This window comes from Dermacentor variabilis, unplaced genomic scaffold (genome assembly GCF_050947875.1).
Source record: "Dermacentor variabilis isolate Ectoservices unplaced genomic scaffold, ASM5094787v1 scaffold_14, whole genome shotgun sequence".
NCBI lineage: Eukaryota > Metazoa > Arthropoda > Arachnida > Ixodida > Ixodidae > Dermacentor > Dermacentor variabilis.
In genome coordinates, this window is record NW_027460302.1 from 13270927 (window position 1) to 13343015 (window position 72089).

A 72089-nucleotide genomic window follows, 5' to 3' on the forward strand; every position below is an offset into this window, starting at 1 on the left:
GACAAAGAAGGCTACTTCGCTATCATGAATTCTGATGTGTATTCACAAAAGTCTGAAGATGCAATTCGGAAAAATTTCAAAGTTGTAAAGGTTAAGGCTGCGAAAGTCAAGCAGCAAGCACCATCTTTGTAAGAAGGAATGAATTTGCAACGTTTAGCGGCCAGCGTCAATAGAGCGAAAATTCTGGAACTACAGGTTTTCTTTACTGTGAAATCGCACAAGGATGACATGCCGTTCCTGGCCATAGTCCCGGAAAAGGACAGTTGGCAGTTAAGTGTGTCGCGATTTCTACAGAGGAATCTACTGCACTTAACAATAGTTTATCCTTGCGGGATAGCCAGTTCGTATGCTGTGCGCAAGTACCTGGAAGACAGTTCGTTGAACATCCGGTGTGGCTTTAGCGTAGGTGTCGAAAACTTATATAACTCCCTTCCACATGCCCACGTTATGAAATGTGTTAAAGACGGCATAGTGTGTAACAATGGTGAAGAAGCCTTCATCAATGGTTGCGGTATCTCAGTAGAAGCCTTTCTTGAACTTCTTTCCTTTCATTTGAGATCTACATTTGTTTCATGGAGAAGGGGTCTGTATATACAAAAATCGGGGGTATGCATTGGATCGTGCGTAGCTCCCATCATTAGTGACGTTTTCTAGTTAATATTGATAAGCAACTAGAGGGCCACCTTGGTAAGATTTCCAATAAGGTTTTTTGCTATGTTGATGATTTTGTTATACTTTTTACCAGTGACATTCACCCCGAGGGTTTTGATGAAATTTTGACGTCATTCAGGCAGCATGGCATGGGTCTTGATTTTACTTTCGCAGTCCCGATCATCAACTGAAGTTTCTAGACCTGAGGGTAGCCTTTTGTAAAAATCATGCGTGCTGGATACTTGATCCCAGGTCGGTGAATCCATGTTGAACTATAAATATCCGGTCATTCTAAAATACGGAAGTGGGCTATGGAGAAGAATATCCTCAATGCTGTATTAATTAAAGAAGTCATATGTTTTCATATGTCGAAGGATGCTCTTTCTGATAGGTAAATCCTTTACTGGACGCTGGTTACCCCGAAGGGATTATTTCTTCTCTGAGGAAAGGTATCGTTGGCGGCGTCAAGAGCCTAGATGACGAAGGTATTCAAACTAAATTAGAAGAAAAGAAAAAAAACGCAGCAGTACCGTATGTACACAAGTTGGCGCATGAGCTTAAGAACGTTGGTCCAAGGTACAACATCGATGATAGAAGAATGATAGGTGTAACGTTAAGGGATAAGAAAAGAGCAGATTGGGTGAGGGAACAAACGCGAGTTAATGATATCTTAGTTGAACCAGGTGTAACCAGGCTGATGATGATGGTGATGAAACAGCCGTCGTTTGAGAATTTTACGTCTTGCTTTACATGCGCTAAACAAAACTTATTTCAACTAAAATATAACTTTTGAATTGCTGTAGTTGCTAACATAATTGCGAACACGACCAGAGTCCACTTTTCAACGAGCACTACAGGGCCAGACCTGTCGTAGTTTGTGGGTTAAAATTATGAAAACAAACACAACAGTACCGCTGTGTACACGCTACCGTAGTCTTCCTGGTGCAATACATTGGCGTACCACTTCTGCTTGCAAGGTTTTAATTTATTGTCATACGACTGTCGTAACTGCTCGGAACGTATTCACGTGAAAAACTGTACGACCTGAGACAACATAGCCAAACAGATGACCTTCCAAGAGACTTGCTGAAGTTATCAAATTCAAAAAGCGATTGAGGAAGCGAATTCCGATCTCAGATAGTTTGGGTAAAAAAACTGTGCTTGAATGAATTTTTTGGGGCAGGAATTGGCTGAAACTGGTGTTCCTTGGAGTGTCCTGTTCGTCTGCAAGTTGAGGGTTGAATATAGTTAGGTATTGGAATATTTACTTGTGAGAGAATCTTTTCTTGCGACGAATGAAATTCAATTAATTTTGCGACGTTGCGAAAGTCGTAGAATATTATTTTCAATCATTAGTTTTGTAGGAGAATCAAATCTGCTGTTTTGTAGAAAATAAACCTGACTGCCTTCCTTTAAATCATTTCAAGGGAGTTTATGCTCTTTTCTGTAAGTAATATCCAAATGATAGACGTGTACTCGAACTTAGTCCGAAGGAAATTGTCATAGATCAGGAGCCTAATATTGGAAGGGGAACGACTTAGTTTACGGTTTAAGAAATACAATGTTGACAAGGCTGAAGAGCAAGTTTGTGTGATGTGCGCAGACCCGTTCAATTGTTTGGTAAGTGTCAACCCTAGACACTTATGTGCGGTTACTTCCTGAATATCAGAACCTTGTGAACGTATTTGAACAAGCTAAAATGTTTTTTCTCCTTACACGTAGGAGCACGGCTTTCTTGATGGTAAGACTCATGCCATATTCAGCACACCATCTGCCAACAGCCGTCAAAGAAGCTTGGAGAATACCATAGTCAGATGACTCTCTTATCTGTTTAAACAATATGCAATCATCTGCAAATAATCGCATGAATACCGACTTTGAGATAACCTCAGTTAAATCATTAATATAAGTAAGAAACAGTACAGGACCCAGTACGCTTCCCTGCGGTACACCAGAAGTGACACCTAGAGGCTCGGACACAGCACCATTCACCTCAACAAACTGACTCCTGTTTTCTAAGTACGCAGCACTCCATTGAATTACGTATTGGGGAAGACCAGTGAGCTCTAATCTAAGAACAATATATGAACTTGTCCCGAAGTGTCAAGAACACATGATAAGTCATAAACAATAGTCACCAATTGAGTAATTGTTGGCATTCCTTTTCTGAATCCATGTTGGAAAGGAGATAGCATGCTTTCATTACTCAGAAAATCCCTAATGACACCCGCTACTACGTGCTCTCGAATTTTACAACTGTTGATTATTGATACCGGCCGATAATTAGACAGAATTATTCGATTGCCTGATTTGTGAATGGATACTACTCTGGATACTTTCCAGCCTAAAGGCAGATCGCTAGAACTCAGGGCAACTGCGTACATGTTGGGTAAATGTCCCGCTATCTGTGAAGCATAACGTCTTACAAATGTGTTTGGAATACCATCAGCTCCGCAACCTTTCTTGACATCAAGCTGACATAGGAATGATAAGACACCTTCCGCTAAAATGGAAGAAATATTCCTGTAATGTAGACATTGTTCCTGTTTTTAAGAACCGGTTTCGGAGTAAATACGCCTTGAAGCTAATGATTTCGCCTTGAGATAAGATAATGATAACGCCTTGAGATAAGATAACAAATCCGTTGTCCTCCCAGTCTTAGACTATGCTGCTATAATATGGGACCCCTAACATAAGGTAATATTCTGAAACTAGAGAATGTAAAACAAAAAGCCGTACAGCTCATTTATAACAATTTTCGACGCAGCTCAATGACTGAACTACAAGCTCGCGCTAACCTGACCCCGTTATCCGATAGAAACCGCTCATCACGACTAAAATTTTTATATCAATTAGTTAAGGGGCACTATAAAGTCGACGTTAGGGAATGAATTACGTTTTCTTCGGGTTATTCAACACGCCAAAAACATGAACTAACAATAACACCTTTTAGTTCCCTTAATGACTCTTTCAAGTATTCATTTTTTCCACGAACAGTAAGAGACTGGAATAACCTCAGCAGCTGCATCGTCCAAGCAGACTCTTTGTCAGCTTTCGCATCCCTTCTTGATGGCTAAACATAATTGGTTATTTTACAGTGACTGTCGATATGATGTTTGCGTTGAGTGTTCCTCTATTTCATTTGCACATTTGATAATTGCTTTGCTTAAATTTTTTTGTGTTCTCTCTTGACTGTGACCTAGGCATGTACATATATTTAGTTTGCCATTATGTTGTATTTTCTCTTATGTATTTTATCCCACCCCGCGAAAATCACGGTGGGGATTGCAGTATCAATAATAAATAAATAAATAAATAAATAAATAAATAAATAAATAAATAAATAAATAAATAAATAAATTGAAATAATTTGCAATTTCCTGGCCGTCGACTACCATGGTTTCATTTACTTTTTCTATCGCTTCCTTCCTCTGACTGAGGTGGTTCCAAAATCTGATGGGGTTAGTATTTAAAAGTTAGGGAAGTGTACCTTTGTAGTGCTGGTTTTTTGCCATTGTCAACATTAGTGCTGAAAGTTGTTTTAATTTTTCAAAGGAGGCCGTTGCTGTTTTGTGTAGCCTACGATGTCGTTTTATTTTGCGTTTAAGATGAATAATCTCCCGGCTAACCCAAGGATTCCTTCGATACGGCCGGAATTTTCTCAGAGGCACAAAACTAGTAATAGCAAACAGAATTCTTTTTTTTAAACCTATTCCAAAGGACGCGAATATTGCCGCTGTCGTTGCTAATTAGGGCAGTTTCTAGATAGTCAAATATAGCCATGTCATCCGCACGCTTAAAGTCTCGTGTAGTTACACGTGGCACATTTCGAGAAAAATGTTCACATTTAAGCGACCAACAAAAAGATTGCAAGTCGTGATCAGAAATAGCACGTTCAGCACTCAAAAAGCCATTAGAAAAAGTTTAACGGAAAACAAATCTAGAACATCACCCTCACGAGTGAATACTTTGATTATTTGATCCAAATTCAAGGCTAATATAATGTCCAAGATCACATTTTGATATTCACATTGACCTTAAACTAAACACTTCCAGTCCAAACTGGGTAAGTCTAAATCACCTGTTAATATGATGTTGCATTCACGTTTTGCGAAAAAGTGATCATACAACGTTTGAAAGTACAAGTAATCAGCGTCAGGAGGACGACAAACAGAACAAAGCAAAAAGGATGTACCCTATAGTGATATGTTCAAAATAAGCTCTTGTGGTCAGGTATTTGGCCTAGAACAGCAACAAATGACTTCACCATGACAGCTACCCCTCCACCACGAGAACAGCGGTCACGCCTGAATACTTTATCACCAGGACGAACAATTGATTCGCTCGGGAAGCCGTCATGTAGCCAGGCTTCTTTCAGGATAACTATGTGCGGATTATAGGAAAGAAGAAGACATTTTAGGCTATCAGGTTTATTCACAATGCTCCTGGCATTAGGCGAAGGGATGCGTAGTTCTAACTGCTGAGACTGTGACCGCTATCTATCTGATTGAACGGTCCGTCTAGCCGGCACCCGCGTGTTTCTTGACTCATCCCAAGCATAAAATGTTTTTTCAACGCTAAGTTTATCTCCAATTAGATATACCTTATTTCCAGCGTCTTTCACTGACTTTCTGCTTTGCCAGAACAATTTTCGTTTCCTTAACGTTTTTACCGAGAAGACGTTTTGGATAGAAATCTTTGGACCTTTTAGTTCCCGCACATTACTTCACACCATTTTCTTGTCAAGATAATAGTGGAAGCAGAGAATCACTGGGCGAGAAGTACTGTGCCCCAACCTATGAATACATGCCACGGTCGTGCAGCTAACCACTACTTTTTCTTTAATGACGTCATCAATTACTTTCCGTCTGAAATCATATTCAGTTTCGTTCTCCTCTTCTTTACCACTGAAAACAATTAGGTTACTTCTTTGCGATCTGCCAGATCGGTTACTTGCGATCTCTGCCAGTTCAGCTCTTCTAGCTATTTTCAAACAATTTCTTGGAACCTTCGAATTTCTTGTGAGTTTTTGTGCACATCCTTGTCAACCTTATCTATGCCCACACCAAAATCAGACACAACTTTTTCAGTCCTTTTCTAGTATATCCTTAACTTCCGCCAGATCAATGCGAATATCTTTCTGGCCTTCCAAAAGAGATTCAAGCAGTTCCGTAACAGAAGGTCCAGGGTTTTCTTCTCTATCGCAGCAGATCAGTAACTTACAAACATGAAAACAATGAGCAGCAATAAGTACGATAGTGCGTGGGCTCGGCACAACAATAATACATCTATTACCACTTCTTAACGAACAGGGGTAACTAACCTGTAACAAGATGGGAGGCATGCTGAGCCCACCGTTCGCTCTGGTTTTGCTGAGCCCACTGAGATTGCAAGAGTGCTGCCATGGTTTTATAGCCAGTGCTGTCGGTGATGTCACACGGCCGATACTGGGTGTTGTCGCTCGTAAGAAACTTGTAAATTGCTAAGAAATTTCTGCAAGAAAATCACCATCGCGGTAGGCGTTGTCCCATGTGCTGTCGAATACCGCTACTTGCTGCTCTGTGAGTCCATCGCAATGCGTGTGTGAAACGTTAGAAGTCCGGCAGAAGCTAGCACCAGCACCTGTAAAAAGATTGGAGGCGTGCTAAGCACACCGTTCGCTCTGGTTTCGGCGACCTTCCGTAATACTGAGCCGTCGTTCGCCGACAGCTTCCTAGACGGCGCCAAAGCGCCGCGCTGTAGGCAACGAAGGCTTTACTAAGCCACATAAGTGTACAATTGGATCTGCATAGTATGTGCGCAAGTTCGTCGACGCCTACGTGAAGCGGCAGTTAAAGAGCATGTACTACGTGCATGACGGACCTCAACTGTCTGTCGCAAGTTCTTTTTTCAGCAGTCTTATTGCGAAAGCAATACTGCTCGAGGTTTCCGCTCTTGGCAGTTGTCCCGGAGAATCCACCATTGACCTTCAGCGTGACCTATGTGTGACGTCATACCGGCTGTGGAAAAGCGGGGCCCCAACTCGGCTCGTCGCGATCGTCCCAGCGAATCCTCCATGCTGCAGCTGCGCGCCGCTGCCGCGAGGGGCGCTCGCTGTACGTGACGTCATGCCACCTGTGGAAAAGCGGCCCCGCGATCGTCCCAGCGAATCCTCCACGCGCCGCTGCCGTGGCGAGGCGCTCGCTCTACGTGACGTCATGCCAGCTGTGGAAAAGCGGCCCCCCAACTCGGCTCGTCGCAGTCGTCCCAGCGAATCCGACACGGTATGTCGGATGATGTGTATAAGGTGAAGCTGCAACGATGCGCTGCAGCTAAGAAGCGGCGGCGTGCGGAAGAAACGGATGAAGAGCGGGAACAACGTTTAGCTAAACGGCGTGCAGGTTATGCAGCCAGGCGAATGCGTTCAACATCTTTTCATCTGGGTGCATCTACAAGTATCATGCATGCTCTCAATGCTGACGCGACTTTGGCGACACCTGATCGTTCGACAGCAAGCCTTATGGATGCTTTAAATGGCGACGAGACTGCATCTACACGTTCGATGAGCAGTACGGAACTCTACAACCTGAACAGAAGATTGCTTTCGCAATCTACTAGATAAGCCTCTGCCAATTATTCCAGGTGCCTTTATTTTCTCTCGATGCCAATAACATACAACGGCGTCGAGTGCCCCGGATTAGGACTTCCTTACAGTGCGATTTCCAAAACAATGCCCTCGTTCCCTCGCACCGACTATTCACCACCGTTGATGGGCGGCGGAAGCACAATGACGCGCAAAGCTAAGACTGGCAGAACACATTATTCTGTGATCGATCCGACCACACCCAGGATGATGCTGACCACACCATCCCACTGGCAAATATATTTTGATGGTATTGATACTTTGCCGCCAGTTAAAGTGCCTAAGATCGCCAAATGTTTAATGGTGCGCCCTGCTGCAGTCGTCACTAAGCTCAGTAAACTTTGGCACGTGGTTCTGTGTCTTCAGCTATCTTTTATACAGACGAAAGGACGACACATCTCGGTGGATGCCGCTTCAAACGAGCAAAAATTAAAATCTACGATTGTACGTGCCAAAAGTGATGTGATTATGAGGCACGCCGTAGCGGGGGACTCTGTATTAATTTTGACCACCTGGGATTCTTTAGAGTGCACCCAAGGCATAGTAAACGAGCGTTTTGCATTTTGCCTCCATCGAAATGCGGCCACCGCAGCCGGGATGTGATCCCGCCATCTCACGCTTAGAAGCGCATTGCTAAAGCCGCTAAGCAACCGCGGCGGATGGGACTAACCTCGACCACCGGGGGTTCTTTAACGTTCACCGAAAGCACGGCACACGGGCGTTCCTGCATTTCTCCCGCATCGAAATGCTTCTGCCGCAATTTTATATGCGTACCCTCGGCTTAGCAGCGCAACGCTTTAGCTACTACACCACCACGGCCGGTTTCGTATTACCTTTTTCCTCGTCGAGTTGGCCGATTCTTATATAGCCGTGCGCTGCTATCATGCGTATGGGCAACATTTTGCCATGCTTGTGCGATTCACCATCCTTGTGTTCTTGGCCATATACCGTGCATACTCGTCAATACAGGAAGTAGAAAGTACCTTAATAAATCAAGGGATGGCTCAAATATCTTTCATCTGCTATTGCGGAGCATAACTGCGTCTGAAGCGTTGCACATAATTTAAACGAAATACATTTTTCAATCCTATGTTCCTATTGAACCAGTGCGCGACGCGCTACAAGTTTGTTCAATTGACAGGCTGCGTCAATTTTCTTTGAGTAAATTGTATAGCTCTGTCTCTTTTACATACTCCTAAAAAGAAATTTGTTTCCCCGTGCGGACGAAGAAAATAATATTGCAGGCAGCATGGGTCCAGCCAGTTCCATTTGGGGCTCTGTGTGTATGAAAGGGACGCTGAAACAATAAAAGCAGGAGTGCCGCCACGCGTGCAGAAGTATGTATTTTAGTGGGGTGGATTAGAAGCAGTGATAATATCTGCGAAAATGCGGTAGAATTAACTAGGAAGGCTAAGCGGCGAAAGCGGTTGGAACGGCCGAACATGGCACTTTAAAATGGGGCGCTATAAAGTAAAGCTATTCCAAACTTTTCTATTGCAGTTCTGTAATCAGCCTTCCGCTATTGGTCAAAAACATTTTGAACCAACCCCACAGCGCCTGTCTGTCAAGCGACGTCACGAAAACCACGATAGCTCCCCATCTGATATGACGCGTACACACTGATTATGCATGACTTGACCGAACAAAAGAAAATTATTTCTGATTCAACGCTTTTTCGCCATTAGCCCTCGGCTATTGGTCAAAAGTTTTCGGGCTACACCCACTTCACCTGCCTGTCACACGACATCACAAAACCGCGATAACTCGCCGCGTCAAAGTGACGTGTACGCGTTGAAGATGCATTAATATGCCGAACAAAACTGGATCTTTTTTCTGAATTGCCGCAGCCTGCCCCGTTCCAAAAGGAATAAAAGATGGCTGCCGCCGATCGCTTGAGCACTGGCTACTCGCACCTGCCCTAGAGCATGGGTTTAATAGCGTACAATGAAACATTTTGCGTGGCCGTGTCGCATTACTGAGTACTTTCGGCATCTTTATGAGCTCGCTCTGCCAACTCTTCTTTGCTGAGCATGTGTTTTAGCGGCATTCTTAACCTCCCGTTGCATGCCGCCGCAGTTTTCGACCAGCCACGTCAAGCCAAGTAAGGGAAAGTGGACCAATCGCAGACGCCGGCACCAAACTCTTCATCCGGTTATCGATATTCAGTGCAGTGGCTCGGCCCCTTCTAATCCCTCTCCGCTTGAGCGGGCTCCTCGCCTCTTGTCAGCCAATTAGATGAGACAAGCCGCTCAGCGTAGGCAATGTTATTTGTTTTTAAAGCAAACAAAAGTGACCTCCTATAAATGAAGAGAGCGTTTGATTGGTCAATTCACAAAACCCAGCGGGCCACCGCCCGATGCTTGCGTCGGCGGTTACGCAAATTTGACGTCAGGAGATTGGAATAAAAACTTATTAGAATAGTTTTACGTTATAGGGCGCATGGTCTCAAAATCAGAGATACGTCTTCGTTAGAAAGCTGCGGAAGCGGTGCTAGCGCGGCTGATGTTCAGAAGAACACTTTGGTAAGTATTTTGGAATGTTCCGTAGTCTTACGATCTTAGGAGACAGTCACCCGACGAAGAGTTTGACGAGCGCATGTGCAGCCTTGCTCGCCCACTCCTCCAGCAGTGGAACAGTCTCTGGAACGTCCCCATAATAAAGAATATGCGATGGGCGAGCAAGGAGATGCACAATGGCAGCGGACGGACACTTTCGGACCTGCTTGAGGATAGTGAAGGCGTCGCCGAAAGAGGATCGTGCCAGCATTAAATAAGACAAACCATAAGCCCTTCGCAGCCATTGATGAACTAATTCATATAACTTTCCAGAGGGCCAGCTTCTCCTTTGACCTTCCTCGAGGCCTATAGCAAGATTTCCTCACCCTAATGGAGTGGAAGACCAATCTCAACGTGAGGTGCAGCACATTTATACCGAAAATAAGGTCGTCGAGCCGCAACCACATCGAAAACGGTTGCTCGCCAATTACGAGCACGTGCTTAGAATCCTATTCCAGACGACCCGACGCAGAAAACAGTTGCTGCCTGGTCTGCTCACGGGAGCACGATTTACTGGGACAAGTCGAGCTCCATGTTGAGCGTATGATCCAGAATTAGGAGGAGATGGCGGACAAAGTGCACAGGCGCTATCTCTACTGCAGCGAAGTGCGCACGGTCTAGAAGAAACAATCACTCAAGACCCTCTTTGTCAAGCAGCTGCCGACTGAGAAGCGAAAAGTTGTCAAAATAAGCGCCCAGCTCACGTCATTCTGCCAGGAAGTCCAGCTTTGCATCGTCAGCTTCGCGCTGAAATGAAACGTTGGGGCAGTGACCAACACTGTCACCAGCGTTTAGCTCAAATTCTACACGACGATTTGTGTTTTGGCAAAGCAACCTGTTCGCCATTGTTAAGATTCATTGGACCGGGGAGTCTTATCTACGCTGCATGGTCCCGCCCAAATACGCGTCGTGACTTTCAATCCAAGGCATTGCTGTAGAAAACATAGTAGGCCTTTCAAATGTAGGCATAATAAGGGGGCATGGCGACATATGTGATTGACAATAATGACGAGTGAACAAGGACAAGAGAGGAAATTCGGAGCGCAGATTGAACGACTAGACGTGGTGTTTGTTTCAGCAAGTGGGGGAGACAGATTAATGTTGCTGCAATATCTATTATTCAGAGCCAAAACTTTGGCATAAAAGTACAAATACACGTGCGTATATGCGGTTCCCCCCTACACGTAATATAATTAAACAAACTTAAGAATGAAAAGTGTCAAATCCAGTCGATTCCACGGCATCAAATTCTCACATATTTCCTCCTTGCGGAAATAGACTGCGTAAGCTGGAAGTGCCACCGCTCAGACAAATTTATGTGTTAAGTTCCCAGTGTACTGCACAGTGCTGCACTGTGCACAAGCAATGTAAAAAAAATTAGTTCACATATCAGTGAATTTACATTAAATTATGGTGGTTTACGTGCAATACCACGATTTGATTATGAGGCACGCCATAGTGGGCGACTCCCGAATAATTTGGTTCGCCAGCGGTTCTTTAACGCGCACCTGAATCTAAGTACAAGGGTGTTTTCTCATTTCCTGAATCTAAGTACAAGGGTGTTTTCCCATTTCACACCCATCGAAATGCGGCCGCCATGGCTGGGGCTTGATCTCGCAACTTTGTGCTTAGCAGCCGAACACCATAGCTGCTAAGCAACCACGGCAGGTAAATATAAGTGTGGAATTCTACATATTGTGTGGTGCGTCATGCACAGAGGTGTGCAATACGCTCACATCATCGTTATTTTAGAGCGAAGCTTTCTTTGCCTCTTCCTTCGACTTTCCCACTGCTGCTGCTGCTGCTGTGGGCTGCTGCAGTCGCGCACACCGCTTCGGGGGCTGGTTCAGAGAGTGTGCATAGATGACAGGGGCGAGTAAGACAGGAAAGGCAAGGGGAGAAACTCGTTTTCACCCAAACCTGTCGAATGTGCACAATACCCTCTGGAGCTGCCTGGCCGTCGCCAAACTAGTCGCTTAACAGCTGTAATCATCCGTGACTCCTCTCAGAAGGATTGCACAAACAGCTGCGCTTCCCTTTGTAGTAACGTGCGAGGCCAGAGGAGACGCAGATAAAACTGTAGAGAGGAGAGGGAGAGCGAGAAAAGGAGGCAGTTCCCATACAATAGAGGGAAGGGGGAGGAGGTGACGTGAGTAGGCAAGGAAACCCCACTACTATGCGACATCAGTTGCGGGGACACAGGACGCGCTTAAGTTATAGTTACGGTGCAGTGCGTTCTGCTATTTCTGAAAAATAAACGCCAAAAAAATATGTCAAGCGGGCAACTTATGCAGGGCGCGCAGAAGCAGAGCTGCATTAATTAAAGCGCACCGCAGGGTCCAGGCGACACTACGGAAGCGGTCGACACCGAAATCAAGAGTTCTGTGCCCGTCGCGTCAGCTTTGCGGCTGTGACATTGCTAGAGGTCATGGATTTGACCCCAATCGCGGCAGCTGCATTTCGGCGGGGGCGAAATAGAAAACGCGCGTGTACTTAGATTTTGGGAGACGTTAAGGAACATCACTGTGTCATAATTAATGCGGAGTCCGCCACTACGGCTTGCCTCATAGTCCGAGTGTGTGGCTTTGTCACGTACAGCCCCATAATCCCATTCAAATTTAATACTTCTGCCACCATGCGATGTGCCATGTGAGGCAATGACAACGCTCAAACCTCTCAGATGTTATAAAATATGGCGCACAACAACGCCCCAGGAAAAGCCCTCTCCTTGTGTTTTCTGTGTACTACGCAGACAAGCAGTAGTGGTGTACGCAAGGTAACGCTTAACATCAACTCACCACTCTAGTGTTAAACTAAACGTTGAAGAAATTGAGCTTTAGTCGCCAACAGCAACGCTAATTATCGTCAATTAAAGCATCCAGCACGGAAAGCTTGGCTTGCATCGATTCCCACAGTGCGTGGGATCTGCAAATTTTTAACTGAGCGGGTATTTCGCTACATCTAACTTATTTACAATTAATTTTGAGGCACGCACGTGATTCTAATGCAGACCTGACAGTTTCGTCGCTTTGGCGATCAGTTATGCTTGGCGCATTTCTAGCAAGGTAATGAGACTACTTAGCTGGTTGCGTATCTATTTTTTGTAAGTCGCTTAAGCGCAAACATCTGCTTCAGCGGAAACCTCTGCTTTAGCGTTATCAAAACAGATCTTCATGAAATAAAGAATATCTCCTCAAACGATGTACTGCAAAAGTTCGACGCAAACAGTGCAGTTCGCACACATATTTAGGGGTCCATTAGAGCTGGCGCTGCTCATTCCTCGAAATAATTAATTCGAGTTGGTTTCTTGAGTGCACAAGACTGCCCCATACTCGTGACGTACGAGGCCGACGGATCAGCACGAAAGTAACGCGTGCCTCATTCAGGTCTCTGACCGAGGCACGCCATGTCTCGCTTCTTCCCTTACTCACACTTCGCGCACGCGTCTGAAAGTATTTTCCCTCTCTCGAACACCAGAAAACAACGGCTGTACGCTCCTGCGTGTGAACTCGTACTGAGCCTACTCGCCAAGAAACCGAGGACGCGAAGCGCCTGAAGGGTAGGCAAGGAAATCTTTGCTTGAACTTGCAGCGCTGGTAACGGGTCAGGGAGGAGGTGTCGCACCTGTTTCAAAGGGGTATTTTCATTTTCTCGGGTGCCCAGACACGCGAGAGCTACGCCATTTTTGCGTGACATTTGTGGCGTTCGTGAACTGCGAGAGGAAAATGTTGGAACTGTGCCAAGCTACCATTATGGAAGACGCGGTTTTTTCCGTTTTTTCCCTAGCCGATAGCAGCACGCACAGCGCGCGAAGCGGCGTCTAACTTCCGTCAAAATGGGATCACACAGCGGCTCATACAGCGTTCGTAATGGCGAAACATACAAAAGAACTCATTCGTTGCATTAGCCAGTCGTCTGCGGCTCGCGACATATAACCAACCTGCCCACCGACCCCCATTCGCGCGCGCCGGGTCGCTCCGCTTCCCTTGGCTTGAGGCCTAGCATTTTCCCATTCCTGCTACCACCGTGGGTGACCTTTGCCGATTACGCCTGCGGTTCCCGCTAAGGGGAGCGACGTGGCACGCAGCGCAAGGGTCGAGTCACTACAGCGGCCGCAGTCCAATGAATGATGACACGCTGCTAGTGCGAATTTGTTGTGTAGCACGCTTCGACATTACGCACCCTTTAGGGGCCGCTGTGATCCCGTCTGGACTGAATTTAAGCGGCCGTTCTTGCGTAGTGCGCAGTGCCATTGGCTAAGAGCAAATGGAGAGTGGCACGCCGTCCTCTGCAGTACTTAGACAAACCCAGATTGCGAGAAGCAATGGATTCCCGCGACTAACAGTTGCGCAGATGGATCGGGTCAAGGCGCGCATCTCTCGCGTGTCTACATCCTTGACTCAAAATATGCGTTTCGAAGAGTGCTTTCGGCGGAACTTCGGAGACCGAAAGAGAGAGAACGCAAGTTGAAAACTGTGCGTTCCCTTGCAGCAGCAGCCATGGCCTCTTCCTCCTCGGTGGCAAACGTGGCGGGCTGCGGCCTGTTGCTGCTGCTGCTGTGTGGTCTCGCGGCCTCGTCTCTGATTGAGAAGCGCACCCGGTTCTGTGGACCGTACCTGGTGGAAACGCTGGATGCCCTGTGCGGCGGCGTTTTCTTCGACCATTCCCAGAAGAGGCACGCCGGCCGCCAACAAATGGCGTTGCAGCCCATGTGTAAGTACCTACGTATTAACCTTGCCCGAGGCACTTAAGAAAACCTACAGGGGAAGGATTAAAGACTTGTATGGGGACAGTATAAAATAGCTTCAAAATTCGTCCTATAAAGATAGCGCAAATTTATAAATAAAGAGCAATGCTTTTGCGGATCGTAAAATCGACACAAGACAAAAGTTGAAGAACGATGGAAAATTCAAGTCACCAGCTGTGAAACGAAAAGACAGAAAGACTCACTAGAGCCAAAATTTAGGCCAGAGGACTTGTATTCGTCAGGGCAAGTCTTGTCGAGGATAGTCCGAGATCGTGACGTGCCTTTACGAAAAAGACATTCTCGGATCATCAGCGCAATAAACGCACACGATATATGCCCAAACATTTTATACTACAGGTTATACTAAGGTGGGATCCATGTCAGCAATTGGTAGGAGGCAATGGAGGACCTTATGCCTTAGTGTATTAGAGGATGGATTGCGCAACATTTTGACGAGACACACAAAAGAGAAACACACACCACAGAGCGCTCTGCGGTGTGTGTTTCTCTTCTGTGTGTCTCGTCAAAATGTTGCGCAATCGAACCTTAATATGCTATACCAACATGCCCAGTCGTCAACCTTGGCAAATTTTATGCCTTTGGGCGTATTAGGGCAGAGGCTTGGGCAAGTTGCTTGCGGTGAGTTGTTCATCTTTGTCCTTCCTTTCCTACTTTCGTGCGCATACGCAAGCACCGCTGTTATGCTTGGGATCCAATAATGCCGAACGACCCCATGCGGTGACTTGAGACCTATTGCACCAGAGGTGTCAGAGCCTAACTCTGAAAACAACAGCTAATCAGCTCATGGAAACCAAATACAACTCTCCTGTTAGCTATTCTAATTCACCGTGCAGAAACATTTACCGTACCTAACGATGCCATTGAACACCACGTTGAGAACAGACATGGCAATAGAGTGTTTTAGTTGAGCGACTTTACGGTACGCTCCGCTCCGAGTGGCCCCGCTAAGCCAAAGCGGAGCGGCGGGCGATTTTCACGTATTAGTTATACGTTTAGCGTAGCGGAGCCGACCTTTCGTAGTTGCAGCGCGCTCTGGCCAAATTCAGAGCAATGAAAGAAAATAAAAACACTGATTGATCAGTTTTATAGAGTAAAACGTATATATGTTTATATATAACTTATTTCTCCATGAAGTATCTAGACGTGCGTTTGTAATGTGTTACCGGTCCATTTTACCTGATGGAATATAAAGCTATAATAAAGCGCCGTCTTGGGGAACGCCTTGCTTTGCTTTCTGCATCCAATCCAATCCTTTCTGACGCCAATGCTAGCCAAAGCGCTGCGCAGCACGCTCCGCTCAGGCAGCTTCTCAGCGGACCGTGTTCCTGGCTCCGCTAGCCCGCTTACGGCTAAGCGGCCGGCGCATGCGCATTCGTGCTTCCGATCCGCTTAGCTGCTTAGCGGAGCGTAAACACGCTCAACTAAAACAGTCTAATGTGGCGTGTGGAATACATAGAAAATATCCCTCGCAGTCTATATTTGCAAAGTGCCATCTTCTGTGCACCTTTTAACTCTAAAACATGAGTTTAAACATGAGCCCTTCACCGCAACAGATGCGGCGTACATGAAAAATTCCTAGTTTTAATTGGCCACTGGAAGGAGCATACAAGATGTGACCGTGATTTCGAAATTCTATAAATGTCTCCTGCACTTTACATTGTGCGTACTCTATACTTCTTGGAATATTCTTAATATGAGCAGTAGTTTCCAACTAACAATCGTGTTAGTGCACCGACAAAACATGAGCACACATTTTAGCTGTAACTCGGGCCGCAAAACATTAACAATTTAGGAACTTCTAAAGCATGTTTCTAGTATGGCACAGAGTGTTTCTACTGAGTTTTACTTTGGTATGTTTGACAGCTCTAAGACTTCGTACAGTGGAACTTGAGTTGCCACTCAGGCCGCAAAGCATTTATAATTTGAAAATTTCTGCAGTATGTTTCAAGTAAAGCAAACTTTGTCTCTTTTAATGCGGTTTTGTGGTATGCTTGACAGTTCTTAGGCTTGCAATAGTTGAATACACTCTCGAGCTGCAAGGAGCAATTAACTTATGTATGATAATTCCCACCAATACCACAAATCACGCAACACCATAGATCTTGTTAATGCCGACGCTGAGCCAATCAAAAGTGAACTGTGTGCTACTGCACTCATAATTATTTTTCATCTGTGTTTTGTAGCTTGAGAACCTATTCCGTTGAAAGCCCCCCAAAGTCATCTTTGAACGAAATGCCTGAAATAACGAATACCGTTCAGGGTATTAGTTATTTCAGGCATAAGTAACCTAAGTAATGGACTCAAACTGCCTTCGTCAGCTGGATGCGACCAAATTAACAGCAAGCTTCTTAAAAGTACTATTGCACCACCAGCCAAAATCTTAACGTAATATTTACGCAATCATGAAACTCAGGCGACGTCCGCAACGACTGGAGAAAAGCGAAAATAATTCCTTTCCTTAAAACAGGTCACCGCATTAACGTTAGTAATTACCGTCGAATTTCCCTGACAAGCATTTCATCCAAATTACTGGAACACAAAATAGCGTACAGTTTATTGACTCACCTAGAATCAATTAATTTTTATTACTCCAACGAGCACGGCTGCAGAAAGTTCTTATCGTGCGAAAGTCAACTCGCCGAGTTACCTTTTACATCACATGGAGCTCTCATACAAGTAGACGCCGAATTTTTAGACTTCTAGAGGGCACTTGATCGTGTAATTCATTCTCTAATGCTTAGCAAACTCTCTAACCTCGGCTTACTACCGAACCTAACCTCATCGATTCAGCACTTTCTCAATGGACGCAAGCAATTCATTTCAGCTAATAACGATCGCTCGCCACTAACCGGCGTCGCTTCAGGAGTACCTCAGGGCGCTTGATTATCCCCTTTTTTACTTTTGTATGTATCAACGACCTACCGGCTAAAATTAGTACAAAACTACGGCAATTTGCTGATGACTGTGTCATTTACAACCCAATTTACTCGTATGAAGACTCCTTGCAATTACAACATGACTTGCATATCACTGACGACTGGTGCAACAAATGGCATATGCCACTAAATCTCTCAAAGTGCAAATCAATGTCATTTACTCACAAGCACACCCTCAATACCAACACTGACACGATTAATAATGTGTCTATTGAAGCCACATCAGCAGACAAATACCTCGGATACATATGACATAATCGCTATGATGGAAAAGCCACACAGCAATTATTTGTTCCAATGCGCCATGAACGCTGGGCTATTGAGCACTGCAACACAAGAGGTTAAAAACTGGCATACCTAACGTTCGTCCGTCCCAAACTAGAATAGGCATAGTCCACTTGGCATCCCTCAAAGCATATCTATCTGACCGCGCATTTGGAATCGATCCAGAACCGGTCCGCTCGCTTCATCACCTCAAGTTACTCATCTCACGTCAAAAGACGTGGAATGCGGGAGATGGAAATTTAAGACGATGAGCAAAACGTGAACAACGTGAATGCAGGAGCCAACGTTTCGACAAGTGGACTTGTCTTCTTCAAGACGACGTATGCTTTCCTCGCCACAATATATATAGGTGGGGTTCTTCTAAAGCGGAGAGGCTGTGAGACGGGAGGATGCGGAAACGAGGGAAAATGTGTTAGCGTGTCGAATTGAGAGTAAAGGAACGCTGTGTACAAGGTCAAAGCCAGGGCACCCCCCCACTCACCCCCCCCCCCCCCCGGCCACACACACACCTTGGTTTGTCAACGCACGTGCGTTAGCCGGCGTGTCAAGGGCGTCTGACACGCCAGCTGACAGAAAAAAAAAGGGGGGGGGAGATACGCCAAGAAATCAAACTAAGTGTTGTTGCCTATAGCTTGAAGTTCAGCATAGCGAATAGATTCTAAAGCTCCCTTTGAAACGTTTATGCCTATTGATTGCAATGTCTTGAACTTATGGATAAGGTATGATTCTCTGTATTTTCATTCCCGTTCATAACGGAAATTTGACTGTAAGATGTAGAGCTTAAGTTCGTCAAAGTTATGACCTGGTTGGTTGAAATGCTCGGCGACGGCTTTGGGAAGCTTTTTAGCTGTGTCCGCGCGATGTCCGTTTAATCTGACGTTCATTGATTGTCCTGTTTCACCAATATATTGTTTCTTACGGAAGGAACATTCAAGCATATAAATCACATCCGAACTTGTACAAGTGAAGCTAGATTTGACTTCATGTGTATAACTATTTGCGGTGCTTTTAATTTTAATGTCACTTTGAAGGTGCCTGCATGTTTTGCACCTAGGGCGACAACATGCTTTTATTATGGGGGAATGCTGTTGGCTGACTTTTGCGTGCACTAACATGTCTTTAAAGTTCTTGTTTCGGCGAGAGGTAACCCTGGGTACATCCGGGAACGCTTTTCGCAGACGCTCGTTACTTGATAATGTTAGGTGGTATTTTCTTAGGATGTTGTTTATGTTTGAGAGTGCGTTAGAATATTTTGTTATAAAGGCCGGCGGTCTGTCAGATCCTAATGTGGGCTGTCTCTTCGCCAATTCCGACTGTCTCTCCAATCTTGACGCGGCATCATAAGCTCTATCGAGAGCAACTTGGGGATAGTTCGTTTTTAGACGCTCCCCTACACTTGTAGCGAGCGGTCGCATTCCCCCTCGCTCCGACGACCACGGCACTCGCTACAGCCCTCGTTGTGAGAGGAGAGGTTTTTTTTTTATCCCTAACCCTAGCTACTTGTTAACCTTCTCGCACGACAGCGCTCTTGAGCGTAGCCCTTTTTAGGGCTTCCAGGGGAGAAGGTATGCGCCTGTAGCCGGCCGTTTCGGCCCTTGGTTGGACCCTGACATGGATGACACCCAGGACACAGTGCCCGGGTTTCGTCTCGGCACGCCACAGCCTCGCTCGCGAGCACTGGACTTGCTACTTTTGGAGGCCCGCCGTATGCTAGGTTCGGAAGGGATGCCAAAGCGCCTGTCACCGACAACCCGTAAGAACGCCGGCCGCAAGAACGCCAACCGCCACGCACGTGGCAACCGCCATCGCCGAGAGGCCGCCAACACCGCTGCCGCCGCAGCATCTCTCGCCGAGATGGAAAGCGACAGCAATGCCTCAGCGCCTACGTCTCCGAGTAGCAGCACGATCTCCTCCTCGCCGGCCACCAGCTCTGACAGCACGGAGTCGTCGCCATCGCTCAGCGCCTCGTGTAGCGGGTCACCAACCTCTAAACCCACGAGGTCTGATCGTTCCTCGTCTGCATAATTGCCCGCCTCACCGCTGACTCGCGTTGACAACGAAACTACGACCGCTGCCGCGACGGAAAGCAGCCCACCGCCATATCTCGAAGCTCCGCAACATGGCGAACAACAAGCGAACGACCCCCGCCGGCGCCATGACAGCCACCCGGCGTCACCTTCCCTAGCCCTCCACGTGGCAGCGGTTGCCGAGCATTCGCAGAACGGGCCAGCTCCCCAAGCAAGCGCCGACAAGTCAAACGGGGAACAACAAAAGCCCCCACTGGCCGAGCCACCCACTCGTCCGCGCACGTCAGAGCGAGAGAGAGAGGGTCAGTCTCCCTCTCCAATGACTCACGCCGGGGCCGCACCTGCGACAAGCTCTCAAGGTATGAGCAACGACGGCGCCGAAGTGAAAAAGGCAATGGGGGAAAAAGGAATGCACTCCTCAACCGACCCAGCTATCTCGGCGCACCCGCGCCCCAGCTGTGTTCTCGGGCCGCTCCAGCCGCTCGCTCCGCAAAGCAGCCAGCAGCAACAGCCCCACACCGAGCCAGAACGTCGCCCAGCACTCATCTCCGCCTCGGATTCAACCGAGCAGGCTAATCAACACAGCGCTAGTCCCCCCTCACTACCCAAGAGGGCCGGGAAAAGGAGGCCGCGCTACAGGCCTCTCGAGATGATCCCGCATACACCCTCGGTCGACGCCCAGCTCCAGGAGAACGCGCTGACATGGTCCTGTTTCGTCCCCAAGGGAAGAAAGGCAACTTCCTGAGACTGACGCAAGAATCTATCGCCGCACAGCTCTCAGCTATTCAGGGAGCACACCGCGTGCGGGTGAACTTTCGACGGAATGTTGTCGCCGTCGACTCGCTCCCGAGGGCAGAACTGTCATCTCCTACAAGTCCGCACCGTCGGCGATGTGCCAGTGAGGGCGAAAGCTCTCACAAAAAACACCTGTGCTGGCACCATCTTCGGTGTCGACCGCTCGTTCGACGCGGACACAATAAGAGACCACCTTGAAGCCTCCGTGACCGTCCTCTCATGCGAGCGCATGGGCCACAACATAGCGGTGCGATTCGCCGGCAACGCCGTTCCAGCCGAAGTGCTCCTCTTCAAGCAGCGTCGCACGGTTCGTCCCAGTCTCCCGCGGCCACTCCAGTGCGATCGATGCGGCTTGTTTGGTCACGCCGGCGCAACATGTTCGCGCGATGCCCGCTGCCTCCGTTGCGGAGAATCACCGCCGACTGCACCGCGCAGAGGCCGCGCTGCATTAACTGCAGCGGGAATCACGCAACCTCGGAGCCGCGCTGCCCCAACTGGCAAATGGAGAGGAAGGCTGCCGTACTGTTGTCACTGTCGCCAGAGCCTCTCACGCGACAGCAGGCGATCGCTAAAGCTCGCGCCTCATCATACGCCATCCGACGGAAGCAAGGAGCAACCACCCGTCCTTCCGCGGTCGTACAACCTGGGTTGTCATTCAGAGACGCGCTCAGCGGTCGCGGCGCCCAGCCGGCGGAGCAAGCGCAGACGCAACAGCCCACTACCTCCGATCCAAAGGATGCAGTTATTGCGGCCCTCGCAGCAGCACTGCGCGTCCTCATAGAGACAGCAGCGATGGACGACACTACTCGGCAAATGTGCGTCGCGGCCCTTGCAGCCCAGCAAGCCCTGCGCCAGCACGGATAGGCGATCTCCGAAACGTCGGCCGCGCATCCTCCAGTGGAATGTCTGCTCGATTCGCCGCCGTCACGCTGAACTCGCCGAGCACCTCTCACTACACGAATACGACGTGCTCGCATTACAAGAAACTTACGCGCGTCCCGGCGAGTTTACCCTCCCCGGATTTGTGGCCTGTCACAGTGCCACCGAATGCCAGTCGCAGACCTGCAACAAGACTCATTGTTGTGACCCGCTGCATTCGCCTGGACGGTCCCGCGCATCTCTGTATGTTCGCGCATGTCTCGCGCAAGCAGACGTAAATGTCACCGACATCGTGACCAGTGGCATCGAGTGCGTGGCCGTGACTGTGCGTGTTGGGGGTGCCGACACCTGTGTCGGCAGTGTTTATGTTCGGCCCGTGCGTCGGTGGGACAGTTTGTTCGTGGTTGCGCTTGTCGCTCGCACCGGAGGTGACTGTGTGGTGTTGGGTGACTTCAACAGTCACCACACAACATGGGGGTGTCCGCACACCGAGCCGCGAGGTAGGGACTTGCTGAACTCCATCCTCTCTGCGGGCCTCCTACTTCTCAACACCGGCAGTCCCACATTCGTGCGCCGGGGTGCGCGGAAGAGTGCCATCGACTTGTCGCTTGTGAGCGAGGGTTGCCACTACCAGTGGCGACGCAGCCCCGACACTCAGGGCTCCGATCATTACCCGATCTCCCTCGAGCCGCACGCTACAGCCCATGGACCGCGGCGCTCCTACCGTGTTACCGACTGGACACAGTTTCGGAAACTCTGTGCCACGCCCCCTACTGCGAACACAGATTTCCTGACTCACGTGACACGTTGTGTCGCCGCCGACACGAAATGCTGTTCTGTGCCTGCGGGAACGCCGGTGCTCGACATCAAGCTGCTTAACCTTCGAGCTGTCCGGCGCCGCGCTGAACACCGAGCCATCAAGAGTGACAGAAGAGAGGATTGGACTCTCTACAATTGCCTTGATGCGGCGTGCCGCCGTCATGCCAGGCAGCGGCGCAATCAGAGCTGGAGCAGTTTGTGTGTGTCGCTCGACGATACGCGCAACAGATCGCGCCCGTGGCGCATTCTCGGCGCTCTCCTTCGACCAAAGCTCCCTCTCTGTCCTGCGCTTTCCATCGCGGTCGCACAGGGCTTGAGCGCAGAGCAGCTCGCGGACGCGTTCGCCGCCGCTTTTGCACCGCCGCCGCCGTTGCTTCCGCCGGATGGCCCAGTTTTCGAGCTTCCTGAGCACAACAAAGCCGCTCTCCTCGCGCCGCTTCGCTACTTCCCGACGAATGGAACTCAGCAGCAGGTGAAGGCGCTGTGCACGGAGGACTTCACCTTGAGCGAGCTTCGCATCGTGCTCAACGCTCGTAGGCGACGTTCTGCGCCGGGCGCGGATGGAATCACCTACCAGACGTTGCGAAACATCGACGACGAGCAGCTCCCATCGCTGTTGGAGGTGTACAACCGCGTCTGGCGCACCGGCGTCGTCCCTCCCGAGTGGAAAGAAGCAACCGTGGTACCTCTCCTCAAGAGTGGCAAACCGCGAAGCAGCGTGAGCTCCTACCGCCCCGTTTCACTCACGTCTGTCGCCGGTAAGACACTCGAAGCTATGGCACTTCGTCGTCTGGAGTGGATTGCGGCGGCACTCGACATATTCGCTCCCGAGCAGAGCGGCTTCCGCCGGCTGCGCGCAACGGCTGACGCCCTGGCCGAGGTTGTCGCTACTCTCGAGCAGGCGGCGAGTCGTCGCGAGGCCGGCTACCTCGTCCTGCTTGATGTACAGGGCGCCGTCGATGGGCTGCCGCATTCTACGATCGTCAGTGCGCTTCACGAGCTCGGCATCACCGACCGGCTACTCGACTACGTGCGAGCCTTCCTGTCTGATCGCACGCTTCGGGTGCGGGTTCGAGGTGCGCTCAGCCGGCCGCGCAGTGTGTTTTTCTGGTGTTCCGCAGGGCAGTGTTTTGAGCCCCTTTTTGTTTAATCTTGCCCTCGCGCGACTTCCGGACTACATCCCAAAAGCGATGTCGCACGAAGTACGGGTGGCAATCTACGCTGACGACATCGCCCTCTTTGCGACTGGCCCTACTCAAGTCGGCTATCAGGTGCGCGCATCTGTCCAGACTGCAATTGACGCGGTGGACCAGTACATGGGAAGCATCGGCCTCCAGCTGTCGGTGACCAAAACAGAGGCACTACTGGTACACCCTCGAGGAACGCGAGCATGTTCCGAAGCGCCACCGCTGACTCTGCGCCGTTGCCCTCTCCCGTGGCGCAAGAGCGTCCGTTACCTCGGCCTGCAGATCGACTGCCGCGTCAACTTCAATGCGGCCGTCTCCCACATCTGCAAGCAATCAAGGAAAGTCGCCAGCGCAGCGCGCTCTCTTCTCGCACGTGGACACGGATGCACGCCGCAACTCGCACTGCGCGTGTACAACTCTGTGGCCACATTGAGGGCACTCTACGCCCTCCCCACCACCAACGCGAATTGGAATGCCATTGACATGGCGCACCGTACTGCGGTGCGAGAACTATACGGCCTCCCTCGCTCCTCCCAAGTAGGGGCGACACTCGCGGAAGTGGGAAACTGGCCGCCATCGCTTCGTGCACGAAAGCAGGCGCTCCACCACATTGAGCGCCTGCAGCGCTCACCACAGGGCCAGCGGCTCGTCTGCAGACTCCACTCCCTGCCGAACTCGGGAATGGGCAAGTGCGCCACTGAGTTCTCAAAGCTCATCGGGTCGTCACCACAGCTCGTCTCCCTGCCGTACTACTCCAATCTGCTCGACGTGAACATCGCGGTGCCTGGCGTCGCGTCAAAGTGCCGAACTGCGGTGTGCGCCATGAGACAGGAGACTGCCTCCCTACTGCACGAGCGACTGGCAGGACGACTTCTCGTCCACACCGATGGCTCGGTGACGCCGGACGGGTCTGGTGCTGCGGCTTGCACTGCACTGGACATCTCGGAAACGCGCCAGTGTCGACTGCGCTTTGCCGCGTCATCGACAGTGGCCGAACTCGCCGCCATCGATGTCGCTGCCGACCTCCTTTTGGAACATCCGAACATTGTGTCAGCGGCCATTCTCACTCACTCTCGTGCGGCGCTTTGCATGCCGGCCAGGGACTACGCCGGAGTGCCCCTTGTTGTTCGAGTTGGCTGCAAGCTGCGACACATCGTGAATTAAGGCTGCCACCTGGCGCTTCAATGGATACCCGCACACATCGGATTGCCGGGCAACGAGGAGGCTGACTCCCTCGCCAAGGCGGCGCACGGTGAGCGCTTTCCCCTCACCCACTTGGTGACGAGCTTCGATGCGGCCAAGACAGCGGTTCTGCGCAGCGTCACTGCGCAACAACCCGATCGGCGCGTCGCGGCGGGAACGCCCCCGCGCCTGCTCCCGCGTGCGGGCCTCTCTCGGGCTGACTACGCCTTCCTTCTCCGCCTGCGCATCGGCTGCTACAAAACAGCGGCGTGCACACACAGGCTCACGAGAACCGGCAGCCCCGTGTGTGGTAGATGCGACGGCGTGGAGACACTGGAGCATCTTCTACGTCACTGCCCGGCCTTCAGGACCGAGAGGGAGGCTCTGTACGCTTCCTACCGCCGATGTGGCTTGCCATCCACCACCCTGCAGTGCCTACTCTTTCCCAATGCTCCCAGTTCCATCACCAAGCGGTAATTTTCGGCATTGATGGAATTCTGTGAAGCAACACACATCAGAGCGCGGATGTAGGCCCCGCAAACGCTTAGCTGCATTGTCGTCTTTTCTGTTTTGCTATTCCGGTCTCTCTCTCCTTTTTACTTCCGGTCACTATCTCCATCTTTTTCTCCCCACGCCCCTTTCCCCGTGCAGTGCTGTTGAGATGTCCTCCTGTGAGAGACAGTTACGGCACTGCACTTATCTCTTCCATTTCTCTTTAAAAATCACTTCACACAGTTCCTTTGTGCTAGCGTTGATTTAAGGTCATTTAGGTGGTGGATATAATCGTGGTCTTCGCTGCACATTCTTCTTATACGTTTCGCTTGTCCGACAAAAATTCCTTGCTTGCAATGTCGCGGGTGATGACTGTTGTAGTCTAAATATTGCTGGCTATCCGTAGGCTTCCGGTAAAGCGTCGTTCTCAGTTTTCCGTTTTCTATGTAGACCGTCGTGTCCAGGAAGTTGATCTGACTAGGAGAGTGGTGAGCAGTAAATTTAATACTCGGGTGAAAGCGATTCAAATGGCTAATTAAGTCGGTTGAGGCGCTTGTGCCGTGTTCCCATAATATATATATGTCGTTAATGTAACGAATATAGGTGTTGGGTTTTAAAGGCTAGGATTTCAGCAGGTCTGCTTCAAGCTGTCCCATGAATATGTTCGCATACGTGGGAGCGAATGGCGTACCCATGCTAGTGTCGAAAATTTGCAGGTAGTGTATAGAATCGAGTTGGCGACAGTCACTACCAGTATATGCACGAACACATCCCACCAGGCCAACACTCACCACACATTAGCTTAAGAGCGGCGCCACAACACACACCATCCGAGACCTCATTGCTGCAGCACCACAGCACATCACACATTTCTTCATTCTCTGCGGGACTAATGACCTTAACCACAACACCGGTGAAAACGCAGTTGAGGCCATGAAAACGCTCATAAACGATTTGCGCACCAACAGACCAAACGCAGAAATCACCTTGACAACAGTACTTCCCATGATTGCAAACAAACACAGGCTACTTATTCAACAATCAGCGACACTCCTAGCTCACGCACTAGCGACACGTAAGCTCAATGATTTTCTTCTTGACATTGGAAACCACGAAAACGTCGATGTCATCCCCCACGCTGAAATACACCAGGACCCCGATATTCTGCTCGCCCGGGACGGACTTCACCCCAATTTTTTTGGCGTCAAGGTAATGGCTAACAACATCAAGTACTGGCTCTGGAACTCTTTTAAATCGACGCAACCTACAACACCAATAAATCCTGCGTCCCAGTTAGCTTCAACACAGGAACACACGCCTGAAATTTTCAACACCAGCTCGCATGCACGTTCCACCGAAGCTAGAACCCAAGAAGCGTCTACACAGATGGTGGACGCGGAAACAACACCACCTTTACAACATCCGCGCATACGGAAGCCCACAGCCACCCGCGAAACCTTCACGCAAACAGCTACATACACCAACAAGCAAACCGATACGCAGACAGACATCGGTGCAGGCCTCGACAAGAAATTTAAGCGTAAAAAGACACCGCCTGAAGATTTTTCGCCCCGGACGTCTGCCCGAACCAAACAGAAATGACTGCCACGCACTAGGGATAGCACACGCAACAACAAATCTCGCCCTTTCCTCCAATCCCGCAAACTCGTCGCCAAACAAACAAATTACAGATTTCACCTAAAAACTTACACTAGCTGCATTAAACAGAGGAAAATCCCAAAAGGTCTCAGAATTGAGGTTAGATGCGTCCTCGGTTCTTAACCCTTCAGGCTATTATTAAATTGGAATGCTGTCCTAGAAGATGCATCGCTCTCCCTTATTGACTTTCTCGAAGAACACTGCAATGAACAACTTATGATAATCTCTGATCAAATCGACAGCATAAAGTTAACTGAACCGGGAAGAAGAGAACTTAAACAATTCGTCCAAACTAAGGAGGAAAAATTACTAGATAAATACCAGCGCAAACATATTAGAGCTCCAGATCCACCCAAAGAAACTAATGTAACCCCTGCAGCACGTAGATCCACCGACAGCCCTACAGGCAAGCATCCAGAGCACTGCAGCAATGTAGTAGACATATTCCAGAGTCTGAGTCCCGAAGAAGTTGATCTCCTGAAACGTGGTCTAACGTTTTGTCCGGCGAACAACGCAGTAAACGAATACGAACTCCACAAAGACATAACAGAGTTTTCACGACGCATGCGCATCAAGTTCTTTTTCGGTAGACCAGATGTAGGAAAAGAAGATAGAGACTCTCTTAGACCACCTAGCACGTGGACACCGGAAACCGAACAGTGCCCAGACCTCGATTTATACTTAAAACTGATATCAAAGGAAATTCTAGAGTCAACGCGGCATTGCCGGAACTGCAAAAAATTGACCCCCGCTCAACACCAAATCCTCAAAGAACTTGCGAAAAGGAATGATATTGTAATAAAACCAGCAGACAAAGGCGGCAGTATCGTAATCTGGCCTACAGAAAAGTACACGAATGAGGCCTCTGAACAACTGACCAACCACACCCATTACAGAAAACTCGACTCTAACCCAACTTCAGATTACAGCAATATTTTGATAAGCACAATAGCGGAGCTGCTGTCCAGGGAACAAATCACGCAATCTGAATATCGCTTCGTGATGCCCAAGAACAAAGCAGTAGGCTGCTTTTATCTTCTTCCTAAAATACATAAAGTTCCGGTCGAAGAAATATTTACAGCAAAAATCCTAGGTCGGCCTATTGTATCAAATAACAACACACCTACTGAGTCACTATCTAAATTCTTAAATCACCACCTGTCAAACATACCCACCACCCTACCATCTTTCGTTCAAGACACGCCGCCCTTCCTTCGAATTATCGACGGCATCAGCGCCAACCAAATCCTTTCCGACCGCGCTACTAGTCACTTTGGATGTTTCTGCCCTTTACACCAACGTTCCCATGAGTGAAGGAATAGAAGCCGTTTCTAGATCCCTCGCAATCAATCCCCAAGCGCACGCTCCTGAAGTTTACTTATCGCTCGTTAGGTTAGTCCTCACGCTCAACTATTTCGAATTCGATTCTATACACTACCTGCAAATTTTCTGCACTAGCATGGGTACGCCATTCGCTCCCACGTATGCGAACATCTTCATGGGACAGCTTGAAGCAGACCTGCTGAAATCCTACCTTTTGAACCCCACACCTATCTTCGTTACATTGACGACATATATATAATATGGGAACACGGCACAAGCGCCTTAATCGACTTAATTAGCCATTTGAATAGCTTTCACCCGAGTATTAAATTTACTGCTCACCACTCACCTAGTCAGATCAACTTCCTGGACACGACGGTCTACATAGAAAACGGGAAACTGAGAACGACACTTTACCGGAAGCCTACAGATAGCCAGCAATATTTAGACTACAACAGTCATCACCCGCGACATTGCAAGCAAGGAATTTTTGTCGGACAAGCAAAACGTATAAGAAGAATGTGCAGCGAAGACCACGATTATATCCACCACCTAAATGACCTTAAATCAACGCTAGCAGAAAGGAACTATCCCCAAGTTGCTCTCGATAGAGCTTATGATGCCGCGTCAAGATTGGAGAGACAGCTGGAATTGGCGAAGAGACAGCCCACATTAGAATCTGACAGACCGCCGGCCTTTATAACAAAATATTCTAATACACTCCCAAACATAAACAACATCCTAAGAAAATACCACCCAATATTATCAAGTAGCGAGCGTCTGCGAAAAGCGTTCCCGGATGTATCCAGGGTTACCTGTCGCCGAAACAAGAACTTTAAAGACATGTTGGTGCACGCAAAAGTCAGCCAACAGCATTCCCCCGTAATAAAAGCATGTTGTCGCCCTAGGTGCAAAACATGCAGGCACCTTCAAAGTGACATTAAAATTAAAAGCACCGCAAATAGTTATACACATGAAGTCAAATCTAGCTTCACTTCTACAAGTTCGGATGTGATTTATATGCTTGAATGTTCCTTCTGTAAGAAACAATATATCGGTGAAACAGCACAATCAATGAACGTCAGATTAAACGGACATCGCGCGGACACAGCTAAAAAGCTTCCGAAAGCCGTCGCCGAGCATTTCAACCAACCACGTCATAACTTTGATGAACTTAAACTCTACATCTTACAGTCAAATTTCCGTTCTGAACGAGAAAGAATATACAGAGAATCATACCTTATCCATAAGTTCAAGACATTGCAACCAATAGGCATAAACATTTCAAATGTAGCTTGAGAATCTATTCGCTATGCTGAACTTCAAGCTATAGGCAACAACACTTAGTTTGATTTCTTGGCGTATCCCCCCCCCTTTCTTTGTTTTCCTTTCCTTTCCTTTCTTTCTTTTTGTCAGCCGGTGTGTCAGACGCCCTTGACACGCCGGCTAACGCGCGTGCGTTGACAGACCGGGGTGGCGGAGGGGTGGGGTGGGGAGTTGTGCCCTGGCTTTGACCTCGTACAAAGCGTTCCTTTACTCTCAATTCGACAGGCTAACACATTTTCCCTCGTTTCCGCATCCTCTCGCCTCACACCGTCTCCCCTTTAGAAGAACCACCCCTATATATACTGTGGCCATGGTGAAAGATAGTATTCTTCCATCGTGACTGTGGCGAGGAAAGCACACGTCGCCTTGAAGAAGACAAGTCCATTGTCGAAACCTTGGCTCCTGCATTCACCTTGTTCACGTTTTGCTCATCATCTCACGTCAGTGTTTCGTCACTCAAGCAATGACTTGGTCTGTCACCGCTCGCATCACGACGTGTCATATCTCGCCTTTGCCTGCTCCACTCTTTCTTCTATCACCGGAAATCATGTCAAGTGCCCCTAAAATCACAACATAAAGCGTCCTTTCGACTCAACCATGCCAATGTAATAGCGCATGTAAACGGCCACACGGCATATATTAACTCATCTTTTCTTTTCTTAATGCAATAGTTTTGGGGAATTCCTTCTCAGAACACATAGTAGCATACACCGAACGCGAAGAATTCCGCAGGAAACCAAAAAATGCACTAGGCAGCCACAGACGGCCACTGTTCCTTACACTAACACATCTTAATGAATATCTGACTGCTCCAATTTTTGTTCTACTGTTTACCTTTATATTTTGAATCCATTATCAATTATATTTTTTTACTTCACTGACTGTGTTTCTGCTGTATTTTTTGCATTTTTGTTCAAATCATAGAAGTTCACATGTATTTATGTCCCCCCTTTGTAATGACTTCGGACCTTTAGAAAGAAATAAAGGAAATGAAATGTTTTACTACAAGGTGCCTAATCACTCAAAACACATCTACCTCAGCTTGTACGTACGCTTCAGATGCTCAGCCTCCTCCAACTTTCCCTCTGCTGTTTGCAAAAGCAGTGAGTGCAAGGTCCCCGAGTGCATTTTCGTCCGGAGATGATGCGCTGCGCTGCATCTGGCCGCAGTAACAGGTTTGCTGAAAAGAAGAATGACAGCAGCGAGACATTCCAGAGACTGACACTAAGCCGCGTCGCCGTTTCGCAGGGCTCCCGTGGGGGATGGAGCCGCGGTTGGGCTTTCTGGACGCCAAGGCGGCTCTGCAGCTGCTGCGGCCCGCCGCCCACCGCCAGGTGCGGGGCATCATCGAGGAGTGCTGCCACAAGAGCTGCTCCGTCGCGGAAATGATGTCCTACTGCGGACGGGACAGGCCTACCAGCACGAACGAATAATGCAGAGGATGTATTCACGAAACTATGCCGCAACCGTTTGCCTAACTGACGCGCGCGAACATTTCGGGAGATAAATGTGGGTTCTGTTGCGGCGTCGTGAGTGCCCAATTACAGAGTGCAAGTCCTTCTTGTATCAAAGAACGTCGTCAATAAAGCCATTGCAAATTTCCGGTCGTAATTTTATACTTTCTCATTCTCACGGATGTCCAGTTTCTGGCAAATGTCAAGGTGAGTTGTGGCGCAGAAAACTACAAGCACACAAGAAAGCGCGCGTGATACGCAAGGCTACTGTGTCTTCTCTTGTACTTACGGCCTTTTTCGCTATTACTCGCTTTAACGTGTAAAGTGAACACCGCATCCCTGACCAAGGAAATGATTTGCAATCAAGCTGACACACTGTACATGTCATCCCTTCCGGAGTGGTCCATGGGGAATGCCATGTTGGGCTTATGCACCAGCCAGATATCTGGCCTCCGCTGCAAGGCGCGCCGTTCTGCGATAATGGACGCCACCTACATGGTGCATTAACCGCGTAGCTGAATTTGTGGTCATGGTGTGCACGAGGTTCCCGATTCCCCGCGACAGCAGCTGCATTCCAGTTAGGGTTGAATGCGTAACGCTCTGGTACCGGGCTTTGGGTGCATTATGAAGAACCGCAGCTGATCAATGCTAATCTGGAGCCCTCCATTACGGCGTCCCCCAAAACGCACTGCGCTGTTCCTGGACTTGCAACCCCACATTTTATTAATTGTTCGCGCAACTATTCCCGTATTGGAGAAAAAGCCTCCTGAATGATGAACCTGACTGACTGAGCTTAGCAAACGTCATTTCAGCCAGTTTCGTCAGGAGGGGCGCAATACTTGAAGCGAGAGCAATGTTAAGCATTGGGCTGGAGCTCCTCAGACAGCGGTTTAAAAATACGCTTGGGCGACATTTAGGCGGGATACGGACTCGAGGCAACCGCTACTGCAAAGGAGAATCAGCGCTCTGGCAGCTATAATTGTGTTCTCACAACGCTGTTGTGATGAGGCCAGCCGCTACTGTCATTGTAGGCGTCGCACCTCAATGGGTGCGCAAGACGAGACGAGATGAAAACTGTAATAATAATAATAATAATAATAATAATAATAATAATAATAATAATAATAATAATAATAATAATAATAATAATAATAATAATAATAATAATAACACAATACCTTCAGTCATGAAAGGAAGTGGTACTATGTGCCAAGGCATTAGGAATAAAGTTCCTAAAAAGCAACTTGACTGGTCCTAATAACCAGAAGGTCAAATAGGCAGCAGACAGCAAGGAGCGAGAAAATAAAAAGAGAAAAAAAGAAACGAAAGAAGTAGAACGAAAAAGGAGAGAGGAAAGAGAGTAAGGGCATATAGCACATATATCTCACTTAAACAAATTTGCTTCGCACATGAGACAGCTCGGGAAGAACAAGCCCCCAATATAGATATATAGATACACACAACTCTTTAAAAGAGAAAGAAGATTAGGCATATGGTCAAACCCAATTTTTTCCCGGGGCAATAGAAATTATACACTTCTCTGCCAAAACAACTTGTACACCGATGGACGCAGATCTGAGATTATTCAGGAAAATGGGGAGAGTGTAACAAATCATCTGGTTACCATAAGTTGAGCGCACATGCGGCACATGCCAGTATTCCAGGGACCTAGTGTTATAACATGGGATGTTGCGTTATAATCTACCCAGAGATGAAACAAGGCTTAAGTTCTGTTTGGTTTTTTTAGGTACCCAATAGCAAGGCGGTAGTTAAAAATGTCAGTAACTTTAATTACCAGAAGTTTTTTTAAATAGGGGCTCAGATGGGGAGTCAAATGGCATATCACTGATTACGTGAACAATTTTCTTTTGTATTACAAGCAAACGGTTAATATTTGTAACAGATGTGGTGCCCCAAATAAGGCAGCAATAATGAAGGTGGCTCGCAAACAATGCATTATAAATTAACATTTTAGCCTTTCGAGGCATGTAGGGAATAGAAAAAACGCGTCCTGTAATTTCGAAGTTTCCCTGCAAGAAAATCAATGTGATCGCTCCAGCTCATATTTTAATGAGAAAAGACCCCGAGTGTATTCACAGAAGGGACGAGTTCAATTTTAGAAGGCCCTAACACCACGTCCCTACAAAGACAGATATCCTTATTCTTCGTGTGAAATAAAACTGCCTTTGTTTTATCAGCGTTAATCTCGAGACCATTTTCTAGAGACCATAAATATATTTTTTCCAAACAAGGGTTAGCCATTGATACTAGCTCCGGAGCATGATTGGACGAAAACAGGGCAGTAGTGTCGCCGGCATAGATTATGAACTTGGCGTCGGGATCAATATTGTTACACACGAGGTGTTTCAATTCAGAACCACATGAATCTGGTTGATAGGCGCGGTTGTTGAAGAGCGGTCTCGCGGCGGCTTGGCTAACGTCGTTCTCTTCCTTCTTTCATCTGGTTGTCTGCGCGGCAGGCGTGGTTCATGACAGCTTGTGACATTTCCCCGCTGGCAGACGAAGCCCGCCGGGCGAGTCAGTCATCTCGTGGGTTGTAACGCCTCAGACGCGCGACGTGTGTCACTTCAGCCTTGGCCGAGCGTCGTCCACTGCTCGTGAGACGCGCAATGCGGTAGTTTACTTCGCTGAGGCGCTCCAGAATAACGTAAGGAGGAGAGACGCTGGCGTCGGCGTCGAGAGCAGTCGCACCTCGCGTCGGATCCGCCAATTTTCGGCCCTAGTGCCGGTTCTTTTATCCCTATCCGGACAGTTTCTTCACGAGTGGGTGAAACAAGTCGTCAGGACCATTTCGATACCAATCTTATACCTATACTCGCCCGGGGTGGCCCAGGAGAGTTTTGGGAAGCCCTTGACCACGCCGTGCGCCGACCTAGGCCTACTCGGCCTAGCTCGAGTGCGGCCGCCCGCACGCCAGCGCGCAGACGACGGGGCGACCACCCGGCCGCCCGCCGCCGCCTCGTCGCCCATCTCCCGGCTGCCCACCGCCATGGAGATTGCTGTCCAAGGACAAGAGGTGACCCCCGAAGAACTTTCGGATGCTTCCTGGCAGACGCCAGGCCTCCGCGCCCAAGAGCAACGCCGCGCCGCGTTGCGCCTCGCCGCCGCCGACGCAGCTAAATCGCCGCGTTCGAAGCAGGCAAGTGCTTCGCCTCCTCAGCCCCGCCGTCACACTCCACTCCCCCGCCTCCCGGCCGACACGATTCACGTCGTCGGCCGCCCCAAAACCCCCGTCGACCTCACCAAACTCCAGCCTTGGCATTTATACACCGCCTTGCTGCAAGCAGCGAGCCTGCAAGACCTCCCGCCCGCATCTCGCGACACGGTGCGGATCCACCCGGTCAACAACACCTTTACGCTCAGCGTCGCGGAATCGGCTCGCGCTCAAGCATACCTCCGCATCACCTCCCTCACGGTGTCCGGCACCACTTTCACCATCCACCTCTACGCCCCACCGCCGGACGACGCCCTAAGGGGCATACTCTACCACGCCTTCGACGATTTCACGGATGAAGCCATCCTTGACGATCTGCAGGCAAGCAATCCTGCACTTTCTATTGTGGGTGCCCGCCGTATGGGCAAGACTCCCCACATCTTGGTCACCCTCACGGACCCCAAACTACCCCGGTGGATCTTCTACCATGGAGTCCACCTTCGCCTCCTCCCTTTCCGCAACAAGGTGGAGGCCTGTTTCAACTGCCGCTCGACTGGCCACCGGACCGACGTGTGCCCCAAGCCACAGCAGGACAGGTGCCGTCGTTGCGGCGACACTCACCCCCCACCGCTCGAGGGCTCGCCCCCGACTTGCACCCTCCGCTGCATCGTTTGCAACGGGAATCACTCCACGCATAGCTCCAACTGTAAGCACCGCTACGTGCAGCGCCCTCAAATCCCGAAGCAAGCGGCACGCGGTCCTCCGCCGCCTCCACCCTCCAAGTCGACCACTGACTTCCCGCCCCTCGCCCCGGCGGCGCCCAAATCAGCCTCTAAGCCCACCCAGTCGACGTGGTCCCGCGGCCCCCCCCGGCGCTCCCTCGGCGTCCTCCTCGTCGCAGGTCGTCGCACTGCAGCAAGAAAACGCCTCCCTACGACAGTAGCTCACTGCACAAACCGCTCAACTTGCGGCACAGAAGACCCAAATTGAATCCGTCCAAGCCAAACTGCGAGCTCTTGAGGAGAAGCTCGAGGCAGCCATCACGCTCCCATCCTGTCTGCCCTCCTCAATCGCCTCCTCCTCTGACATGGATGTTCAGACTTGCGGAGGAGGCACTAGCAAACGCCGCAGAACCAACACCCCCCTTGCATCTCTCCACTTTTCCGAAGAGGTCCAGGCAGCCATCAAGACTGCCCTGGTGGACCTCGAAAAACGGCTGGATAGCCGTTTCAACTCGATATACCAGCTTCTCACCGCACAACAAGAAGCCATCAATGCCATGCGCACGGACCTCACTGCCTATCCCCCCGCCACGTCCTTCCAATCTCTCCAAGAGACGGTCGATAGCCTCCAAACTTCCATGCTCGCAACCATCCGAGCCAAGCCACCCCTCCACGTCCGCACCACCTCATCCTCTGCCGCCCAACCCTCGCAAGCACCAGCCGAGGCAACACCTTTTTCTTTCGCTACTAATCATGGCTGACCGCTCTGTCGTCACCGTTTGGCAGTGGAACTGCCGTGGTTTTCGCCCCAAGCGTAACTACCTCCTTCTACACCTTCAACAATTGGACCCCTCGGTCTCTCCTGACGTCATCGTACTACAGGAGACTCACGCCACCGTTTCCCTCTCGGGTTACGTCGTCCACGACCAAGTAGCTCATCACCCTCTGCCCCATCCCGTCACGGCCATCCTCACTCGGCGGACGCTCACGGTCAATCGAGCCGACCTGCCCTTCCCTACGGTCCACCATGCCTTTATCGAGGTCCTACCTCAGCGACGGGAAGACCCCTCTCTTTTTATTCTCAATGTTTACACCCCCCCCACGCGTCACCAAGGACTTCTCGCTCGTTGCTCTGCTCCCGCCAAATCAGCAGCCAAATCCCCCCTCCTCGTTCTCGGCGACTTCAACATCAGGCATCCGGACTGGGGTTACTCCAAGGCCGATGGCCCCGGCACGAGGCTGTGGCAGCTCGCACACGACCTCCACCTCTCCCTGCTCACCGACCCCACGCAACCCACGCGCATCGGCAACAACGTGTGCCGCGACACCACTCCGGACCTCAGCTTTTGCCGTTACGTGAACGACGCGCGCTGGTCCAATACACATCAGTCCCTGGGCAGCGACCACTACGTCCTCGCCATCCAAGCCCGTACCTCCCCGTGCAAGCCGCGCCCACACACGACCCGCTATACGGATTGGGATACGTTCCGAGCCCGCCGGCTGCACTCTGCCGCCCCCGACATCGAGGACCTTTCGATGTGGACCGACCAGCTACTGGCGGACCTCAACGGGGTCACCGCCTCGATCCCCACCACGGAGGACCATCCGGTAATTGACTCCCGCCTCGCCCACCTGTTAGCCGCTCGCACGAGCCTCACCAACCGTTGGCATAAGCAACGTCACAACCGTCGCCTGCGCCGCCGCATCGCATACCTCGATCGCGAGATCGAGCATCACACCACTGTTGTCGCCCGCCAACAGTGGGAGCAGCTTTGCTCAGGGATCTCCGGTCAATTGGGCTGCAAGCAATCCTGGCATCTCCTCCGCCACCTCCTCGACCCTGCTTCCGCCAAGTCAGTCGCTCGCCAACAATTACAACGCGTTGTCCGGGCCTACCCCGGTGACACACCGTCGCTGATAGCAGACCTGGCCGCCAAATACCTCCAGCTGCCACCCCCTCGCACCTCTTCTCCCCCTCTCGCATCCTACTCCGGGGCCCCCAACCCCGAACTAGACGCCGATATCACGGAAGCTGAAGTCAACGCGGCGCTACACAAGCTCCGCAACACCTGCGCCCCCGGACCAGATCGCATTCCCAACAAACTTCTCCGAAAGATTGACGCCCCTTCGGTCGTTGCCCTCACTTCGTTCCTGAATGAGTGCTGGCGCTCCGGCAACCTCCCCCAGTCGTGGAAACACGCTCGCGTGGCTTTCATCCCGAAGCCGGGCAAGAAACTCACAATCGAGAACCTCCGGCCCATCTCACTCACTTCGTGCGTCGGCAAGCTCATGGAGCACGTCGTCCTAGCTCGCTTGCAAACGTACACGGACGCTCACCACCTCCTTCCCCACACCATGATTGGTTTCCGCCCCCACCTATCCACACAAGACGTCCTCTTGCAACTCCACCACGACCTTCTCGATCCGCCCACCTTCTCGGACACTAAGGCTCTCCTTAGCCTCGACCTTCACAAGGCGTTCGACAACGTTTCCCATTTGGCCATTCTTACCGAACTCGCCACCATCAACCCCGGCTCTCGCACCTACCACTATATTCGCTCCTTCCTCACAGCCCGCACGGCCGAAATCATCGTGGGAGATCTCTCGTCTCCCACGTATGCGCTTCGATCTAGTGGTACCCCTCAGGGCGCCGTCTTCTCGCCTTTCCTTTTCAATCTCGCCCTTCGCTCACTTCCCGACAAGCTCGACCGTATCCCCGATCTCAAACACACCCTGTACGCGGACGACGTAACTCTTTGGGTCACGTCTGGCTCCGACGGACACATTGAGCAGACGTTGCAACGCGCAACTGACGTCGTCACAAGTCACGTGCACGCGGCCGGTCTCGCTTGCTCGGCGGCCATATCGGCCCTCCTCCTCATGCGGCCCCCCGACCGGCATCGCCACAAGACGCCTCCCCCACCATCACGATTCACGCCAATTGCACTCCCGTTCCCGTTGTCTCGCATCTCCGGGTGCTCGGGCTGATAGTACAGTCAAACCGCCATAATGCTCACACCATCGACCAGCTCTCGCTTTCGGTTCAGCAAACCGCGCGCATGCTCGCTCGTGTCCGAGCGCGGCGCATGGGCATGCGCGAACACGATCTCCTCCGCCTAGTCGACGCTTTCGTCGTTTCCCGTCTCACGTACGGCCTTCCTTATACTCGCCTTCTCAAATCGGAACGCGACAAGGTCGACATCCTCATCCGCCGGGCATACAAGACTGCTCTCGGCCTTCCCCCCAACGCGTCCACGGTGCGACTCCTCCGCCTGGGAGTCCACAACACGCTCGACGAACTGATCGAAGCTCACCGCACCGCTCAGGTGCAACGCCTTCATCGTTCGCCGGCCGGTTGCTACATCCTCTCTTCCATCGGTCATGACACCTCTTCTCACCCGCCAGACCTGGTCTCACTACCGCATGTTCTTCGGGCAGCGTTTTCCATCAAGCCGTTACCCAAGAATATGCTCGCGGGACACCACGACGCCCGTCGCCAAGCCCGTGCGGCCATGCTTCACGCCAAGTACGCCGACCACCCGGCCATCGCCTACGTGGATGCGGCCCGATACGCCTCGCCCAGGGACGCCTTCGCAGTCGTCTCCGTCTCGCCCTCCTCGGCACCTTCGGGGCTGACAATCACGGCCGCCACCGTTCGAACGCCGTACGTCGTCGAGGCTGAGGAGGCGGCCATCGCTTTAGCCGCCACCTCGACCGACGCCAGCGTCATACTCTCCGACTCCAAGCACGCCATCTCCGATTTCGCCCGAGGTCTCGTCTCGCCTGCCACCTTACGGCTCCTTCGCCCACTCCTACTGGAGGACGAACCGTGTCACATTGAACTGGTCTGGGTCCCCGCCCACTCGGGTCACCCCGGCAACGAGTCGGCTCACCAACGCGCTCGAGGATTCGTCGACCGAGCGGTGGGCGCCTCCGCGTCGGACGCTCCGGTGCCGGAGCCCCTGGTCACCTACCACGACATTACCCAGCACTATCGCCTCGAACTGTACGCCTACCTACCTCCACATGGCAGTCTTCCCAAGTGGTCCGAGATCGCCTGGCGTCGCCTCCAGACCCGCACCTTTCCGTGCCCCCTAGTGTATTCGCACATCCACCCTGGTGTCATTGATCCACGTTGCTGCCTGTGCGGCGACGTTGCCTCCTTGAACCACATCCTCTGGGGCTGCCCGGAAGACCCCCCGCCCGCCGACCTCGTCTCGTCACCCCCCACCGACGAACAATGGGAGGCCCTTCTCTCCAGCACCGACCGAGACATCCAAACACGGGTCCTGGCACGAGCTGAGGACGCCATCGTGAAGCACAACCTGGAAGCCTACGTAGCTTAGCCTCCCTCATCCCTTACCCCTTCTAATAATAAAGTTGACACTCACTCACTCACTAACGTAAGGGCCGACGTAATGGGCGAGAAACTTCTGGCACAAGCCACGCTTGCGCCGCGGCGTCCAGAGCCACACAAGGTCACCAGGATTGAAGTAAACGTGGCGGTGACGCCCGTCATAGCGTATCTTGGACCGGTCCTCCGGTGCTATGGTGCGTAGCCTAGCGAGGCGTCGCGCTTCTTCTGCTCGACATAGGATCTCATCAATTGATTCGTTGTCATGAGCGAAGTAGGGAAATATGGTGTCGAGGGTGTAGCGCGGCGGACGAGCATACAGAAGGAAAAATGGTGAGTAACCAGTGGTCTTGTGTCTCGCGGTATTGAAGGCATAGGTAATGAAAAGCAAGATTCTGTCCCAATTCTTGTGTGCTGAATCGACGTACATGGATAGCATGTTGGCAAGCGTTCTGTTTGTGCGCTTGACCAGACCATTAGTTTGTGGATTGTAGGGCGTAGAATGGCGGAAGCTACATGAACACAGACGAAGGGTTTCTTCAACCACGTCCTCGGTAAACTGTCGCCCACGATCGCTGATTACTATGCGAGGAGGTCCATGTCGGAGTATAACGTTAGCCAGCAAGAAGATAGAAACTTCTGTAGCTGTGGCCGATGGCAATGCGGCGGTCTCACAATAGCGGGTAAGGTGATCTACGCAAACGATAACCCAACGATTACCCTTGGAGGATCGCGGGAAAGGGCCCAGAAGATCTATACCAACTTGCTCAAAGGGGACGCTAGTAGGGGGAACTGGTTGAAGCAGGCCATGTGGCGCTTGTGGCGGACGCTTGTAGCGCTGGCATTGAGAGCAGCTGGCGACGTACCGTTCGATATCTTTCCGCATCTTAGGCCAGTAAAAACGTTCTTGAGCCCGGTAGAGTGTACGTGTGGAACCAAGATGACCGGAAGTTGGGTCATAGTGCATGGCGCGTAATACTTGGTGGCGAAGGTTCTTGAAGACAACTAAAAGGTAGCGTACGTGCACCGGTGGTCGAGTAGCTCTTCTTATACAGCGCGCCACCATCCCGTAGGCGAAAGCGACTGCTTGCAGGTGACTCCTGTGCTGCCGCGAAGAGCGGTTGTAAGCTCTCGTCCTTGTGCTGCTCGGATATGACGGTACCCATATACGGAAATTCCGGGGACACAAAAGCGATGTATTCATCAAAATTGTCCGCATCACATTCAGTTGTTTGAAGTGGCATCCGAGAGAGACAATCAGCGTCGGCATGCCGCCGGCCACTTTTGTAGCAAATAACGAAATCGTATTCCTGTAGACGGAGGGCCCAGCGCGCTAGTCGTCCTGAGGGATCCCGCAGATTCACAAGCCAGCATAGCGAATGATCTGTTATCACAGTGAAGGGGTGCCCATAGAGATACGAACGAAACCGTTGCACGGCGAAGATGACCGCCAGACACTCTTGTTCGGTGACTGTGTAGTTGCGAGCGGCTCAAGGACCGGCTAGCGTAAGAGATCACTTGCTCACTGTCGCCAACACGCTGAACTAGCACAGCACCGATGCCTACGCCGCTGGCATCGGTGTGAATCTCAGTTGGTGATGAAGGATCAAAGTGGCGAAGAATTGGTTGGGATGTCAACAGGAACTTGAGCTGGCGAAACGATGAGTCGCAATCTGCAGTCCACTCAAAGGGAACGCCTTTTTGGAGAAGGCGTGTAACGGGATGAGCCATGTCAGCAAACCGGGGAATGAATCGGCGAAAATAGGAGCACAAGCCCAAGAAACTTCTTAACTGCTTGACAGAGTTGGGTACTCTAAATGCCTCTACAGCCGCAGTCTTTTGTGGATCTGGTCGGATGCCTTCTTTAGCGACCAGATGGCCTGGCACAAGAGTTTGTCGTTCCCCAAAACGGCATTTTTTTTAATTGAGCACAAGACCCGCTTTCTCCAAGCAGTTCAAGATCAAATCCAAACGTTTGTTGTGCTCACTAAACGTTCGCCCGAAGATCACAACGTCGTCTAAGTAGCACATGCAAATTTCCCATTTTAAGCCGCGTAATATCGTGTCCATGAACCTTTCGAACGTTGCGGGCGCGTTACACAACCCGAAAAGCATCACGTTAAACTCGAATAATCCGTCGGGTGTTACAAATGCTGTCTTTTCTCTGTCGTCCTTGTGTATAGGAATTTGCCAGTAACCTGACCGTAAATCGATTGAGGAAAAGTAAGATGCCGCAAAGAGACAGTCGATGGCGTCGTCAATTCGTGGGAGCGGATATACATCTTTTTTAGTAACGGCGTTTAGGCGACGGTAATCAACACAGAACCGCCACGTACCGTCTTTCTTCTTCACCAATATCACGGGGGCTGCCCATGGACTAGATGATTCTCGAATGACGTTTTTGCATAGCATTTCTTGGACCTGATCGCTGATTATCTTGCGTTCTGATGGGGATGCACGATAGGGTTTTTGTCGGATTGGCTGGGCGGCTCCTGTGTTGATGCGGTGACGAGTTCTGAACGCAGGAATTGATGGCGGTCCATCGTGCTGCGCAAAGTCGAATACTGAGGTATGTTTCGTAAGCAGAACCATCAAAACTTGACACTCGTTATCGCTGAGTGGCTTATCAATCATGGAAAGTATCTTCGAGCTCCCGGGGCTCGAGACACTGGTTACTCCTCCATCGGGGAGCTCTGCAAGTACTGCCAACGATACGGGCGAGTCTTCCTGAAACGTGGCAATCTTTAGGCCTTGAGGTAGCACTGCCGCTTCAGTGGAACAGTTTAGCGCCCACAGCCCCGCGCATCCATTGCTCACTGAGACCACGCAGTGCGGAACTAACACGCTTTTCTTGAGGCAGTTCCGATGTACAGGTTCCACTGCAGCATCGAACGGGATAGGAGTCGGAGATGAACAGGCGACGGCAACACGCATCGCGGATAAGGCGGGCACAACTGTATCCTCAGACACGCACAACACACTCTCCGGGGAAGCTTCACCTTCAAAGAGCACAGGTGAAACACTGGTATCGACACTGAGTTCTCCCGTCCGGCAGTAAACATTCGCACCACACAATTGCAAAAAGTCAATCCCCAGAATCACGTCATGCGAGGAGCGAGGAAGAACAGTAAACTCTGCATTAAAACTTTCCCACCCAAAGACGCATCCACGTTACGCACACCAACCGGGTATAATGCTTCACCACTGACTCCACGGAAACTTGTGCACTGGTCCCAAGGAAACATAACCTTGCGTCCCAGAAGGCCTTTAAACCCCACACTCATGACCGAGGCAGTTGCTCCCGTGTCGACTAAAGCCATTGTAGAGACCCCATCAATCAGTACATGAACCTTATTCTTTAGGATGGAAATAGTTGGAGGCAGTTGAGTCGGCAGCACACATTTTCCAGCGACCTCACCTCCATCGGCCGCGCTGGCTAGTTTCCCGGCGGGGGCGACACGAAACGGCGCCGAGGCGATAGTGACGTGAATCGCGGCCGAGGGGATGGTGATCGGTAGGCTCGGAAGGCTGGTGGTGGCATCAGAGTACAGTCGGAGGCAGGAGAGCGGTAGCGGTTCCGGGTTCTTTCTTCTCCAAAGTAGGCCTCCTGGGCGGTGCATCGGTCCTCTCGAAAGTGGCTTCCTGAAGTGGAGTCTCCTGGCCACTGAGTACGCAGTGTACGACCGCTAGACCGCATAGTCGGCGCTGACGATCTGTAGTTTGATGCTCGGCGTCGGCTACAGTACCTAGCTATATGGCCAGGCATGCCGCAGCAGTAACACACTGGCGAAGGGCGAACTTCAGAATGCGGATTGAAGTATTCTGCCGAAGACATCGGTTGAGGGTAACGAGGCTCTTCCCCTTGAAAGTCGTAGGTAGCGGCGAGTCTTCGTGGACGAAAGTTGCGTGGGCGTGGGTCAAAACGTTGAGGGGGCGAATCATTGCGTGGTGGTTCGGTCGTAATATAATGCGGTTCGTCTCTGGAGCCGTTAAGATCCGCGACGTTCACCGATTGGTTCCAAGTAGCCGAAGGGGGTTCCCAAAGAGTGTCTCGGAAAACGGAGGAGCTGCAACGTGGCGCCGCATAACGTGCCTGTTCATGTCGCTGGAGCTCCTCGCGGACTATCTGGCGGATGGCGGACGAAAGGTCTGGGAGCGGAGGACTCGTGTCAACACTTGCTACAGTCGTTACATTGGCCAGTCGTCCAAACTTTGATGTAATTCGGCGAGTCTTCAGCGCCTCGAACGTACGGCAGTGCCGAATCAGTTCTGATACAGTGTGCAAGTTCTCTTTACCAATGACGAAGTTGTACACGTCTTCCGCTATTCCTTTTACCACGTGCCCCACTTTATCTTCCTCTGTCGTTTGAGGGTTGACGGTGCGGCACAGCTTCAAAATTTCTTCGATGTAGGTAGTGCAAGTCTCGCCGGGTACCTGAGCTCTCTGGGCTAATGTGAGTTCCGCACGTTTCCTCTTTGCGTCCGAGTCACCGAAACACTTTTTGATCTCCTCAACGAAGCGCGTCCATGTAGTTAGCATGTCCGCGTGGTTGTCATACCATACCAACGCCGTGCCGGCCAAGAAGAAAACAACGTTCCTAAGCTGACTGGCAGCGTTCCAGTTATTGTATTGGCTTACCCTTTCGTAATGGGTTAGCCACTCGTCCACATCTTCCTCTGCCTTCACCGAGAACGTGCGTGGCTCTCGGTAGTGCTGGATAGGGACTGGGCTCGCCGAGGCACTGCTGGTGAGGGTATTTTGCTCTGTGGCCATGACTGAGCGCGACGGCGAAAGTCCTGCGAGGCGACGGCTTCGGCGTAGCTCTTGTGCTGGTGGCTCCGTTGTAGGTCGTGGGAGTTGCCCCGCACAGCTCCACCAAATGTTACACACGAGGTGTTTTAATGCAGAACCAGATGAATCTGGTTGATAGGCGCGATTGTTGAAGAGCGGTCTCGCGGCAGCTTGGCTAACGTCGTTCTCTTCCTTCTTTCACCTGGTTGTCTGCGCGGCAGGCGTGGTTCATGACAGCTTGTGACAATATTAACGAGATCATTGACGAAAAGATTAAACAGAAGAGGCCCAAGGATACTGGCCTGGGGAATACCAGCCGTAACAGAAGAAATTTTCGACGATTTATTGTTAATGAACACATATTGGCATCTGTGCTGCAAGTATGACTGAAATAATTTTAAGGCAACAGCGCGAATACCGTAGTAGATAAGTTTATTTATTAATAGTTCATGACTGATGGGGTCGAATACCTTACTAAAGTCAATAAATATGCCTAAAGTAAGCTGGCGGTCCTCACAATTTTGTAGAAACATTCTTTCGGCTGAAGGAGTGCAAGCTGAGTCAATCTGTGTTTGCGAAAGCTATGGTGTTGGGCTGCTGCGCACGAGGTCGCGGGATCGAATCCCGGCCACGGCGGCCGCATTTCGATGGGGTCGAAATGCGAAAACACCCGTGTACTAAGATTTAAATGCACGTTAAAGAGCCCCAGGTGGTCGAAATTTCTGGAGTCCTCCATTACGGCGTGCCTCATAATCAGAAAGTGGTTTTGGCGCGTAAGGCCCCATAATTGTTTTTTTTTTGTTTGCGAAAGGCATATTGCGAGTCAGTGAGGAGGTTTTTAGTTTCAAGTAAGTTAGAAACACGGATAAAAATTATTTTTTTCTAAAGTTTTCGGAAAGATCGGGAGTATAGATATTGGCCTGTAGTTGGACATCACCTTTTTATCACCTTTCTTGAATAAAGCTAAGACTTTTGCAGTTTGAATTTTACGTGGAAAGACACCACTAGCGAGTGATGGATTATAAATATGCGTTAGCACTGGGGTAATTACATCGAGGACATATTTAACCGGTTTCACCTGCAAGTTATCTATATCGCACGGTCTTTTTAATTTGAAAGAATACAGATACATACCCAGGAATTCTGGACATGCATTTAGTCTCTTTTTTCGCCACCACGTGGCGTATCAACCTTAAAGATTTGAAATTCGCGCCGTGACGTACGCCATGACGCAAAACTAAAGAAAACATAATAAAAAGAAGCACACCCTGAGACGGTTGCTTCACCTCGGCACTTGGCAACGAGCGCGCTTACGTATCAGTCTTATCTTGAAGGCGACCTGCTACTTGCTCGACTTTCAATGAATCGACGATTTTGCTAGACACCTTGCCAGACAGCTCAGCGGCATTTCGGGTGAGGCCGAGATAACAGCTCCCGCAAAGCTACCGTTGGGTTCCCTTCGTTTTTTCTCTTTATTTGTGTACGACAGCGGCCGCAGGCTTCCGTATAGTCAGCGTTATGTTTCGTGTGTTTTCTAAGAACCGGTGTGATTCAATAAGAGGAAGCTTTAGCTAGGGCCCTTCTTCGATGCCGGCCGCTCAAATTCACGTAAAACGCATAAATGATTCTAGGAGAAAATCACTCAACAGTTCAACCGATCTGAATGTGAATTGTTGCATTCAAGAGAGAACGTTAGATCACAGTGATCGCTGCAATAATAATTTTGACTTAGGCCATGGCATTATTGACAAGAATTATCGGAAATGGGCAAATCTGAAGAAAGAAGTACGAAGTTTACAAATCCGTTGGTTCGGATAAAAACTGATATCGCCTCCCTATAAATTACATCTCTTGGAGAATCTCAATCGCGCAAATTAGATGTATGAATTTATAACTTATGTGAAGTTGTTACAATGCCTGTAAAGATTCTGAGAAGGCCATATTCACGAGTTAGTGGTGTATTTCAGGGTGCCATACGATATATCAATTTCGTCCGCATTAAATGAAATATTAGGTGCAGCTTACATAACTCCGATATTGTTTTAGTTGCTGAGGTACAGTGTCGTATACTTCGAGTATTGCTTCTTGAAATTTCGCATTTTCTAGAATTTAAAAAAGTAGAAGCTAAATAAAAATTCGCTTTCTGAAATCTTATTTTAACTGTCTCTTTTAAGTTTTACATAACTCATGAATTGCGGCGCAGTGGTTGTAAGAAGAAAGGATTGCTGATTTACCATGTAGGAGCTCAAGCTTGCTGTTAAGTTAGGTTTAGAATAATATGTTTGCTGATAGAAGAAGCAAGACGGGTAGCGCATATACATTATGGCGGCCGCAGTTCGATGGGGGCGAAATGCGAAGGCACACGTGTACTTAGATTTAGGGTACGTCAAAGATGGCCAGGTGGTTGAAATTTTCCAGATTCCACCACTACGCCGTGCCTCAGAATCAGATCGTGGTCCTGTCACGTAAAACCCCATAATTCTTTTTTTTAATTCAAAGGATGTACAGTAATTTACAGTAATTGACAAAGTCAAGCCTACAGCAGGCTAGTCGTTGAAGCGTTCACTTCTTCAAACCTAAGCTTGGGCTCATCTTCCTCAGCTTTGTTCAGAGCTGCGCAACATATTTCCACTTGGCGTGGGAGCGCCGTCCCGCTGCTTTGTAGGTAGGAAAGGACTGGTAGCGTTTTAGGCGGCTGACCTGAACGACGTGATGGGAAGTCTGGACGGAGCGAGTAGTAGATGCGACCGGAGACATCTCGTAGGTTACGTTGGTTAACTGACAGAGGACTCGGTAAGGGCCGGAGTAGCGGGACATTAGTTTTTCCGAAACGGCGTGTGGGAGATCACAGAGTGACAAGATCCCCGGGAATATAATCGGCATCCCGTTGAATACTGTCACCAATGCTTTTCCGCTTGTTCTGAGAAGCACAAAGGCGACGGTGAGCAACTTGGCGTGTTTCTTGGGCTCGAGCAATGACATCGCTTGTATACTGAGACACGGACTCTTGAGTGGTAGGTAGTATTGTACTAAAAAGCAATGCTGGATCTCGGCCGCACAACAAATAAAATGGCTCGTAACGTGCAGTGTCGTGGCGTGATGAATTGTACACGGATATGACAAACAGGCAGGGGCGCTATAACGTAAAACTATTCCAAACTTTTCTATTCCAATTCTGTAACCAGCCCTCTGCGATTGGTCAAACACTTTTTTGGACCACCCCAACTTCACATGTCTGTCACACGACGTCACGAAAACCGCGATAGCTTCACATCTGATACGACGTGGGGACACTGATTATGCATGAATTGACCGAACAAAAGGAAAATTGTTATTTCTGATTCGGCGCCTCGGCTATTGGTCAGAAGTTTTCGGGCTGCACCCACTTCACCTGCCTGTCACTCGACGTCACAAAATCGCAAAAACTCACCGCGTCAAAGTGACGTATACGCGTTAAAGATGCATCATTATGCCGAACAAAACTGAATTTCCTGCTGAATAGCCGCAGGCTGTCCCGTTCCGAAAGGAATAAAAGATGGCTGCCGCCAATCGCTCAGGGACTGGCTACTCGCGCCTGCCGAAATGCATGGGTTTACTTGCGCATAATAAAACTTCTTGCGCGGCCGTGTGACGTTTTCGAACACTTTCCGCACCTTTTTGACCTCGTTCTGCCAACTCTTTGCTGAGGATCCGTTTTAGCGGCATTCTTAAGCTTCCTTTGCATGCCGCCGCGATTTTCGACCAGCCACCGCAAGCTAAGTAAGGGAAAGCGGACCAATCGCAGACTCCCGGCACTACTCTCTTTATCCGGTTACCGATATTCAGTGCAGTGGCTCGGCCCCATGGAATCCCTCTCCACTTCAGCCTGCTCCCACCCGCCGTGGTTGCTCAGTGGCTATGGTGTTGGGCTGCTGAGCACGAGGTCGCGGGATCGAATCCCGGCCACGGCGGCCGCATTTCGATGGGGGCGAAATGCGAAAACGCCCGTGTGCTTAGATTTAGGCGCACGTTAAAGAACCCCAGGAGGTCAAAATTTCCGGAGTCCTTCACTACGGCGTGCCTCATAATCAGAAAGTGGTTTTGGCACGTAAACCCCCCCCCCCCCAAAAAAAGCCTGCTCCTCACCTCTTGTCAGTCAATTAGATAAGACAAGCCGCTCAGTGTAGGCAATGTTATTGGTTTTTCCAGCAAACAAAAGTGACCTCCCATGAACGAGGAAAGCGTTCGATTGGTCGGTTGAGGCAACCCTGCGGGCGATCGCCCGATGCTTCCGTCGCTGGTGACGCAAATTTCACGTCAGTAATAAAAACACATCAGAACAGTTTTACGTTATAGGGCCCCAGTATTACAGTCACGATGGTCGTCAGAAACATACATGAAGAGCATGTCTGTTATTGTACGATTATGCCGCTCCGTAAGACCGTTTGTCTGCGGATGGCATGTATTAGTAAATATGTGCTTGGTAGAATAAGAATGGAGGAAGTCGCCCACAACTGTAAAGAGGAAGGAGCGACCCCTGTCGGCAAGAAGTTGACGAGGAGCTCCGTGGTGAACAATGACGTGCAACAGGAACTAGGCTACGTCTGTTGGAAAGGCTCTGGTGAACGCGAACCAAGTTGTATAATCTGTTTCGACGGCAATCCACTTGTTGCATCAGTCAGATGTGGGGAAAGGCGCCAATAGGTCTACACCAGCGCGATAGGAGGGTTCGGTAGGAACGCCAAGAGGTAGGAGTAAACCAGCAGTGAGCACAGATGGCTTCCCCTGGCGTTGGCATAACTCACGTTCGCTCAGATAATTCCGCTCAGCTGGAGAAAGTAGACGCGGGCAAAGGCAATGACACGGTCGTCCCATCGTTGACGTTGGCTGAAAATGGCACCAATTCCATGACCAATGGCATCACTGCGGACTTCTCCTGGAGCAGTCTGGTCGAAGTGCGCAAGAAGGAATGGAGATGTAAGGAGAGAGACAAGCTTCGAGAAGGCAGTTGCTTGCTCATGTCCCCTTCTGCGTCCGCCTTCAGAAGAGCAGAGGGTGGGTGACCTCAGCAAAATTGTGCATGAGGCGGCGGAGGTACGAGAACAGGGCCACGAAGCTCCGGACATCTTTAGCACATGTTGGCACGGGAAACTTCTGTACGGCAAGAGCTTTTCCCGGGTCTGGGCGCACACCAGAAGAATGAACAAGATGACCGAGGATAGTAATTTAGCGGCGTCCGAAGTGACATTTAGACGAATTAAGTTGAAGGCCAGCGTTGGGAAAAGCAGAAAGAACGAGCAAGCGGCACTCCGGGTGCGTGGCAAATGTAGCAGCAAAAATTACGGCGTCATCTATGTAAGAAATACAGATGAACCGCTTGAGGTTATCAAGGAGTGTGTCCATCATGCATTCACAAGTAGATGGAGCATTAAATAAGCCGAGTGGTACAAATTTGAACTTGTGTAAGCCATCAGGTGTTATAAAGGCGGTTTTCTCTCGGTCCATGTCGTCGACGCAGTCCGCCAGTAACCGGAACCAAGGTCGATGGAAGAAAAGTACTTCGCACCATGGAGGTAGTCGAGGGCGTCATCAATGCGTGGTAGAGAATAAGCGTCTTTATTTGTGATTTTGTTAAGGTGCCGGTAATCCACGCAGAAGCACCAGCTGGCGTCCTTTTTAACTAGAACGACAGGGGACGCCTAAAGACTGGATGATGGTTCAACGATTCATCGAGACAGAATCTTCAAGACCTATGTTTGAATGACTTGTCGTTCATGCAAGGACCGACGGTATGGTCGCCTGTGATTAGGGAGCGCGTCATCCATCTCAGTATGGTGTGTCGTGAGAGAGGTCTGGCCTAAAGGGCGACCCAGGTCAAAAATGTCGCTGAACGCGGAGAGCAGCTGGCATAAGTAGTTGGCGTGGTGAGGCGGAATTCGGGAGCGATAACGTTTGTGAGCTGAGGAAGCACAGCCGGCAAAGAAGACGAGTCAACGGGAGACGACGTAATATAAGCAGCTGAGGCTGAAAAGAGGCAAACTTGGGAGGAAGACGGCGTACCTAAGGCTATGCCTTGTGGTAGGACGTGGTCACTGATTGCGAAGTTGACGAGATGAAGGCTGATAGAGTTGTTCCTGCTACTGACGGCGGTTTGCGGAAGAGCAACGTGATGAGAAAGGAGGACTTCCGCGAGAGGAGACACAACACAGTCACCATCAGGCACAGATGGATCTGTATAAAGCAGGACGCTGGTCATGGCTTGTGGGGCAACTCGAATGTGCTCAGAGAAGCAGAGCCTGCTGGGAACTTCCTCGAGAGGGTCAAGACAAAGTAAATCAAAGGGAACTCCAGCGAGCAGTAGATAAGGGCGGAGTGAGCGAATAGAAAATGAAGGCCTAGAACAACGTCATGGGGACACTCTTAAAGAACAGTAAACAAAACAGATGTTTGGCGGCCACAGGCACCAACGAGAGCTGCACACATTCCTATTGTGGCCAGTGTTGTTCTGCTAGCGACTCGCACAAGACAGGGCGCCGCAGGTGTTAGGACGTAAGTGAGGGAGCTGTCTACAAAGCTGGTCGCTCATCACATAGATGTGCGCGCCTATACAAGCAGAGCAGCGACAAGGACACCACCTACGTCACATCAAGTAAATTCCTTTCCGTCGGTAAGGTAAGTAGAGCAATCGCGAACCCTGTCGTTCTAGCAGCGTCACCTCTCCAAGCTGCACCCGTCAGCTTCATGTAGAGTGCAGGTACATGGGGGACGCAGAACGGCAAATAGTGGATGAGCGAGGCAGCGGTCATCGTGGTGAGGGTGAACGACTCGGCCGTACAGATGAGGACGCCTGCGTAGAGTTGTATGGCTCTGTGAAACCTTGCGGTGATAGACAAGTACCTGGCGAGTGGCGGGAAGGTTGGAGCGCAGTCTTATATTGGCATGACGTCCAGGAATTGCGGCAGTGGCGGAAAATGTGGCCAACGAGCCGGCACTTGATACATATCGGCCGGTCATCGGATGTCCGCCATTCTGCTGGCTTCCGAAAAGGCCGACAGGGGTACTGGCCTCGCGAAGAAGATATCGTAGGAAAATGTAGGTGTCCGCACGGTTGACGGAACAGAGAGACTGAGTTCCATGGTTCTCCAACTGGTCGCACACAGCAGACTGCACAAGGTAACTCGTCAGTCGGCAATAGTTCGAAGAGGTCTTGAAGCCACCCGGTGCCGCGGCTCCGATCTTCCGTCGAACGATACGGACAAGCTTTCAGGCGGCGACGCCTGATTCGCAGAGCGAGAGTCCTCGCACGAAGACATAGCAGACGTATTTTGAAGACGGATCAACTGGTGTGTGATGCAAATACTTTTTGCTTCTTCGATGCACCGACATTCATGAATAACGTCGGCTATGGTGCAAAAATGCACGAAAAGATGGCAAGCGTCGTCTGCTATGCCCTTCAGTACGTGGTTTACTTTGTCTTTATCTGACATGTTCTCCTCACCCCTGCGGCAAAGGACGATAACTTCCTGTATGTATGCCACTTGATTCGGTCGACGCCACTACGCGGGACCCAAGTCTCCTTTTCGCAGCTCGCTGACGGCCAACAGGTTTGCCGAAGAACTCGTGGAGCTTTTGCTTACATTTCTCCCAGCTTGTCAGTTCTTCCTTGTGGTTTCGAAACCAGAGCCATGGCATTCCTTTCAGGTAGAAAGTTATGTGAGCCAGCATAACACTTTTGTACCACCTGTTGTGAGCGCTGATGCTCTTGTGCATTTGAAGCCGCTCATCGACATCAAAAATGTATGCCCCGGAAAACGTTCCTGGGTCCCGGGACTGCGACAACTGTCGACGTTGCAACCCCTTCTAACAATATAAGCGCTTATGGCACTTAATAGGAACATCGGTGGTGCATTAAACACTGTTTTGGCCAGGGATCAGCGGTGAAGTCACATTTCACTTCAGGAGCAAATTGTTTTGCTCCCTCCCGGCAGAGGGAAAATTAGGGCTGTCTTTTTTAACCTTCACTTCGTGCAGGCTCCTGTAGAGTAGTGTAGTGCTGGGCAGAGTTATGACGTCGTGTGCTGCACTTGGCTCGCTGGGCTGTTGCCAATCACAGCAGACTGCGCGTCGTCTTCTGCATCAGCAGACGAAAAGCACCTGACTTCGCTCTTACCGGCTGCATATTTCAGTGTTAGCGGCGGCAACACCCAAGGGAGCGTCGCATCGAGCTTTACTCGTAGCCGCTTGCCATGACCCATAGCAAGAGCAGGGATCGCGTCACACACGCTGGTATGGGGACTCACGACGACGCGGATGACCGTAGCATTCATTACCCGCATCAGGCTACCCTGAAACTAAACTGTAGTGTACCATTTTTCTTTCGTCAACAAATATAGACAAACTGCAGCTAAATACATGGCGAATGCGCAGTGAACGAAGTCAGCGCGCAGTCTGAAACAGCCTGCACCATCCATGAGTGAGATAATTTTACCTTCTTGGAAGATTAGCTCACGTCCCTCTGTGACACATAGTCACGCAAGCACTTCGCTATCGTCTTTGCCGCGAGTATATTTACTATCGTCGCTATATCACTAATGTTTTTTGACGTCCGCTGCTTGCATTCATCGAAAGCGCAGTGTAGAAAGCGTAGTTTTCATGCTACACTATAAAAAATGACTTCGTGTAGGTAGGCGGAGCTAAACTATTCTACGGCAAGTAAACAATGGCGACTTCCTACACTAACTACACTCGCGCAGCCCGTGTAGATAAAAAATAGCCCTGTTGACTTCAAGAAGCACCAAATTTAAACCGTAAGGTGATTAATTAGAGCTGGCGTCGGAACTGTAATTGCAGAGCAAGTGTGATTCACTCTGCACGCAGTAGCTTCTTGAGAGGCGGCAGGGAGGGAGAGGGGAGTGTATATGCGTGTGCACGTCTTGAGTGTGCATGCGCGTGTACTTGATTTTGCGTGCACGCCTGTGATTTTGCCTCCGTATTTTAGTCTGCGTGAGCACGAGCGCATTTATGCGTCTGCGAGCATACGCGCACTTGTGTATGAGTGCATTTCCGTGTGCGTGCGTGCGTGCGAACATTTTTCTTCGTGTGTACATGCGTGGGCGATTGGTAATCTGCATGGAGGCTAACGTGCCTGTTGTCTGTGCGTCTGTATGCTTGAGAGAGAGAAGGGGGGTGAATATCTGTGTGTATAGGTTTGCGTGAGAAAATATCATTTCCTTACTTGCACCTACTCTCGGATGCAAATGAAATATAGACATTAGAATATGGAGTTTTTACGTGTCAAAATCACAATCAAATTTCAACCACCTGGGGCTCTTTAACATGCATGTGAATCTAACTACACTGGCGTTTGCGCATTCCACCCCCACCGAAATGCGGCCGCCGTGGCCGGGATTTGATCCCGCGACCTCGTGCTTAGCAGCCCAACACCATAGACACTAAGCAAGCACGGCGCGGATATAGAGTTTACTTGAATCTTATTTATATCTGCAGAGACAAGAACGAATGGCACTGCCTTTATGATATTGCTACGGGATAGTATTTCCAATGACAAAGAGCCGAGCAGTAAGAAGACGACGACGACGATTTGAAGCTAGCCCGGGCTGTTGCCTCTTGGCCAAGCGCACCGTATTTTCTTGTAAATATATTTGTACATAGCTTTTCGTCTGCGTCTTCCTCCGTAACATATCTGGTGTAGGTGGACGTTCCCTGTACCTCGTCACGGAGCTTGGCAGTGGACGGTACGTCGAGCCTTCCTTCATGGCTCCCGGCGACGACAACCCGACTCCGCCGGCTCCGTCACCTGCTGCCACCTCGACAACCTACATCACTCTCCCGCTTCCCGTGACCCTGGCGTATTTTCGGGCAAAGATGGGGAAGACGTCGATGACTGGATCAGCCTGTATGAACACGTCAGCCGCAATAACCGGTGGGACCCTGCTATTATGCTCGCCAACGTAGTCTTTTACCTCGGTGGCACACCTAGAGTTTGGTATCGCACGCACGAAGATGAGCTCACCAGTTGGGATTCACTTAAGACACAGCTTCGAGACTTGTTCGGCAACCCCTACGGTCAGCAACTTGCCGCGAAGAAGGCGCTTTCCGGCCGTGTGCAGACGTCAACAGAGCCCTATGTCACGTACATTCAGGACGTCTTGGCTCTGTGCCGCAAAGTTGACACCCACATGACTGAGTCCGACAAGGTTGCCCACATCCTCAAAGGCATTGCCGATGACGCCTTTAACTTGCTCGTTTGCAACAACGTAGCGACGGTGGATGCTGTTATAAAAGAGTGCCGCCGCGTGGAACTCGCTAAAAGCCGACGTATTGACCAGCAGTTTGCCCGTCTGCCCAACACCCCAGCGACATCTTCCTGTGCCGACACTCCTCGTCCCAACAACACTGCCGATGTTACCAGGATCGTCCGGCATGAGATCGAGGCCGCCTATCCTGCTGCCTTCGACTCCAGTCCCACCAACACATCTGCAGTCACGGTCTCACTGATCCAGGCAGTTGTCCACCAAGAGTTCGAAAACATGGGTCTTCACACCATCTGCTCGGCCCATCGTCCTGATACCCGCCCGGCTTCTTCGATTCCGCCCGTCCCGCATCTTCTTACCCCCCACGTTTCTGCAACCTATCTGAATGGCGCACTGCTGACGACAAGCCCATTTGTTTCCACTTCCATCGAATCGGGCACATTTCTCGGCACTGTCGCAGTCGCTGGAGTTCCCCGACCCGGCCTACTTATACTGCCTACTCTCGCCCCCCAGGTGGCCCTTCTCGTCCCTATGCCGCACGCTCCAATAACGCCGCAGCTGATTCTCCTGCACCGAACCGCTCCCATTCTCGTTCGCCTTCGCCCCAACGACGACAATCTCGCTCTCCCCAGCCTCATCGCTCCTATTCGCCGACTCCCTTCGGACGCCGCTCTCAACCGGAAAACTAGACGATGCAGCGCCTCGAGGTGACACTGCATTGCTCCCTACGCCGCCAAATCCTCTCCTGACGTTGCCACTCATCTGAACCTTCCTGACGTGCAAGTCGACGGTGTTCCTGTATCTGCTCTCATAGACACCAGGGCGCATTTGTCGGTAATGAGCGCTGACCTTCGTAACCGGCTGAGGAAAATAATCACGCCCGCCACGAAGCCTGTTGTCCGTGTCGCCGATGGCGGAACAGCCCCTGTAATTGGTATGTGTGCCACCCGCGTCTCCTTCGCCGATCGCTCCACTACCGTGCTATTCACAGTCATCGCTCACTGTCCCCACGACATCATCCTCGGCTTAGACTTCCTCTCCGCACATTCTGCTCTCATCGATTGCTCCGCTAGTACTCTCCGCCTCGACCTGCCTGTTCTGGATCCCGCTGAACAACACCCTACTCGCCTCAGTTCCGTCGACTTCGTTCGCTTGCAACCTTCGGCACTGATTTACGTTGACTTCGTGTGATCCCCACCAGTCCCCGACGGTCACTACATCGCGGCTCCTATGCAAGACGTCCTCCTTACACACGGGATCACAGTACCTCATTCAGTTTTATCTATTACGGCGAATTGCGTCTGCCTACCAGTGGTCAATTTTGGCTTGACGACACAAGTGCTGCCACGCGGGATGTCTCTGGCCCAACTTTGCTCATTCGAGGATCACTCTGTTGCATCGATTTCAGTTGACGACCATTCAGCCGATCCTCCTCTACCGTCGCAGTCGGCAACTTGTACCATCGCCAACTTACAGAAAATGATTGCACCCGACATGCCCTCCGAGCACGCTCGTGCGCTCTACCGCGTGCTGATTTCCTACCAAGATATTTTTGACTTGAACGATCGTCCTTTGGCCCAAACAACAGCTGTCCAACATCGCATTAATACCGGCGATGCCCCTCTTATTCATCGCCGCCCGTATCGAGTATCACCAGCTGAGCGTCAAGTTATTCCCACCGAAGTTCACAAAATGCTTGCCAAGAACATTATTGAACCGTCATGGGCGTCACCTGTTGTGCTGGTAAAAAAGAAGGATGGCTCATGGCGCTTTTGCGTGGATTACCGGCACCTTAGCAAGGTTACCAAAAAAGACGTGTATCCCCTACCTCGGATTGATGACGCCCTTGACTGCCTCCACGGTGCTCGCTATTTCTCCTCTATTGACCTTCGCTCCGGCTATTGGCAGATTGCCGTGGACGATCTCGAACGCGAGAAGACTGCCTTTGTAACACCCGACGGTCTTTATCAATTCAAAGTAATGCCGTTCGGTCTATGTAACGCTCCTGCCACTTTTGAACGCATGATGGACTCCCTTCTTCACGGTTTAAAATGGTCCACGTGCCTTTGCTACTTGGATGACGTTATAGTATTCTCCCCAACATTCGCTACGCACCTTGAGCGCCTCTCAGCAGTCCTGGACGTTTTTCGCCGAGCCGGTCTGCAACTCAACGCATCGAAGTGCCGATTCGGCCATCGCCAGATTACCGTCCTTGGACATCTCGTTCACGTGAACGGAGTGCAACCGGACCCAGGCAAGATCCATGCTGTTACGCACTTCCCTGTTCCAAAGTGTGTCAAGGATGTGCGCACCTTCATCGGCCTTTGCTCGTACTTCCGCCGTTTCGTGAAAAATTTCGCGGCCATAGCACGACCACTAACCCAGCTTTTGAAATAAGACGCCTCTGCATTCTCGCTTCTAATCGACCTTTTCACAACGCCTCCCGTTCTGGCCCATTTCGATCCTTCTGCGCCTACCGAAGTCCATACTGATGCCAGCGGTCACGGAATTGGCGCAGTACTGGCACAACGCCAGCGTGGCCACGACCGTGTTATCACTTACGCCAGCAGGCTCCTCTCGCCCGCGGAGCGCAACTATTCCATCACTGAGAGTGAGTGTCTGGCCCTTGTTTGGGCGTTTGCTAAGTTCTGCCTATACTTATATGGCCGACCCTTTTCCGTTCTCACAGACCATCACGCGCTTTGCTGGTTATGCTCACTGAAAGATCCTACAGGAAGACTTGGTCGCTGGGCCTTACGCCTCCAAGAATATTCGTTCTCTGTCACCTACAAATCTGGCCGACTACACAAGGACGCTGACTGCCTGTCTCGCTACCCGGTAGACGAGCCTGACGACGCCGACAGTAGTACCGCCGACGGCATTTTCTCTGTGTCTGCCTTCGCTAACATCGCCGATGAGCAGTACCGAGACCTATCGCTGCGAGTACTCATCGAGCGTCTGCGCTCTACACCTACCGACGCATCCGTTCGCCGATATCTCCTCCAGGGCGGCATTCTGTACCGAAGGAACTTCCTCCCTGATGGCCCTGATCTTCTTCTTGTCGTGCCAAAACATCTACGACAGACTGTGCTCCTTGAGATGCATGACGCACCCACTGCAGGACATCTTGGGGTAACCCGCACGTATGATCGCGTCCGCCGCCGCTTCTATTGGCCTGGTCTCGCTCGCTCCGTCCGGCGCTATGTTGCTGCCTGTGATCCCTGCCAGCGTCGGAAAACACCTCAGGTGCTACCTTCCGGCTATGTACAGGTGATCACCGTCCCTGTGGAACCGTTCTTACATGCTTGATTAGACCTCCTCGGTCCCTTTCCCGCGTCATCCTCTGGGAACAAATGGGTAGCCGTCGCAACTGATTACGCCACCCGATACGCTATCACGCGAGCTCTCCCTACCAGTTGAGCCACTGACGTCGCGGACTTTCTCTTGCGTGACATTAACTTAGTGCATGGCGCCCCGCGACAGCTCCTTACTGACCGTGGTCGTAACTTCCTCTCGAGTTATCGCTGACATTGTGCGTTCCTTCTCTATTCAACACAAGCTGACTACCTCATACCATCCTCAAACCAATGGCCTCTTACCGACATGCTGTCCAAGTACGTTTCGAAGGACCACCACGTCTGGGACGTTGCCCTTCCTTACGTCACATTTGTTTATAATTCTTCTCGGCACGACACCGCCGGATTTTCTCCATTTTATCTACTCTACGGTCGCGAACCGACCTTGCCCCTTGACATGGTACTTCCTCCTGCTGCGATTTCAACAACCGAGTATGCGCGCGACGCCATCGCCCTCGCCGACCATGCACGCCAGCTTGCCCGTGCTCGACTGACGGACTCGCAAATCACGCAGCAGCGTCAGTGCAACGCCCGCCACCGTGACGTAGTTTTCGCCTGGTGCACTCGTGCTCCTGTGGTCGCCCTCTCGTCACGTCGGACTTTCCGAAAAGCTCCTTTCGCGATACACAGGGCCCTACCGCGTGCTGCGCCAGGTGACGCCTGTGACTTACGAAATTGCTCCTGTGAGCTCAACCTCGTCATCTATTCTGGCATCTACTGATGTCGCGCACGTCAGTAGGCTCAAGACCTACTACACTGCTTCAGACTCCGGCCTTTAGTCGCTCCGGGACGGCGCTTTTGCCGCAGGGGGTAGTGCTACGGGATAGTATTTCCAATGACGAAGAGCCGAGCAGTAAGAAGACGACGACGACGATTTGAAGCTAGCGCGGGCTGTTGCCTCTTGGCCAAGCGCAGCGTATTTTCTTGTAAATATACTTGTACATAGCTTTTCGTCTGCGTCTTTCTCCGTAACAATATTATCACTTTCTGAAAGCGAAACCGACGCAAAAAGAAAAAAATATTAGGAGCCATTCCACTCTGTGAAGATGGATGACCAGCTAAGCTGCAGCACATCACACAGGATTAGACAAGGGGTTTTGTACTTATTTTCACCACTTGGTAATGGTAGTCACGATAGCCTTGTGATTGCTGTGATATATACGGGTTGGTCCGGTTACAACCTTAGACAGAATCTTGGCCAAAGTAGAATCTGTGCACGACCGTTGTTGCTTAATTGAGTTACTTCGAGTGGTGTAGCACTCCAAACCAAGTTCTTCATGCACAAACTCAATGAAACATTTATTTTCTTGTTTTAAAATGCCCACATTGAAGTCTTCAATGATGATCACAAAGGTAGTGTCATCGCGGCTAACCAATGCTAAGTGCGTGGTTATGAACTTCTCAGTACCACATTTGGGTGTGCCTGAATATACATATATAGACAGTGGATATCATAATTTCGTCTTTTGTTTGTACGGCACAGACAACTCCACCAGTCGATGCCTCTCTCCTCTTACGAGTCATGTAGTATGGTTGTACATACATTTCCTCCTATGCATATACGGCAATGCCTTCTGCGCGTGAGACCGTGTGCGGTTCACAAATGATTCCAGCATGCCAATCGACGTGAAACAATGCATCTTTATTATTATTATTATTATTATTATTATTATTATTATTATTATTATTATTATTATTATTATTATTATTATTATTATTATTATTATTATTATTGGCGGAGCACTTGCAGCCTGCTTCACCTCCACCACATGACAGCCCGATACTTCGCAACCTACAGGATCGGCCAAAATTCTAGCTCCCTGACAAGACAAATGCATTTCGGGACAGAGGTACACAGCTTCGCTGTGAAAGCGCCTGTACAGTCAGTATAGCCGCCCTGTATTTTGTCGCGATGGCACCATCACCATCGGCACGGTCCTGCGAGGAGCTACTAGCGTTTCGCGCTCGTTATCTTCCTTGCCTCTTGACGGGGATGACGCGCTAAATCTGCACCATCATTGCGTCGTGCATCCCTTCTTCGACTAAGCCCGCTTTCGGCGGCACACTTTCGCTGTTGTATTGATATTAAAGGTTTACACTGCTTGATTTCGAAAAAAAGGCAAATGTACATCAAAAGCGTACTGGCCGCAAGGAACGTACTCACGGAGCGATGCTATCGATCACATTATCACAAAAGAGTGGGCTCGGTCAGGTCGCCCTTAAAGACGGTCTTTTTCAGCGTCAGTTATGCTTTCAGAGTTTATCTGTAAAATATTTGTAAAATAGAAGCATGTTTATTAATTATTCGCTCAGCTAGGCAGTCTCGAGGACTGGCTCCAAGCTACTCATGTCCGTTACCCGCCTAAGATCAATTATTGGCAATTTAATTATCGTACCTTCGTTTATTACGCAAACAACTGCTCAGCTTACTCCGTATCTAGAGGCTACCAATTTCAACACTCCAATGATAGCAATGATGTCAGCAAGATTTGCATTGCTCTAATAATATTTGGCGCCGTTAAAAAGTAACTGCCTGGATATTCATGGTGCAGTACGCTTCTGATAAAGCAGGTTCAAATGCTTCGACGGGTTTTCTTGGCTCAATTCAAGTTCATCAACTTAAGCACATGCGCCCAACAGTACCCTTCTGCTTTTACGACGGACTCTCCTACGTTCTACAAGAAGCACTTCAGCGCTACGGTATATCACACAAGGTGTGCGAGAACATTTTGCGCGCTCCCGATTACATATATGAGCGTTGGTGACATCAGGCTCGGTTTCCTGGCGTCATTAAGAATAAAAACAGCTGCCTGGCGGAAATCAATGCAAAATTATTATGGTACATTGTATCAAATGCAGTAGCGCGGACGTGTGTGTTAGGACAAAAAAGTACTCAAGTATTGGGATGAGTGCTTTGTGGAACATATTTTAACCGGATATTGTTAACACGTAAAGAAAAAAATACCGCGATTTTTTTTCTAGAATTATTGCTGATATACGTATGCAGTCAATGGAAACATGAGTTCCGACCTAGTGCCCGTGGTGGAAGCAGTCCCAAACCGCAAGGGTACATTGGCAGACGAAATATTGGTTGATTAGGGCGAAAGTCTAAGGTGGCTCGTTGCAATGGCTCATACCCGAAAAAAGAACGACATATTCAGGAATGGCTCACACACTCGTAAGCAAGCAAATATGCAATGGCTGAATATGCATATACATTGTTTGACTACGCGTATGACTTGGTGTTGAATATTTTCAATAAACATCATAATTCCCGATTTCTCTCTGCAAAACTTAAAGCCTAGGTTTGTCGCTGCGTAGCCACAAACATTCATTCGTGTATAAATCACATTCATTCTCGCTGGTGGCAGAATGTCGTCATCACACATCATTCCGGGAACCTTCTGTTGCGCGATTTGTCAATTACTCATGCAAGATAAATCAGACCCTAATTCACTGTCCTGATTCCTGATGACGCCAAAAAACCAAGGCTGATGCCGCGAACGCTCAGGAATCTATTAGGGAGAACAAATATTGCTACCGCACACCTTTTGCGATGTACCGTGGTGCTGAGGCGTTTCTTGAACAGTGAGGAGAATACATGGTAAAGACAGAGGTGCATGGTTGGATGCATGTCTTCTAAGTTCATCAACTTGAATTGCGCCAAGAAAACCTGTCCGAGCATTCGCACCTGCTTTATTAGATACCTCCTGCACTATCAATATACAGGTGGTCTTCTTTAACGGCACCAAATTTTAAGAAATAGATCAATGTAAATCTTCCTGACATTAGTATCATTCGAGTGTTCAGACGGTAACCTCCGGATACGAAGCAAGTTGAGCAGTTGTGTGCGTAATTCACGAATGTATGTTGATTATGTTTTAAATAATTGATCTTGTGTGGCTAAAGCGAATGAGTAGTATGGAGCCTGTCTTCAACATTGAGTAGTTGAGCGAATATATGCTTATTAAACATGATCCTGTAAGAGTAAGAACAAATATTTTGCAATTAAGCGCTCTCTGAAAGCCTAACTGACGCGGAAAAAGGTCGAGGGTGACATCGACCTGACCGCTTCCAGCCTTTTGAGATAATGTCATGAATGACACGGCTCCGTGAGCATGTTCCTAGCGGCCAGACGACTGTCGATTTTTATTCACATTGTTTTTTCCGAAGGCAAGCCGTTTAAAGTTGAAATGTCAATATAGCAACAAACGTGCGCTGCCGAAAGCTCGCTTGGTCACCGAAACGATACACGATTGAATGATAGTGCAGATTTTGCTCGTCATTGCCTTCAAGACACGCGCTGCCACCGATGAAAGCAAGATAACAAAGTTGAACTGCTTGGCAGTCTCTTACAGGCCGCGCCAGCCAAGGGCGGCATTACTGACATCGCAGGCGCTTTATTTTTTTTTATTTCGCTTTCAGAAAGAGATAATGCTACAAATGCAGTGTCATTCGTTCTTGTCTCGTGGATTTAAACACGGGCTTTAATGGTCTCCGCACCGCGTTTGTTTCGAAGTGTAGGTGTAAGCAGGAAAATGTTCTCTCACACCCACAAACACGCAAATACCCTCGCACGTACTCTCTCTCCCTCGCACGAGCACACACTCTCTTCCTCACACGCATTCACACGCACTCTTCATCGCGCGCATCATACGCACAGATATCCATGCGCACACAAACACACACACTTATGTCCGCAGGCATGCATGCTGAAACACGAACAAGCACGGTCGCACACGTGCACATTCACACGCCGCCATGCATGCGCCGCAAGCAGGCAAGCGCACACACACATGCAACACGCAGATGCAGGCATGCACACACGCCGCGAACGCTCAGACACACATATGCGCACTCGCGTGCAAGCATATGCACATACGGGGGCACTAGCACGCGCACACACTCTCCCCTGGCACGCACACTATCTCTCTCCCTCGCGCATACACACGCTCTTTCCCTCGCACACACACACTGCCTCCCTCACACGCAAACGCACTCTCCCTCACACGCACGTACTCTCTCTCCATCCGTCATATACACACACACACACGCACACGCACACACACACACACAATAAGCACGCACAGATATCCATGTGCACACAAACACGCACACATTTGTTCGCAATCCTGCATGCTGAAATTCGAAATGCACACGTTGGCACGCGTACACGTTCACACACGCCCACGCAGCACCGCAAGGGCGCGCACAAGCACATACACACGCAGGCACGCACATACGCCGCGAACGCTCACACGTCGCGAACGCTAACACACGCTGTTAAGAACGGCCAGCTGCAGTGCAAGTTTTGCCAACCAGTTGCGACTGTGGAGGCAACATTCCGGGAGCGTCGCCGCACACCTCTAGCCACGGCGTGACTAAGTCGACTGTGTGTGAACAACAATACGTGTGTCCTCGACTCTCCGTCGCTGGAGCCGAGTTTGAAGAAGTCGCCATTGTAAATAAACGGGCTCGGCGGACCAAGTATTGTTACTGAGCCGTGGGAACGTCGACTGACACCCCTTACCACGCGCCGACCAAGACGCCAGACAATGGGCGGCCGGCGGGCGCGCTGCAGTTCGGGGAATAAATGCCCCTACGGTATTGGGTCGTCTCCCCTACGGTGCTTCGTCTCCCCTAGGGTGCCTGGTCAACTCGCCTACGGTGCTTGGATGGCCGTTTCCGTCACCTGGATATCGGGAGAGGACCGAGTGTTTAAAAACCGCTGTTGTGCGGCTGCTCAGGACACTCTCTCTCAAGCAGTCGTGTTAGACTGATGTACTTTCTCAAGCAGTAATGTTAGTCTGATATAAATACTATAAATGAACCCATATTCATCGTTCTCGATGAGAAGCAGTCCTTCCCTTCATCAACGTCCTCAGCGTGGATAAGTTGGACGACGGCATGCGCCAGCTACCTTCTAATTCATGCCCGACTCCAATCTTGACAACGGATCACGAGCGATGGGATTGAACCCCCAATCATCACGATGCATACACGCACTCGCGCCCATGCAAACGCAAATATGGAGGCACACGCCCGCACACGCATACACAGAGCGAACATGCGCATAGAACCATGCCCAGGCACGCTCAAGACATGCACACGCATAACCGCTCTGTACCATCTCCGCTGCTTCTCAAAAACCTGCACGTGCCAACAGGCTGCATAACACTCCCTCTACCAATACCTTCTCAATGCCAACTGTAATAAATCGTTTTATGGTTTAAATTTGGCGCTTTTTCAAGCCAACTTGCCCTCTGGCGGGAGAGGGCAAAACGATTTTCTCCTGTCGTTGGACTTTGCCGCCCCTGTCTGACTTTCTTTAACTGCTTTAACGTACCACCAATGTTCCGACTAAGTGCCAAAATGCATAGGTTGCTAGAAGGGACTACCCTCTTGATGTCGTCGTTTGAAACTTTTTGACCCTCGCCCTATATTCTGAAATATAAATTAGAAAAAAAAAATTCCCATTGAGTCACACTTGTGCGTTGCTGTGAAGTTCCGAAGGAGAATGTCCAGAATTCCTGGACATGAGTTCACGTTCATAAGGCGCGGCTTTAAAATGACGGCAAGCACTGCTATTTGTGGGTAACGCACTAATGTTGGTGAAATAATCATTGAAAACATAAGGTAATATTTCACCGCTAGTATCAACCCCGTCTTTCTTAATAAGAGGGAGTCGGGCATCAGGCGAACGACCTAGTAGCGCATTGACTTTCTTCCTTACTGTCCTACTATCGCTCGAACAGGACTCGAAGTATTCAATATTATTTATTTATTTATTTATTTTATTTGATACATACTGCCGGCCTGAGTGTCAGGCCTTGGGCAGGAGTGGGTATATATGAAACAATACAAGAATAAAGGAATACATTGGTACACAAGTTGCTTATCAGCACCATGCTAACATTGCGCGTAACAGCACTCGGGGCTGCGCATAACAAAGTGAGCATTCGATATCACAGCTCATATATATAAAGCAAGAAAGAATACAAGTGAAACAATAAAAAAAAATGCCGCATAAACAGCATCCCAACGCCGCGCATGACAGCACTCGGCACTGCGCATAAGAAAGAGTATTCGATGTTACAGCTCAGAACGAACGCACATAAAAAACGCATGAACAAAAGACGCTTGATAAACAATGCAATTACTTATCGCAATCGGTCAAGCGCGCACATGAAAGACGAAATAGTGGGGCTTTCGACCACCTCAGCGGGCAGGTCGTTCCAATTGCGGTTTGTACGCGGGAAGAACGAGTATTTAAAAGCATTCGTTTTGGCAAAATATTCACCGACTTTCCTGGAGTGGAAGGATCGAGTTTGCCGTCGCTGTAATGGTTGAAAATATAAATTCTTATCTATTCCTAATTTATCATGATACAGTAAATAGAAGAGTTTTAGTCTATCACGATACCGCCTTGTCTCCAAGCTCTCCAAATTGGCTGTCTGTAAGAGGGCTGTAGGGGATGTTGTCCAACTATAGGAGTTATAAATAAATCTGACCGATTTCCTCTGAACTTTCTCGAGTTTGTGAATGTTAGTTTTTGTATGGGGGTTCCACACTACTGCGGCGTATTCGAGGATCGGTCTTACATAAGTTTTGTAGGCCAAAAGTTTAATTTCTGTCGTTGATGTACCTAAAGATCTGCGTAAATATCCTAAGCGTTTCATAGCTTTCCTAATTATGTAAGTAACGTGATTATTCCAACGAAGATCATGATTAATTAATACTCCTAGGTACCTGTAACTCGATACTTCAGATAGACTGGTGCCATTAAGGACGTAAGTAAACTTAAAAGATTGAACCTTACGTGTTACCGTCATTGCCACTGTTTTCTTAATGTTAATACTCATTTGCCACGTCAAACACCATGTCTGTATGCAATTTAACGCGTTGTTTAATAATTCCTGATCTGCCGGAGTGCGGATTTCTTTATAAATAATGCAGTCATCTGCGAAAAGCCGTGCCACTACAGGAAGATCCTTAATCAAATCATTTATAAAAATCAAGAACAATAAAGGTCCTAGTACAGAGCCCTGAGGGATTCCAGATTGCACAGGGGCAGGTTTAGAAGTTGTGTGGCCAACAGTGACTGCCTGGGACCTGTGGGATAAGTAGGCTGCAAACCATGCAAGTAACGAATCATTCTTGAGTATTGGTCTTAATTTTCAGAGCAGTTTAGAATGAGCCACGCGGTCAAGAGCTTTCTCGAAGTCTAAAAATATGATATCAATTTGACTGGACTTGTCGATGGCCAACGTAAGGTCATGAATAGTTTCGAGTAGCTGAGTAGTGGTAGACACACCCCGGCGAAAGCCATGCTGACGGTTGTCAATTATGTAGTTTTGTTCAAGGAATGTCGACAGGTGTTTGGATATGATATGCTCAAGTGTTTTAGCACAAATAAAGAGCGAGGAAACAGGCCTATACGATGACACAAGTGACTTGTCGTCTGCCTTTGGAATGGGAGTAATGATGGCTTGTTTCCACTCGTGGGGTAGTTCAGCGCTGGCGAGCGATGTTCTAAATATTAGGCATAGGTATTTCGAGCACCATTCAGCGTATCGGTAGAGAAAAACAGTAGGAATACAACCAATACCAGGTGACTTTTTGATATCCAAGTTAAGCAAGAGCGAAAACACGCCCTCTTCGCTTATATGAACATCGTCAATAGGTGGTTTGTCGTCGAAACCAGGCAAGCATGGAACGTTGTTTTCGTCACTGGTAAAAACCAAGCAAAAATAATCATTGAACGCATCAGCGATTAGCGCCTGATCAGTCACAGTTATCCCTTGCAAAAGAAGGCTGATGGGTTGTTTTTTCCTGGGAGATAGATAACGCCAGAACTTCTGCGTCGAGGAAGCAAGAAACCCTTTTAAGCGAACGGTTTGGTAGTGGTCTTTCGCCTTTTTAATGGCGTCTTTCAAGGTTACGCGTAGCCGAGACAGCATATCAACGGTAGACGAAGAAGGGCGTAGCTGATGCTTTTTTCGAGCCTTTTTAACCCTGCGCCTTAGACGAACAACCTCACGCGTCATCCAGGCGTTAGGACGTTTCATGTAGCGCTTTGTCGGAACGAAGTTGTTTATGCACGAAGTAACCAGATTTTTGAAGCGGTTCCACAAAGTGTTTACAGAGGCGTTGTTTTGATACTCAGAAACGAAATTGGAAAAGGAATTCGCCAGGGCATCTAAAATATCTGTATCGCTGGCGCGTGCAAACACAGGAACAAGTCTGTCTTCGCGTTTTTCTTTGAAGACAGGATTAAGTGTCATTGTCAGGCACACTGTTTTATGGTCAGATATTCCATCAAAAATGCTGATAATTGGATCGCGAGAGAGAGTTTTTGAATTGGCGAGGAACAAATCTAAAGTTGATGAACATCCGCTCTGAACTCGTGTAGGCAGCTTGACCAATTGTGACAGATCGTGAAGCAGAACGATGTCGACAAGGTGTTCGGCCGTTGGTGAAAGTGCCTCGGGAAATTCATCTGACCAGTTAACATCTGGGACATTAAAGTCGCCGGCCAACAAAATGTAACTCGAACGATTCCTGGGCCCACACAAGAACTCGTTTAGGCTTTCAAAGAAATTGCTTCCAGCGGTTGGAGGGCGATAAAAGGCTCCGATAATTAAACACGAATTGTGCAAGTTGGCCTTCAAGATAACGCATTCAATTCCTGCAATATCAGGCAAGCGAGACACAGTTAATGACTCATCGAAAATTATTGCAACACCACCGCCTCTGGAATCTCGGTCTTTTCTGTAAATGCCGTAGCCAGTAAGTGTAATCTCGAAATCGGCGATGTCTTGATGTAACCATGTCTCGGTGATAACTGTGACGTGTGGTTTGTGTGCAATAATGAGACTTTCAAGGTCAGCCCTTTTGTTAACTATGCTTCTAGCATTTATATTAAGGCAACAGAATGTTGTGGGATTCGCGGGTCATGGCGTCTGGTCGTGAGAGGGTGCATCCCTGAAGACGCGTACTCTTTCCATTTTGGAACAGTCCCAATGAAACATATCATTGCCGATTTTAATTCTGTTGTAGACGAGTTTTACTTTGCCACCCTCTTTCCTAATTTCAGCCGTGCTATCCCAAAGTTTCTTCCTAATTGACCTAGTGGTAGCAGAAAAGTCTTCCGATATGGATATCCTCTTTCCCTTTAGCTTGGAGCTGTTTCTCAACACGTTTACTTTTTCTCGGTAGTCAATTAGTTTCAATATTATTGGTCGGGGTTTGTTCAACCCTTTCCTGCCAAACCTATGTATTCGCTTAACCGAGGATACCTGAACACCGAGCGTGTTCATAAATAAGTCAGTAACCACGGTATTTGTCAGGGTTGCCGTTGTTTCTTCGGTACACTCAGGGATGCCAAAGACAATAAGATTATTTCGGCGGCTTCTGTCTTCTACATCCACTAGTTTTTTCTCCAAGTCTTGTATAGCTTTCTCTAGGCAACAAACTTTCGCCCCCACTTCCTTCACTATTGCCACAGACACCTCGACCTCCTTTAGTTTAGCTTCGATGTTGTCGAATCTTTGGTGAATGCTCTTTTGACCATCAATAAGCTGTTTTAGCAACTGTTCCGTAGTGGGGCCTGGGTTGGGTTCGATGTCACCACACAACATGAGCAGTGAAATGAAATTTTTCTGCACGTACAAACATAAGCATAAAACACTATGGGGGCACGTCAGCTGGACTAAGCAAGGATTACTCATTTTAGTCGTAGAACAAGTGTTACTGACCTGCGAAAAAACCAGCAGCGGGTTTAGCATGATCCTGACGGGAGGCCAGCTGACGTGCCCACTGAAATGATCTCTTAGCGACAATCTTCTTATAAAGGCAGGCGCCGAAGAACATGAAGGCGGTGGCATCCACGTGAGCCGATGTGCGGGCGTATCAGGTGCGCAAGCGCTGTCTATGGCAGCGCGAAGGGCCAGCCATGCATACTCCTTGTCAATAGCGGTTGCTCCCGTCGTCTGTAGGAGCAAAATCTGCGAAAAAAGCAGCAGCGGGTTTAGCATGATCCTGACGGGAGGTCAGCTGACGTGCCCACTGAAATGATCTCTTAGCGACGATCTTCTTATAAAGGCAGGCGCCGAAGAACATGAAGGCGGTGGCATCCACGTGAGCCGATGTGCGGGCGTATCAGGTGCGCAAGCGCTGTCTATGGCAGCGCGAAGGGCCAGCCATGCATAATCCTTGTCAATAGCGGTTGCTCCCGTCGTCTGTAGGAGCAAAATCTGCGAAAAAAGCAGCAGCGGGTTTAGCATGATCCTGACGGGAGGCCAGCTGACGTGCCCACTGAAATGATCTCTTAGCGACGATCTTCTTATAAAGGCAGGCGCCGAAGAACGTGAAGGCGGTGGCATCCACGTGAGCCGATGTGCGGGCGTATCAGGTGCGCAAGCGCTGTCTATGGCAGCGCGAAGGGCCAGCCATGCATACTCCTTGTCAATAGCGGTTGCTCCCGTCGTCTGTAGGAGCAAAATCTGCGAAAAAAGCAGCAGCGGGTTTAGCATGATCCTGACGGGAGGCCAGCTGACGTGCCCACTGAAATGATCTCTTAGCGACGATCTTCTTATAAAGGCAGGCGGCGAAGAACATGAAGGCGGTGGCATCCACGTGAGCCGATGTGCGGGCGTATCAGGTGCGCAAGCGCTGTCTATGGCAGCGCGAAGGGCCAGCCATGCATACTCCTTGTCAATAGCGGTTGCTCCCGTCGTCTGCAGGAGCAAAATCTGCGAAAAAAGCAGCAGCGGGTTTAGCATGATCCTGACGGGAGGCCAGCTGACATGCCTACTGAAATGACCTCTTAGCGACGATCTTCTTATAAAGGCAGGCGCCGAAGAACATGAAGGCGGTGGCATCCACGTGAGCCGATGTGCGGGCGTATCAGGAGCGCAAGCGCTGTCTATGGCAGCGCGAAGGGCCAGCCATGCATAATCCTTGTCAATAGCGGTTGCTCCCGTCGTCTGTAGGAGCAAAATCTGCGAAAAAAGCAGCAGCGGGTTTAGCATGATCCTGACGGGAGGCCAGCTGACGTGCCCACTGAAATGATCTCTTAGCGACGATCTTCTTATAAAGGCAGGCGCCGAAGAACATGAAGGCGGTGGCATCCACGTGAGCCGATGTGCGGGCGTATCAGGTGCGCAAGCGCTGTCTATGGCAGCGCGAAGGGCCAGCCAAGCATACTCCTTGTCAATAGCGGTTGCTCCCGTCGTCTGTAGGAGCAAAATGTGCGAAAAAAGCAGCAGCGGGTTTAGCATGATCCTGACGGGAGGCCAGCTGACGTGCCCACTGAAATGATCTCTTAGCGACGATCTTCTTATAAAGGCAGGCGCCGAAGAACATGAAGGCGGTGGCATCCACGTGAGCCGATGTGCGGGCGTATCAGGTGCGCAAGCGCTGTCTATGGCAGCGCGAAGGGCCAGCCATGCATACTCCTTGTCAATAGCGGTTGCTCCCGTCGTCTGTAGGAGCAAAATCTGCGAAAAAAGCAGCAGCGGGTTTAGCATGATCCTGACGGGAGGCCAGCTGACGTGCCCACTGAAATGATCTCTTAGCGACGATCTTCTTATAAAGGCAGGCGCCAAAGAACATGAAGGCGGTGGCATCCACGTGAGCCGATGTGCGGGAGTATCAGGTGCGCAAGCGCTCTCTATGGCAGCGCGAAGGGCCAGCCATGCATAATCCTTGTCAATAGCGGTTGCTCCCGTCGTCTGTAGGAGCAAAATCTGCGAAAAAATCAGCAGCAGGTTTAGCATGATCCTGACGGGAGGCCAGCTGACGTGCCCACTGAAATGATCTCTTAGCGACGATCTTCTTATAAAGGCAGGCGCCGAAGAACATGAAAGCGGTGGCATCCACTTGAGCCGATGTGCGGGCGTATCCGGTGCGCAAGCGCTGTCTATGGCAGCGCGAAGGGCCAGCCATGCATACTCCTTGTCAATAGCGGTTGCTCCCGTCGTCTGTAGGAGCAAAATCTGCGAAAAAAGCAGCAGCGGGTTTAGCATGATCCTGAAGGGAGGCCAGCTGACGTGCCCACTGAAATGATCTCTTAGCGACGATCTTCTTATAAAGGCAGGCGCCAAAGAACATGAAGGCGGTGGCATCCACGTGAGCCGATGTGCGGGCGTATCAGGTGCGCAAGCGCTGTCTATGGCAGCGCGAAGGGCCAGCCATGCATAATCCTTGTCAATAGCGGTTGCTCCCGTCGTCTGTAGGAGCAAAATCTGCGAAAAAATCAGCAGCAGGTTTAGCCTGATCCTGACGGGAGGCCAGCTGACGTGCCCACTGAAATGATCTCTTAGCGACGATCTCCTTATAAAGGCAGGCGCCGAAGAACATGAAGGCGGTGGCATCCACGTGAGCCGATGTGCGGGAGTATCAGGTGCGCAAGCGCTGTCTATGGCAGCGCGAAGGGCCAGCCATGCATACTCCTTGTCAATAGCGGTTGCTCCCGTCGTCTGCAGGAGCAAAATCTGCGAAAAAAGCAGCAGCGGGTTTAGCATGATCCTGACAGGAGGCCAGCTGACATGCCTACTGAAATGACCTCTTAGCGACGATCTTCTTATAAAGGCAGGCGCCGAAGAACATGAAGGCGGTGGCATCCACGTGAGCCGATGTGCGGGCGTATCAGGTGCGCAAGCGCTGTCTATGGCAGCGCGAAGGGCCAGCCATGCATAATCCTTGTCAATAGCGGTTGCTCCCGTCGTCTGTAGGAGCAAAATCTGCGAAAAAAGCAGCAGCGGGTTTAGCATGATCCTGACGGGAGGCCAGCTGACGTGCCCACTGAAATGATCTCTTAGCGACGATCTTCTTATAAAGGCAGGCGGCGAAGAACATGAAGGCGGTGGCATCCACGTGAGCCGATGTGCGGGCGTATCAGGTGCGCAAGCGCTGTCTATGGCAGCGCGAAGGGCCAGCCATGCATACTCCTTGTCAATAGCGGTTGCTCCCGTCGTCTGCAGGAGCAAAATCTGCGAAAAAAGCAGCAGCGGGTTTAGCATGATCCTGACAGGAGGCCAGCTGACATGCCTACTGAAATGACCTCTTAGCGACGATCTTCTTATAAAGGCAGGCGCCGAAGAACATGAAGGCGGTGGCATCCACGTGAGCCGATGTGCGGGCGTATCAGGTGCGCAAGCGCTGTCTATGGCAGCGCGAAGGGCCAGCCATGCATAATCCTTGTCAATAGCGGTTGCTCCCGTCGTCTGTAGGAGCAAAATCTGCGAAAAAAGCAGCAGCGGGTTTAGCATGATCCTGACGGGAGGCCAGCTGACGTGCCCACTGAAATGATCTCTTAGCGACGATCTTCTTATAAAGGCAGGCGCCGAAGAACATGAAGGCGGTGGCATCCACGTGAGCCGATGTGCGGGCGTATCAGGTGCGCAAGCGCTGTCTATGGCAGCGCGAAGGGCCAGCCATGCATACTCCTTGTCAATAGCGGTTGCTCCCGTCGT

At 50.1% G+C, this 72089-nt stretch overlaps 1 protein-coding gene across 1 annotated transcript; it reads left to right on the top strand.

Moving 5' to 3' along the window:
- The first annotated feature begins 13303 nt into the window (after positions 1–13303).
- Positions 13304–31117, top strand: LOC142567813 (insulin-related peptide 4-like). The gene is made up of 3 exons (XM_075677958.1): positions 13304–13387; positions 14320–14541; positions 30755–31117. Exons 2-3 carry the CDS (start codon positions 14328–14330, stop codon positions 30937–30939), a joined length of 399 nt encoding a protein of 132 aa, XP_075534073.1. The 5' UTR covers positions 13304–13387; positions 14320–14327; the 3' UTR covers positions 30940–31117.
- Positions 31118–72089: the final 40972 nt, after the last annotated feature.

Bases quoted from the DNA above. Each gene is read 5' to 3' on its own strand.
- LOC142567813 (XM_075677958.1), top strand. From the start codon at position 14,328: ATGGCCTCTTCCTCCTCGGTGGCAAACGTGGCGGGCTGCGGCCTGTTG. The intron at 14,542-30,754 runs GTAAGTACCTAC...GCCGTTTCGCAG, and splicing joins AATGGCGTTGCAGCCCATGT to GGCTCCCGTGGGGGATGGAG.